This window comes from Rhinoraja longicauda, chromosome 2 (genome assembly GCF_053455715.1).
Source record: "Rhinoraja longicauda isolate Sanriku21f chromosome 2, sRhiLon1.1, whole genome shotgun sequence".
Taxonomy (NCBI): Eukaryota; Metazoa; Chordata; class Chondrichthyes; order Rajiformes; family Arhynchobatidae; genus Rhinoraja; species Rhinoraja longicauda.
In genome coordinates, this window is record NC_135954.1 from 109550098 (window position 1) to 109622186 (window position 72089).

General features: G+C 46.7%; 1 protein-coding gene across 2 annotated transcripts; it reads right to left on the reverse strand.

The window, feature by feature from the left end:
• Positions 1 to 12342: 12342 nt before the first annotated feature.
• On the reverse strand, positions 12343 to 59495 carry mtpap (mitochondrial poly(A) polymerase). 2 transcript variants are annotated; one of them, XM_078429601.1, is made up of 9 exons: positions 59329 to 59495; positions 49677 to 49849; positions 45281 to 45514; positions 43410 to 43634; positions 33603 to 33814; positions 28897 to 29123; positions 20605 to 20691; positions 18415 to 18488; positions 12345 to 13482 (listed from the first exon to the last, which is right to left on the reverse strand). In XM_078429601.1, exons 1-9 carry the CDS (start codon positions 59456 to 59458, stop codon positions 13117 to 13119), a joined length of 1728 nt encoding a protein of 575 aa, XP_078285727.1. In that variant the 5' UTR covers positions 59459 to 59495; the 3' UTR covers positions 12345 to 13116. The 2 variants fall into 2 exon arrangements, with proteins under 2 accessions (XP_078285737.1, XP_078285727.1); XM_078429611.1 differs by lacking the exon at positions 45281 to 45514 and having other exon boundaries at positions 12343 to 13482.
• Between the last annotated feature and the right edge of the window lie 12594 nt (positions 59496 to 72089).

A 72089-nucleotide genomic window follows, 5' to 3' on the forward strand; every position in this document is an offset into this window, starting at 1 on the left:
ACTCAGGGTGATAGTGGAGGACAGGTAACTCTTAACAGGTACATTTTATTTTCAATTTGCAGCTAATCCTCATTTGAGGAAGGACATTATTGCTATTGAGGGAGTGCAGCGTAGGTTCACCAGGTTAATTCCCAAGATGGAGGGACTGACAAAAGAATGGATTGACTGAGCTTATATTCACTGGAATTTAGAAGGATGAGATGGGATCTTATAGAAACATATAAAATTCTTAAAGGGATTGGACAGGCTAAATGCGGAAAAAAATGTTCCCCGTGTTGGGGGAGTCCAGAACCAGGGGTCACAGTTTAAGAATAAGGGGTAGGCCATTTAGGACTGAGATGAGGAAGACCTTTTTCACCCAGAGAGTTGCGAATCTGTGGAATTCTCTGCCACAGAAGGCAGTGGAGGCCAATTCACTGGATGTTTTCAAGAGAGAGTTAGATATAGCTCAGGGTTGATGGAATCAAGGGATATGGCGAGAAAGCTGGAACAGGCACTGATTCTGGATGATCCGCCATGATCATATTGAATGGTGGTGCTGGCTCAAAGGGCTGAATTGCCTAATCCTGTACCTATTTTCGATGTTTCTATGTATGTGATCCCGATCAAAACAAAATCTGCTCATATAACAGCCTTCCCAGAATTCTGTCTGATGAACTTTGCTGGACAATTTCTCTGGCAAGTAGTGCATTCAGAAAGTATTCAGACCCCTTCATTTTTTCCACATTTTGCTACGTTACAGCCTTATTTGAAAATGGATAAAATTCTTTTTTTTTAAATCATCAATCTACATACACTACTCCATATTATGAAAAAGCAAAAACAGGTGTTTAGAAATTTTTACAAAGTAATTAAAAAGAAATAACTGAAATATCACATTTACATAAGTATTCAGACCCGTTGCTATGATACTCAAAATTGAGCTTATGTTCATTCTGTTTCCATTGATTATCCGTGAGATGTTTCTGCAACTTGACTGGAGTCCACCAGTGGTAAATTAAAATGATTGGACATGATTTGGAAAGGCATACACGTGTCTGTATAAGGTCCCACAGTTGACAGTGCATGTCGGAGCAAAAACCAAGCCATGAAGACAAAGGAATTGTCCGTAGACCTCCGAGACAGGATTGTGTCGAGACACAGATCTGGGGAAGGGTATAAAACAATTTCTGCAGCTTTGCAGGTCCTGAAGAGCACAGTGGCCTCCGTCATTCTTAAATGGAAGAACTTTGGAACAACTAGGACTCTTCATAGAGCTGGCCGCCGGGCCAAACTGAACAATCGGGGAGAAGGGCCTTGGTCAGGGAGGTGACCAAGAACCCGATGGTCACTCTGACAGAGCTCCAGAGTTCCTCTGTGGAGATGGGAGAACCTTCCAGAAGGACAACTATATCTGCAGCACTCCACCAATCAGGCCTTTATGTTGGAGTGACCAGACGGAAGCCACTCCTCAGTAAAAGGCACATGACAGCCCGCTTGGAGTTTGCCAAAAGGCACCTAAAGGACTCTCAGACCATGAGAAACAAGATTCTCTGGTCTGATGAAAACAAGATTGAACTCTTTGACCTGAATGCCAAGCGGCACCGCTCATCACCTGGCCAATACCATACCTACGGTGAAGCATGGTGGTGGCAGCATCATGCTGTGGGGATGTTTTTCAGCGGCAGGAACTGGGAGACAAGTCAGGATCGAGGGAAAGATGAACGGAGCAAAGTACAGAGAGATCTTTGATGAAAACCTGCTCCAGAGTGTTCTGGATCTCAGACTGGGGCGGAGGTTCACCTTCCAACAGGACAACGACCCTAAGCACACAGCCAAGACAATGCAGGAGTGGCTTCGTGACAAGTCTGTGAATGTCCTTGAATGGCCCAGCCAGAGCCCGGACTTGAACCCGATCGAACATCTCTGGAGGGATCTGAAAATAAGGAGCTGATTGTGGACTTTAGAAGGGCTCAACATCCAAGGACGCACACGCCACTGGAGATAAATGGGTCTACTGTGGATAGGGTGAGCAGTTTTAAATACTTGGGAGTCCACATCAAAGAGGATCTGACATGGGCAACGCACATTGCCGCACTGGTGGGTAAGGCAAAGCAGCGCCTTTACTACCTTAGACAGCTGAGGAAATTCAGAGTGTCTCTGAGGATCCTTCAATGCTTCTACTCTGGGGCTGTAGAGAGCATCCTGTCCGGCAACATCACAGTCTGGTTTGGGAACAGCTCTGCCCAGGACAGGAAGGCCCTGCAGAGAGTAGTGCGTTCAGCAGAACACACCATGGGAACTACACTCGCCCCCCTGCAGGACCTATACATCAGGAGGTGCAGATCCAGAGCAAGCAAGATTATGAGGGACCCCTGACACCCCAATAACGGACTGTTCCAGCTGCTACGGTCAGGCAAACGCCTCCGCTGTCACGCTGTGAAAACGGAGAGGATGAGACGGAGCTTCTTCCCACAGGCCATCAGGACTGTTAACTTTTATAACTCCAGGGACTAAATTTTGCCTTCTCTGTATTAACTTTTATTTATATGCTGTAACTGTAATTCTTTTTTTGCACAATCCGCAGGCATTGCCACTTTCATTTCACTGCACATCGTGTGTGTGTATGTGACAAATAAACTTGACTTGACTTGATTTGAAAATAGCTGTGCATAGCTGTGCTGACAGAGCTTGAGAGGATCCGCAGAGAATGGGAGAAATTACCCAAATACAGGTGTGCCAAGCTTGTAGCGTCATACCCAAGAAGACTTGAGGCTGTAATCGCTGCCAAAGGTGCCTCAACAAAGTACTGAGTAAAGGGTCTGAATACTTATGTAAATGTGATATTTCAGTTATTTATTTTTAACTACTTCGCAAACATTTCTAAACACCTGTTTTCGCTTTTTTATAATGGGGTATTGTGTGTAGATTGATGATTAAAAAAATGAATTTAATCTATTTTCAAATAAGGCTGTAACGTAGCAAAATGTGGAAAAAGTGAAGGGGTCTGAATACTTTCTGAATGCACCGTACATTCCTTCTTGGGTAAGAAAGTAAAAACTCTACACAATATTTCACCTGTCATTTCATCAAGATCGTGTATAAATGTGTAGAAACAAAGGGTATAAGAAAATAACTGCAGATGCTGGCACAAATCGAAGGTATTTATTCACAAAATGCTGGAGTAACTCAGCGGGTCAGGCAGCATCTCGGGAGAGAAGGAATGGGTGATGTTTTTGGTCGAGACACTTCTTCAGACACAAAGGAACTGCAGATGCTGGTTTAAACCAAAGATAGACACACGGTGGCGCAGCGGTAGAATTGCTGCCTTACAGCGAATGCAGCGCCGGAGACTCGGGTTCGATCCTGACTACGGGCGGCGTCTGTACGGAGTTTGTACGTTCTCCCTGTGACCATCTGGGTTTTCTCCGAGATCTTTGTTTTCCTCCCACACTCCAAAGACGTACAGGTATGTAGGTTAATTGACTGGGCAAATGTTTTTTTTTAAATTGTCCCTAGTGTGTGTAGGATAGTGTTAACGTGCGGGGATCGCTGGGCGGCGCGGACCCGGTGGGCCGAAGGGCCTGTTTCCGCGCTGTATCTCTAAATCTAAAAAAAATCTAATAAATCTAAAAAGTGCTGGAGTAACTCAGCGGGTCAGGCAGCATCTCTGGAGAGAAGGAATGGGTGACGTTTCGAGTCGAGACCCTTCTTCAGACAGAGGGGAGAGGGAGACACAGAGATAAGGAAGGGTAAGGTATGAAAACACAGATCAAAGCAGATGAGGATAAGGAAATGTAGAATGGTTCATCGTTAGCTGAGGGGAAGGTGACAAGGAGGCAGACAATCACTAAATTGTAATCAGGGGGACAGTAAAACTGTAGAACTAGGATGGGGCACTGTGTAAGAAGGATCTGCTAATGCTGGTTTAAAACAGATGGGGAGGGACGGAGAGAGAGAGGGAATGCAAGGGTTACTTCAAGTTAGAGAAATCAATATTCATACCGCTGGGGTGTAAGCTGCCCAAGTGAAATATGAGGTGCTGTTCCTCCAATTTGCGCTGGGCCTCACTCTGACAGTGGGGGAGGCCCAGGACAGAAAGGTCAGTGTGGGAATGGGAGGGGGAGTTCAAGTGTTTGGCAACCGGGAGATCGGGTAGGTTTAGGCGGACTGAGCGGAGGTGTTCAGCGAAACGATCGCCGAGCCTGCGCTTGGTTTTGTGGACAGATAGGAGTCCACACCTGGAGTAGCGGATACAGTAGATGAGGTTGGAGGAGTTGCAAGTGAACCTCTGCCTCACCTGAAAAGACTGTTGGGGTCCTTAGGCGGACCCATGGAAGGAGGTGGCACTGCAGCAGCCGCCTTCTGGAGGTGCCATGGAGAAGCCGAGGTTGGAGCCTCGTGGGCCCGCGGATGAGCCTTGCGGTCCATGAGCTTTACGGGTCGATGGAACCCGCAGCCAATGAGCCCTGGGTCGACGGAGCCCGCGGCTGGGGCCTGGGTCCACGGAGCCCGCGGCTGGGGCCTGGGTCGATGGAGCACACGGCTAGGGCCTGGGTCGATGAGCCCGCGGCTGGGGCCTGGGTCGATGGAGCACACGGCTAGGGCCTGGGTCGACGGAGCCCGCGGCTGGGGCCTGGGTCGACGGAGCACACGGCTGGGGCCTGGGTCGATGAGCCCGCGGCTGGGGTCTGGGTCCACGGAGCCAATGGCTGGGGCCTGGGTCGATGGAGCACATGGCTGGGGCCTGGGTCGATGAGCCCGCGGCTGGGGCCTGGGTCCACGGCTGGGGCCTGGGTCGATGGAGCCCGCAGCCAATGAGATCTGGGTCGATGAGCCCACGGCTGGGGCCTGGGTCTGTGGAGCCCACAGCTGGGGCCTGGGTCTGTGGAGCCCACGGCTGGGGTCTGGGTCGATGAAGCCCATGGCTGGGTCGATGAGCCCACGGCTGGGGCCTGGGTCTGTGGAGCCCACAGCTGGGGCCTGGGTCCACGGAGCCCACGGCTGGGGTCTGGGTCGATGAAGCCCATGGCTGGGGCCTGGGTCGATGGAGCCCACGGCTGGGGCCTGGGTCCATGGAGCCCGGGGCTGGGGCCTGGGTCCACGGAGTCAACGGCTGGGGCCTGGGTAGATGGAGCCCGCGGCTGGGGCCTGGGTTGATGGACACCGCGGCTGGGGCCTGGGTTGATGGAGCCCGCGGCGGGGGCCTGGGTCCTTGGAGCCCACGGCGGGGGCCTGGGTCCTTGGAGCCCACGGCTGGGGCCTGAGTAGATGGAGCCCGCGGCTGGGGCCTGGGTCCACCGAGCCCGTGGCTGGGGCCTGGGTCCACGGAGCCCGCGGCTGGGGCCTGGGTCCACGGAGCCCATGGCTGGGGCCTGGGTCCACGGAGCCCGCGGCTGGGGCCTGGGTCCACGGAGCCCACGGCTGGGCCCTGGGTCGATGAGCCCGTGGATGGGGCTTGGGTCGACGGAGCCTGCGGCTGGGGCCTGGGTCGACGGAGCCCGTGGCTGGGGCCTGGGTCCACGGAGCCCACGGCTGGGGCCTGGGTCCACGGAGCCCGTGGCTGGGGCCTGGGTCTGTGCAGCCCACGGCTGGGGCCTGTGGCGTTGAGCCCATGGCTGGGGCATGGGTCTGCGGAGCCCACGGCTGGGGCCTGGGTCTGTGGAGCCCACGGCTGGGGCCTGGGTCTGTGGAGCCCACGGCTGGGGCCTGGGTCTGTGGAACCCACGGCTGGGGCCTGGGTCGGTGGAGCCCGCGGCTGGGGCCTGGGTAGATGGAGCCCGTGGCTGGGGCCTGGGTCGGTGGAGTCCACGGCTGGGACCTGGGTCCACGGAGCCCGTGGCTGGGGCCTGGATCCATGGAGCCCGTGGCTGAGGCCTGGGTCGATGGAGCCCGTGGCTGGGGCCTGGGTCGATGGAGCCCATGGCTGGGGCCTGGGTCAGCACCAGGGAAACGTCGGGAGGGGACCCGGCAGCGTTAGTGGAGAGGTCGATGATGGCGGCGACCGACGGATGAGGACGGACCATGTGGGGTGAGGACACCGCTGCCGGGGAAGGAACAATGGCGAACCCGGTGTGGGGGGGCCGCGGTGAGGAGTGGGGGGGCAGAACAATGGCCAATGGGCACCCGGCGTGGGGGGAACACCATGAGGGGGCGGAAGAACGAAGGGGGAGCTGGAACAGAGGGGGGGTGGAGAAATTGTAACGTTGTAAGCGCCCTTTATGGGTGACTATTTGCATACTCTGACTGAATTCAAAGGTATTCAATTCAATTCAAGGTATAAGGACAGGTATGGCATCTCCTGTGGTTGCTGGGAAAGGTGCTGTGCTGGGCCTTCTGTGGAAGAGAAAATCCACAGATTCACAACTCTTTGGGTGAAAAAGGTTTTTCTGTGTCCCCTGGTTCTGGACCCCCAACATCAGGAACATTTTTTCTGCATCTAGCCTGTCTGATCCCTTTATTTTATGACCCCCTCTCTTCCTTCTAAATTCCAGTGAATACAGGCCCAGTTGACCCATCGCATGTCAGTCCTGCCATCCCGGGAATTAACCTGGTGAACCTACGCTGCACACCCTCAATAGCAAGAATGTCCTTCCTCAAATTAGGAGACCAAAACTGCACATAGTACTCCAGGTGTGGTCTCACCAGGGCCTTGTGCTCCTTATACTCAAATCCTCTCGCAATGAAGGCCAACATGCCATTGGCTTTCTTCACTGCCTGCTGTACCTGCATGCTTATACTTTCAGTGACTGATGTACAAGGACACCCAGGTCTCGTTGCACCTCCCCTTTTCCTAATCTGACACCATTCAGATAATAATCTGCCTTCTGGTCATGATTCAAATTTATGAATTTCTGTCAAGTCAAGAATCAGGAGTGTTTCATTGTTGAACGTACAGAACAATGAAATACTTACCAGTTGCAGCTTAATCGGCCCATAAATGTAATAACACAAAGATAAATATATATATAGATTTATTCACAAAATGCTGGAGTAACTCAGCAGGTCAGGCAGCATCTCGGGAGAGAAGGAATGGGTGACGTTTCGGGTCGAGACCCTTCTTCAGACTAAGATAAATATATAGTTTCGTTTGGAGATATGGCGTGGAAACAAACCCTCCAGGCTGGCCATCAATCACCCGTTTATATGTTGTATGTTATCCTACTTCTGCTTCCTATACGTTAGTGACAATTTACAGCAGCCAATTAACCTACAAACCCCACATCTTTGGGTGCCGTCTGTACGGAGTTTGTACGTTCTCCCCGTGACCTGCGTGGGTTTTCTCCGAGATCTTCGGTTTCCTCCCACACTCCAAAGACGTACAGGTATGTCAGTTAATTGACTGGGCAAATGTAAAAAATGTCCCTATTGTGTGTAGAATAGTGTTAATGTGCGGGGAACGCTGGGCGGCGCGGACTCGGTGGGCCAAAGGGCCTGTTTCCGCGCTGTATCTCTAAATCTAATCTATAGACATCGTCCATAGACGATTACAGTTAGCTGAGGTTATTAAGTTTAGTTTAGTTTAAAGATACAGCACGGAAACAGGCCCTTTGGCCCACCGAGTCCGCACTGACCAGCAATCCCCGCACATTAACACGACCCTACACTTTTATGGACAATTTTACATTTACACCAAGCCAATTAACCTACAAACCTGTACGTCTTTGGAGTGTAGGAGGAAACCGAAGATCTCGGAGAAAACCCATGCAGGTCACGGGGAGAACGTACAAACTCCAGACAGACAGTGCCCGTAGTCGGGATCCAACCTGGGTCTCTGGCGCTGTAAGGCAGGAAATCTACCGCTACGCCACCGTGCCATTAGTGTTGTGCAGTGTTCAGGAATCTAACTAATCCTAATATTTTTTTTAGGTGTAGACATGAGATTCCATGGCAGCAAACGAGACTGACTCCAGGATGCTGTGTTGCCAGGGTCCAGGTTGTCTCAGGCAGCAGCAGCAGCAGAACATGGTTGTTGGCGTTGTGCACATTGGCTCAAATTGCATGGGTAGGAGTGAATATAGGGAGTTAGGCAGAGTGTGGGAGGAAACAGAAGATCTCGGAGAAAACCCACGCAGGTCACGGGGAGAACGTACAAACTCCGTACAGACAGCACCCGTGGTCAGGATCGAACCCGGGACTCCGGCGCTGCAAGGCAGCAACTCTACCGCTGCGCCACCTGCCATCTGTGCTGCTGCTTTGTTGTCACCTTCTCCGAGCTAACAATGATCTATTCTACGTTTTCCTTGAACTTCGTCTCTTTTGATCTCTTACACCCCCTTATCTCTGTGGCTCCCTCTCAGTCTGTAGGTCACGACCCGAAACGTCACCCATTCCTTCTCTCCAGAGATGCTGCCAGTCCCGCTGGTTTAAGCTGTAGCCTTTACAGAATGGGTAGGAAGGAACTGCAGATGCTGCTTTACACCGAAGGTAGACACAAAATGCTGGAGTAACTCAGCGGGACAGGCAGAACTCAGAGGTGGGGGTAAAAGAGGAGGGGGAGTTGCTTTATTGATTGAGGAGTTGTTCTGGCAGTAGTCTGAGATGATTTTACTGATGATTTGTCCAGTGGGATTACATGGGTGGGGCTGAGAAATAAAAAAAGACAGGAATGCACTTAACCGCACGAGATGCAACACCTGTCCCTTTACCTCCCCCCTCAACTCCATCCAAGGACCCAAACAGTCTTTCCAAAAACAAAGGTTCACCTGCACCTCCTCCAACCTCATCTATTGCATCTGCTGCTCTAGATGTCAACTTATTTACATCGGTGAAACCAAGCGCAGGCTCGGCAATCGCTTCGCTCAACACCTGCGCTCGGTCCGCATTGACCAAACTGATCTCCCGGTGGCTGAGCACTTCAACTCCCCCTCCCATTCCCAGTCGGATCTTTCTGTCATGGGCCTCCTCCAGTGCCATAGTGAGGCCCACCGGAAATTGGAGGAACAGCACCTCATATTTCGCCTGGGCAGCTTGCAGCCCAGTGGTATGAACATCGACTTCTCCAACTTTAGATAGTTCCTCTGTCCCTCTCTTCCCCTCCTCCTTCCCAGATCTCCCTCTATCTTCCTGTCTCCACCTATATCCTTCCTTTGTCCCGCCCCCCTGACATCAGTCGACCCGAAACGTCACCCATTCCTTCTCTCCTGAGATGCTGCCTGACCTGCTGAGTTACTCCAGCATTTTGTGAATAAATACCTTCGATTAGGCCATCAAATAGTCAACAGCAATGAGAAAACCAAATATGCAAATATCTGTTCCCTGGAATGTTAAGTTGTCAATCCTGTCCCTCTCTTAGTCCTTTCTGTGACTATCGACATAAAATGCCGGAGTAACTCAGTGGGACAGGAGGCATCACCGGAGGGAAGGAACGGTTAAAGTTTTGGGTCTTCAGACTGAGAGTCAGGGGAAAGGGAAACGAGAGGTATAGACGGTGATTCAGAGAGATACAGAACAAATAGAATGAAAGATATGCAAAAAAGTACCAATGAAAGATATGCAAAATAGTAACAATGATCAAGGAAACAGGCCATTGTTTGCTATGGGCTAGATGAGAACAAGAAGCTGGTGCGACTTGGTTGTGGGAGGGATGAAGAGAGAGGGGAATGCAGGAGATACATGAAGTTGGAGAGATTAATATGCTTACAGGTTCTGAATTGGGGCAAGGCCAACTTTGATGGTATTAGACATGAACTTGCTAAAATTGATTGGAGTAGGTTGTTTAGGAGGCAAATTAATGCCTGGAAAGTGGGAAGATTTTAAAAGAGTCTTTGTGAGAATTCAAGGCATGTATGCCCCTGTTAAAGAGCGTGGCAGCTGGGAGTAAGGAACCCTGGGGACGAGGGAAATGGAGGCTCTTCTCAGAAAAACGGAGGCTTGCACCATTGTCAGCTGAGATCATCTAACCCTGGAGCAGTTTGTGGATCTGAGGGGTAATACTTAAGAAGAAAAGCAGGAGGGTAAATGGTAGAAGGTAGCTCTGGTAGATCAAATTAAGGAGAATCCAAAGTGATTTTATGTACAGTACATGAAGGGAAAGTGGCTAATTAGAGAGAAACTAGAAGCCCTCAGACACCAAAACAGTCATCTCTAGATGATTAGAGGGTGGCTAATGCTGTGCCTCTATTTAAAGAGGGTTGCAAGGAAAAGCCCAGGAACTATAGACCAGTGCCCCTACCATCCTACATCGGTAAGTTTTTGGAGAGGATTCGGAGCATTGCTTTTAGATCAAAAGTAATCAAAAAAGGTTGATGAGAGCAAGGCAATAGATGTTGTTTAGTTTTAGTTTAGAGATATAGTGCAGAAAGAGGCCCTTCGGCCCACCAAGACCATACCGGCCAGCGATCCCTGCACATTAACACTATCTACACACTCGGAACAATTTACAATTTATACCACGCCAATTAATCTACAAACCCGTACGTCTTTAGTCTATTTGGGCTTCAGCAAAGCCTTTGATAATGATATGGTAGCCTGCTGTGGAAGGTTACATTGTGTGGAATCCAGGGAGTCAGCAAATCGGATACAGACACAAATGCTGAGTAACTCAGCGAGACAGGCAGCATCTTTAGTTTAGGGATACAGCGCCTGAACAGGCCCTTTTGGCCCACCGGGTCCGCGCCGACCAGCGATTCCCGCACATTAACACCATCCCCACTAGGGACAATTTTGTTTACATTTACCAAGCCAATTAACCTACAAACTTGTACGTCTTTGGAGTGTGCGAGGAAACTGAAGATCTCGGAGAAAACCCACGCAGGGGAGAACATAAAACTCCGTACAGACAGCACACGTTGTCGGGATCGAACCCGGGTCTCCGGTGCTGCATTCGTTGTAAGGCAGCAACTCTACCGCCCATCTTCAGACTGAGGGTCAGGGAAAAGGGAATCAAGATATAGAACGGTACAAAGAACATGTAAGGTGTGAAAAGGACTGAGCAAAGCAGACGATGATCAAGGTACAGTCTGAAGAAGGGTCTCGACCCGAAACGTCACCCATTTCATCTCTCCAGAGATGCTGCCTGGCCTGCTGAGTTACTCCAGCATTTTGTGATACCAAGGAAAGGTTAATTGATGGATGAGGGGAAGATGAGGCATACAAAGTAAAATTAATCAGGACAGTGAAACTAGTTGGAGAACTAGGGTGGGGGAGGGACGGAGAGAGAGAGAGAGAAAGGAAGGGCTACTTGAAGTTAGAGATATCAATATTCACACCGCTGGGTTGTAAGCTGCCCAAGCGAAATCTACGGTGATGTTCCTTCAATTTGCATTTGGCCTCACTCTTACAGTGCAGGGAGGCCCAGGACTGAAAGGTCAGTATGGGAAAGGGAGGGGGAGTTAAAGAGTTAGACAGTGTAACAGCACCTCATATTTCACCTGGGCAGCTTACAACTGATAGTGAAGATGGAAGTCAAAGATTGCAGCAGGATCTTGATCGGTTGGGCAAGTGGACTGAAGAATGGATAATGGAATTTAATTCAGGGAAATGTGAGATGTTGCCTTTTGGGAAGTCTTGACATGGGCAGAATCTACACAGTGAATGGTAGGGCTTTTGGGAGTGTTGTGGAGCAGAGGGATCGAGGAGTGCAGGTGCATGGTTCATTGAAAGTGATGTCACAGGTAGATAGGGTGGTCAAGAAGGCTTTTGGCACATTGGCCTTCATCTGTCAGAGTATTGAGTATTGAAGTTGGGTGGTCATGTCGCAGATATAAGACGTTCGTGAGGCCAAATTTAGAGTATTGTGTTCAGATTTGGTCACCATGTTAGACGAAAGATGTTGTCAAGGGTACAGAGAAGAATTAACAGGATGTTGCCAGGACTTGAGGGACTGAGCTACAGGGAGAAGTTGAGCAAGCTAGGGCTTTATTCTTTGGAGCGAAGAAGGATGAGGGGTGATCTTATGGAGGTGTACAAAATCATGAGAGGAAGAGCGGGTGTAAATGTAGTCTTTTGCCCAGTGTAGGGGAATCAAGAGCAAGAGGACATAGGTTTAAGGTGATGGGGGAAAAGATTTAATGGGAACCAGAGGGGTAACTTTTGTTTTACACAAAGGGTGATGGGTGTATTGAACAAGCTGTCGGAGGAGGTAGTTGATGCAGGTACTATCGCACGTTGAAGCTTTTATACAGGTGGACGTGGGCCAAACGCAGGAGGTGAGACTAGTTAAGATGGGCCATTTGGGTTGGCGTGGGCAAGTCGAGCCAAAAGGCCTGTTTCCACGCTGCATAACTCTATGAATCAAGATCCAGAGGGTATAGGTTCAAGGTGAGCGGGGGAAGAAAATGACTAAATCCAGATGACTAGGAATTCGACAAATTATAAATAGATCACATTTTCATGAATACAGATACCAGCCGAAACAAACAATGCAAAGAACACAAGTGTTTAAAAATGTTTAAACTATTATTAAATCACCATCCAGCAGTTCATTTAAAATTACAATCTGAAACATTTATAGATTCAGCACTTTCTAGAAAATATCTGGGCACATGCAGTGACAATTGTAACTTAATTGTTAAGCAGAGATATGCAGGAATGGTCCTTCTAAGTCTCATTTTGGATTTCAAGCCAATACTGTTCCAAACTTTGTCACCAAATTACTAACTGGAGTGAAATCCAGTTCATGCACTATTTGGCACAAGAACAAATCCAGCCCAGAAGTTTAGAAACTCAAAGTCTTACTTTAGTTTTATTTAGTTTTAGAGATACAGCGTGCGGAAACAGGCCCTTTGGCCCACTAAGTCCACACTGACCAGCAATCCCTGCACACTAACACTATCCTACACACACTAGGGACAATTTACACTTGCACCAAGCCAATTAACCTACATACCCTGTAAGTCTTTGGAGTGTGGGAGGAAACCGAAGATCTCGGAGAAAAAACCCACGAGGTCACATCCAGCCAAGCACCCATAGTCAGGATGAAGCTCGGGTTTCTGGCGCTGCAAGCACTGTAAGGCAGCAACTCTACCGCTGCACCACCGTGCCGCCTTGCGTGCCACTAACTGCTTTGTTGAATCATTCCTGAAGCACTTCGAACAAATTCACAAATTTAAAGAGTCTTGAGTAACAAGATATCACATATCTCAAGTGAATAATGTTTCCGTAGACACAAACTCTGTTTATTTATACAAAGGGTTGCTATCGTACAACAGTGGGAATCATCTTTTGATGGCCACTTGGCCTGCTTAAATGGTCGGTGGATTGCTTGGTTGCCTTCAGTGAATCCAACAAGTTTTTAATCCTCTCGCTAGCTGGCTGCCTCCTCCTCTTTTTGCTCTTTCCCATCGAGGTTTGAGAGTTAGGGAGAAGCAGAGTAGAAAATCCCCAAGGGTTGGGCTTTGGGTGTTTCAGGCCTTCCTGCTGCAAGATCCAAGCACTCTCCCGCGCGGCGCTCACAAACCTATCCAGTTGGGTCTGATTAACGTTCTTGCTAACATTTAGCGCTTGTTCAAATGGATTCTGGATGTGCAGTGGTGATGCCTCAGGTTTGTTCTGTTCTTTTCCCTGGAAGAAAAGAAGACAAAAAGAAAGTTAATTCAGAGCACAACCTGGATTTAATATTGTCACGGTGGCAATTAAAAAAATCATTCTATTGTGGAGTTGAGATTACCCAGCTCTGATATAATCTCGGATTTCCTGCAGCCTTGCGTAGAGGAACAGCTAAGTATAGGAACAGTTGAGTGCAGAAGAGAGCATCAAAAACATCAAGAACGTCCACATTTCCAGAACTAACTAATCAATAAATATACACCAATCAGCCAAAACATTATGACCACTGACCGGCGAAGTGAATAACATTGATTATCTTGTTACAAATGGCACCTGTCAAGGGGTGGGATATATTAGGCAGCAAGTGAACAGTCAGTTCTTGAAGTTGATGTGTTGGATGCAGGAGACATGGGCAGGAGTAAAGACCTGAGCGACTTTGACAAGGGCCAAATTGTTCTGGCCAGACGACTGGGTCAGAGCATCTCTGAAACGGCAAGGCTTGTGGGGTGCTCCCGGTCAGCAGTGGTGAGTACCCACCGACAGTGGTCCGAAGAGGTACACACCACAAACCGGCGACAGGGTGTTGGACGCCCGAGGCTCATCGATGCGCGAGGGCAACGAAGGCTATCCCGTCTGGTCCGAACCGACAGGAGGTCTACTGTGGCACAAGTCACAGAAAAATTTAATGGTGGTTACGGGACGAATGTGTCACAATACACAGTGCATCGCACCCTGCTGTGTATGGGGCTGCACACGGAGGACCAACAGCATATTAGGCAGGTGGTCATAATGTTTTGGCTCATCAGGTCATAATGTTTTGGTTGATCGGTGTATAATTGGCCCCTGATATAATTATTATAGTCATACAGCATGGAAACAAGCCCTATCGCCCATACCTACAAAGATGCCCACAATTCTCTGCCTCAGAAGGCAGTGGAGGCCAATTCTCTGGATGCTTTCAAGAGAGCTAGATAAAGCTCTTAAAGATAGTCAGGGGGTATGGGGAAAAGGCAGGAACGGGGTACTGATTGTGAATGATCAGCCATGATCACATTGTATGGTGGTGCTGGTTCGAAGGGCCGAAAGGCCTACTCCTGCACCTATTGCCTATTTAACCCATATTCCTTCTACCTTTCCTATCCATGTACCTGTCCAAACCACATCTTTTGGTAGCTTGTTCCATACCTGTACTGCCGTCTCTGTGTGAAAAAGTTTCCCATCGGGTTCCTGAGAGATTTTTCCCCTCTTATCTTAAACCTATTTTCTCCAGTTTTATCCGTGCGGCACGGTGGCGCAGCGGTAGAGTTGCTGCCTTACAGCGAATGCAGCGCCGGAGACTCGGGTTCGAACCTGACTACGGGCGCAGTCTGTATGGAGTTTGTACGTTCTCCCCGTGACCTGCGTGGGTTTTCTCCGAGATCTTCGGTTTCCTCCCACACTCCAAAGCGTATGTAGGTATGTAGGTTAATTGGCTGGGCAAATGTTTTTTTTTAATTGTCCCTAGTGGGTGTAGGATAGTGTTAATGTGCGGGGATCGCTGGGCGGCGCGGACCCGGTGGGCTGAAGGGCCTGTTTCTGCGCTGTATCTCCAAATCTAAATCTAAAAAGTTCTTGCTCCCCAACCCTGGAGAAAAGACTGTGCTCCTCAAGATTTTATGCACCTCTGAAGGATTACCCCTCGGTCTCATATTCCCCCCCAGAATAAAGAACTAATTCGATTCTGTTTCAACGTTCTTGCTCATGTGCAGTAACAGGACACCTTTTAATCTACATTTATTTACATAGATTTTAAATCAGGAAAAAGTTGCCTAACTTCAAACAAAAATCCAAAGCAGTACTAGAAACTAGAAAATAGGTGCAGGAGTAGGTCATTTGAACCAACCGCCATTCAATATGATCATGGCTGATCATGGCTCTTGCAGTTAGATGCAATGCCAAGGTCACAAATACTGTAGATCTGCCTGAAGATAATTGCCGCAGTGAGTACTGGAGCCGACTGTTAAAAAATTGTATTACAAATAAATTGGACTATTGACTGAGATGAACTGATAGGTATTTTGAATCGTGATGTAAATATTAAATTGCAAGCTTTTGCAATATTAAACTTTTACACATCAAACAATGAACCCAGTGTTCACTCCAAATAGTTAATGGAAATAATATCATTGCCAGCATTCCTTGAGCAAATCCATGTAGAGCTTCTGAACAGGTCATGTCTAAAATGCAGAACTCCATCACACCAGTTTCAGTTTACAAAATCAGTTGTAGTTACATATTTCAAAATATTTGGAAATTAGAAAGTTGCTTGCACGTTCAAAAGATATTTTGCTAGAAGCTGCGTCCATTCAAATTTTATTCTTTTAATGCAAGAAACAAGATAAATTGCGATGAATACTGATCGGAGAAAATAAAAGATTTATCTTGCCTTAAGATACAATAATTAAATTGGCAGGTTGACAAAATTCGAAGTGCTTCTGCCTTTAAGTAGACACGTTAATCTAAATTTCGTAGTTGCTCTTGGAAGGAATATGCGGGCAATTAAAAGGACCACAAAATGGCTTGGGCAAGTTGGATTAAAACAAAATCCCAAGGCTTTTTATACCTATATTCAATTCTTGAGGATAACCAAGGAGATGGTCAGGCAACTCAAGGATAAAGGTGAGAATTTGTGCCTGGGAATCTGGGGACGTGGGCAAGGTACTAAACGAGTCATTTGCATTTGTTTGGCATGAAGGAGAGCGAGATCGGTGTGGAGAATACTAATATGCAAGGGCAATATGAGATTGAGGAGGAGGAAATGTTGGAACTTGAAGAGCACTCAGATGGATAAATCCCCACAATCTGATGAGATCTATCCCAAGTAATTAAGAGAAGCAAGAGAGGAGACTGTGGGAAGCTTGACAAAGATCAGTGCGTCTTCTCTTCCCACCGACAAGGTCCTGGGGGACTGGAGAGTAAACTGATGCTGTTACTTTATTTAAGAAGGGAGGTAGAGAGAATCCACAGAATTATGAGCATGACCCTGGTGGGGAAACTATTGGAGAGGATTTTTTTCAGGTTAGGATTTACTACTATCTAGAAGATTATGGGTTAATTAGGGACAATCAGCAAGACTTTGTACATGAAGGTAGACCTAAAATGCTGAAGTAACTCAACGGGACAGGCAGCATCTCTGGAAAGGAGGAATGGGTGAAGTTTCAGGTCGAGTCCCTTCTTCAGACTGACTTCGCACATAGCAGGACGAGCCTTACAATTTAGTTTGGAGGTGGTGATGAGGGTGATCAAGGATAATGTTGTCTACATGAATTTTAGTAAGGCATTTGATGGTAGGCTGATCCAGAGGATTAAGATGCATGGGATTAATAGTGACTTGGTTGTATGGATTACTAATAGAGGACAGAGGGTCGTGGTGGAAGCGGGTCTGGAGGGATCTGTGCTGGGACTGCTGCTGTTTGTGATATACACAAATGTCTGGGAAGTAAAAGTAAACGATTGTATTAGTAAATTTGCAGATGACACTAAGAATTCTGGGGTCGCAGACTATGAAGAAGGCTGCGAAAGTATACGGAAGGTTTTAGATCAGCCACAGAGATGGGCAGATAAAAGGCAGATGAAGTTTAATCTGACCAAGTGTGAGGTTTTCCACTTCGGGGGGGGGGGGGGGGTCAAATGTAAGGGGAAATTATACAATGAATGGCATGAGCCTTAGCAGCATTGATGGACAGGGGGATCTTGGGGTCCAAGTCCACAACTCCTTGAAAGTGGCAACAGCAGTAGATGGAGCGAGACAGATGGCACATGGTATGCTTGCCTTCATTTGTCGGGGCATTGATTATAAGAGTCAGGATGTCATAATGCAGCTTTATAGGATTTTGGTTAGGTCACATTTCGAGCATTGTGTTCAGTTCTGGTTCACCCCATTACAGGAATGACAAGGAGGCTTTGGAAAGGGTACAGAGGAGGTTTACAGAAGGATACCTGGATTAGAGAATATTAGCTTTGAGGATAGACTGGACAGACTTGGATTGGTTTTTTTCTGGAATACTGAAGGTTGCGGGGAGACATTATGAGAGGCATAGATTGGGTAGACAGTCGGGTAGACAGAATCCTTTTCCCAGGATGGAAAAAAACTAGAGGGCATAGCTTTAAGGTGTTTAGGGGCAACGTTTAAAGGAGATGTGTGGGCAATGTATTTTATAGTAGTGGAACCCATGGGAATTGATCCAAAGGGAGCAAAAGATAATGTTTTGGGGAGGGTTGATATCAGATTCCACGAGATACAGTATTTAGTTCAATAGTTTTATAGCATATGCTAATAATTTAGGGCTGTATGCAGGGAGCCTAGTAAAGGTAGTTTGCAAATGATACAAAGCAAATCATGGTTGTGATTTCAAAATACAGCTATCTTCAAAATGAAACAGTTTAACAAGTGTTCAGTTCTGCTTTAAATGATCATCTCACTAAAGATCACCTCTTTAGTTTTAGATTTGTAGTTTATCAGTTTAGATATAATGCACAGCAAGGAAACAAGCCCTTCGGCCCACCAAGACCGTGCCGGACAGCGATCCCTATACACTGGCATTATCCCACACACGAGGGACAATTTACAATTTTTACCAAAAGCCAAATTAACCAACAACCCTGCATGTCTTTGGAATGTGGGAGGAACCTGGAGCACCAGGAAAAACGCATGCGGTCATGGGGAGAACGTACAAACTCCGTACAGACAGGGTCAAACCCGGGTCTCTGGGGCTGTAAGGCAGCAACTCTAATGCTGCACCACTGTGCCTTGTTTCATAGAAGTAATTAGTTTGATGCTCCACAATATCCTGTTAAACGTTCTATTATAACAAAGCTGAGTTATCAATTTCCAAAAACAATCACAAGGATCCATTTGTACAAGTATCAAATAAAAAATAACATCTACAAAGTTGTCAAGCAACTAACCTTTCTGATATTGATGGACATTTTATTAAAAGCAAAGGAACCATAAAATTCAAAGAAGTCTTGAAGGAGATCCTCTGCAAAGAAATATAATTTGAAAGTTATACAAAGCAGAATTACGTAGTACAGATACAGTGCCCTTCATAATGTTTGGGACAAACACCCATCATTTATTTATTTGCCTCTGTACTCCACAATTTGAGATTTGTAATAGAAAAAATCACATGTGGTTAAAGTGCACATTGTCAGATTTTAATAAAGGCCATTCACCAATTCACCATGTAGAAATTACAGCAGTGTTTATACATAGACCCCCTAATTTCAGGGCACCATAATGTTTGGGACACAGCAATGTTATGTAAATGAAAGTAGTCATGTTTAGTATTTTGTTGCATATCCTTTGCATGCAATGACTGCTTGAAGTCTGCGATTCATGGGCATCACCCAGCTGGGTGTCTTCTCTGGTGATGTTCTGCCAGGCCTGTATTTCGGCCATCTTTAGCTTATACTTGTTTTGGGGGCTAGTCCCTTTCAGATCTTTCTTCAGCAGATAAAAGTCATGCTCAATTGGGTTCAGATCGGGTGATTGACTTGGCCACTCAAGAATTTACCCATTTTTTAGCCTTGACAAACTCCTTTGTTGCTTTTGCAGTATGTGTGGGATCAATGTCTTGCTGTGAAATGAACTGCTGGCCAATGAGTTTTGAGGCATTTGTTTGAACTTGAGCAGATAGGATGCGTCTACCATCAATCTCCTTCACCATAGGTTATCTGTTGCCGGCTGTGTTTCGTCCGGCCCCATCTCTCTTCCAGCTTTCTTTCCCGCTTCTCCCTGCAATCCATCAGAAGGAGGGTCCAGACCCTAACCTATAGTTACTCCAGCATTTTCTGTCTTTTCTTTGTTGACTCCACGAGTCAGGGCATCATGTTACAGCTGTACAGGATATCGGTGAGACCACAGTTGTGTGTGGTTCTGGTTACCGTACAAAAACATAGAACACTACAGCGTAGGAACAGGCCATTCGGCCCACATGTTTGTCTGTGCCGAGCATGATGTCTAGTTAAACTCTCTTCTGCCTGTACATGACCTATATCACTCTATTCCCTGCACTTCCATGTACCTATCCAAAATCTTACTATGCCCCATATAAGATTATTAAGGGGTTGGACACGTTAGAGGCAGGAAACATGTTCCCAATGTTGGGGGAGTCCAGAACCAGGGGCCACAGTTTAAGAATAAGGGGTAGGCCATTTAGAACTGAGATGAGGAAAAACTTTTTCAGTCAGAGAGTTGTGAATCTGTGGAATTCTCTGCCTCAGAAGGCAGTGGAGGCCAATTCTCTGAATGCATTCAAGAGAGAGCTAGATAGAGCTCTTAAGGATATCGGAGTCAGGGGGTATGGGGAGAAGGCAGGAACGGGGTACTGATTGAGAATGATCAGCCATGATCACATTGAATGGCTCGAAGGGCCAAATGGCCTACTCCTGCACTTATTGTCTATTGTCTACGCCATTACCAATGTGATTAAGCTAGCGAGGGTGCAGAAAAGATTCACAATGACGATGTTGGGACTGGGGGGCTGGAGTTAAAAATGAGAGAGTGGCAAGGCTGGGGCTGTTCTCCCTGGAGCAAAGGAGGCCGAGTAGTGACATCAAAGAGGTTTAGAAAATCTTAAAAAGGCATAGATAAAGTGGATAGTTGCAGTCTTTTTCCCCAGGGTGGTGGAATATAAAACTGGAGAGCAGGGATTAAAAGTGAGAAGAGGCAATTTAAAGAGAACCTAATGGGAAGTTTTACCACAAATAGTACAGTGGATATATGGAGCTGTCTACCAGAGAAAGTGGCAGAGGGTGATATAATTAATTTATTCACAAAATGCTGGAGTAACTCAGCAGGTCAGGCAGCATCTCGGGAGAGAAGGAATGGGTGACGTTTCGGGTCGAGACCCTTCTTCAGACTGATGAACCGAAACGTCACCCATTCCTTCTCTCCCGAGATGCTGCCTGACCTGCTGAGTTACTCCAGCATTTTGTGAATAAATCGATTTGTACCAGCATCTGCAGTTATTTTCTTATACTACGTGATATAATTAATGTTCAGAAGACACTTGGAGAGGAATTTTTCAGAGGGATATGGGCCAAAGGACCTATTTCTGTGCTCTGCAACTCTATGATTATGATCATCTTACTTACCCAGAGTCTCTGTATTTTGGGAAGGCTTCATTTTGTAATCAGAAACAAAAGTGCAGTCATGACTTTCAATAATATGCACATCGTTCTCTGTTAAAAAAAAAGAATGTCATTATCAGCGTTGCAATTATCAAAGAATATAGCAAAAGTACAGGAGAGACTTATTGTAATCAGAAACCCTGCTTAAAGTTCTAATATTGATACAGGTGCAATGGTCTGAATGGTCTCTTGCACGAGAAACTGTACCATTTTTCAAGGTCCTTCACACCAAAGAACGTAGGAAAATAACTGCAGATGCTGGTACAAATCGAAGGTATCACAAAATGCTGGAGTAACTCAGCAGGACAGGCAGCATCTCAGGAGAGAAGGAATGGGTGACGTTTCGGGTCGAGACCCTTCTTCAGACTGAAGAAGGGTCTCATAGAAACATAAAAGATAGAAAATAGGTGCAGGAGTAGGCCATTCGGCCCTTCGAGCCTGCACCGCCATTCAATATGATCATGGCTGATCATCCAGCTCAGTAACCTGTACCTGCCTTCTCTCCATACCCCCGATCCCTTTAGCCACAAGGGCCACATCTAACTCCCTCTTAAATATAGCCAATGAACTGGCCTCAACTACCTTCTATGGCAGAGAATTCCACAGACTCACCACTCTCTGTGTGAAGAAATGTTTTCTCATCTCGGTCCTAAAAGACTTCCCCCTTATCCTTAAGCTGTGACCCCCTGGTTCTGGACTTCCCCAACATCGGGAACAATCTTCCCGCATCTAGCCTCTCCAACCCCTTAAGAATTTTATATGTTTCTATAAGATCCCCCCTCAGTCTTCTAAATTCCAGCGAGTATAAGCCTAGTCTATCCAGTCTTTCTTCATATGAAAGTCCTGCCATCCCAAGGATCAATCTGGTGAACCTTCTCTGTACTCCTTCTAAGGCTAGAATGTCTTTCCTCAGATTAGGAGACCAAAACTGTACACAATACTCCAGGTGCGGTCTCACCAAGGCCCTGTACAACTGCAGCAGAAGGGTCTTGACCCGAAACGTCACCCATTCCTTCTCTCCTGAGATGCTGCCTGACCTACTGAGTTACTCCAGCAGTTTGTGATACCTTCCATTCACACCAAAGAACAATTGCAATGGGAGACACAAAATGTTGGAGTAACTCAGCAGGACAGGCAGCATCTCTGGAGAGAAGGAATGGGTGACATTTCGGGTCGAGACCCTTCTTTCAACCCAAAACGTCACCCATTCCTTCTCTCCAGAGATGCTGCCTGTCCCGCTGAGTTACTCCAGCATTTTGTGTCTACCTTCGATTTAAACCAGCATCTGCAGTTCTTTACTGCACACCAATTGCAATGAGTTAGCAGAAAAAGGCCAAAAGATTCTGAAAAATCTTTGGAATGAAAAGGTAATTCTTTTAAAATTAATAAAAATCTAAATTAATTAAAGATCTACATAATCAAAATAAAAGACGCAAGATTTTTTTTCTGGCGATGGGGAGAAGAGGGAAAATAGGATAAAATATTGTGGACACAAGGAATGGCAGATGCAGAGTCCTGCCCCTTTAGTAGTTGTGCTATGATATACTTCCATTTTCAAAGTGCGCCAAAACACAGAATTGGGTAGTGTGGTGAGGAGTATGCAAAGAGGCTTAAAGGTGATTTGGACAATTGAATGAGCAAATACAAGGTAGATGCAACATAAAATGGACAATTGTGAAGTTACCTACTTCTGTAGGAAAAATAGAGAAGCAGTTTACATTAAATGGTGGCAGATTAGAATATGTTGCTGAAGATAGACACAAAAAGCTGGAGTAATACAGCGGGCCAGACAGCATCTCTGGAGCAAAGGAATAGGTGACGTTTCGGGTCGAGACCCTTCTTCAGACTGAGTGTCAGGGGAAAGGGAAACGAGAGATATAGATGGCGATGTGGAGAGATATAGAACAAATGAATGAAAGATATGCAAAAAAGTAACAATGATAAAGGAAACAGGCCACCTGTTTGTTAGGTGAGAACAAGAACAGACAATGAGACTCAACAAGACGACTTTGAAGCTGGTGCGACTTGGGTGGGGGAGGGATGGACATAAAGGAAATGCAAGGGTTACTTGAAGTTAGAGAGATCAATATTCTACACTGGGTTGTAAGCTGCCCAAGCGACATATGGGAAACTAGCATCAGCAGTTCCTTCCTTCACATAGAGTATGTTGCTGATCTTTCGTATCAGTGGCAGAAAACAAACACTTTGGTGCCGCAAACATGAAGCAAATGGTGGCTTTCATAGCAAGAGGTTTTGAGTAGGGAAGCAAGGATGTCTTACTGTATTGAGCATTAGGAAAAAGGAAGTCATCATGATGCCCAGACTCGTATACAAAGAGGGCGTTGAGTATAAGAGACCGGAAAACATATTGCATCTCTCTAGGACTTAAATTAGGCAACAATTGGAGTAGTGTGTGCAGTTCCGGTCGCCCCATTACAGGATGAATGTGGAGGCATTGGAATGGGTGCAGAGACTTACCAGAATGTTGCCTGGATTAGGGGGTATTAGCACCAGGGCGTGTTAATTTGCTAAATTGGGCCAAGGCCACTTTGAGTGTCCGAGACAGGAACTCGCTCAAATAGATTGGAGCAGGTTGTAAGCACCTCCAGACTCAGGAACAGTTTCATCCCCAGGGCCATAGCTGCTATGAACCGGTCCTGCTGAGCCGGATGGTCAGGTCACATCGCACAGTGATCCGGCACAGATCTACTTGCACTTTATTCTGTTTTAAAACTGTTACAATTTGTTTCATTGGGTTGTTTAAATTAATACTGACTAGCTAATTAATTTATTGCATCGTATGGGAGGCGCATTCCCAATCTCGTTGTATATCTCAATATAAAGATATATTGTATTGTATTTATTCACAAAATGCTGGAGTAACTCAGCAGGTCAGGCACCATCTCAGGAGAGAAGGAATGGGTGACGTTTCGGGCCAAGACCCTTCTTCAGACTGATGTCAGGGGGGCGGGACAAAGGAAGGATATAGGTGGAGACAGGAAGATAGAGGGAGATCTGGGAAGGAGGAGGGGAAGAGAGGGACAGAGGAACTATTTAAAGTTGGAGAAGTCGATATTCATACCACTGGGCTGCAAGCTGCCCAGGCGAAATATGAGGTGCTGTTCCTCCAATTTCCAGTGGGCCTCACTATGGCACTGGAAATTGTATTGTATTGTATTGGCATTGTATTGTATTGTATTATATTATATTGTATTGTATTGTATGGAAAAGGAATGTCAGTAGAGTGGGATGTTTTTAAAGCGTGCTGACAAGAGTTCAGACTTGCACGTTCCTGTTAAGAGTAAAGAGCAAAGCAGGCAAACATAATATAATAATAATAATAATAATAATAATAATAATAATAATATAATAATAATAATAATATAATAATAATAATAATAATATTCATTTATTGTCATTGCAACGAGTAAAACGAAATTAAAAAATAGCCAATCCTGACGGTGCGTAAAAACATATATGCAATAAATGCAAAAACAAATAAATACAATTATATTAAGTACAAAAGATTTTTTAACAGTGTTGCCTAGTGCAGAAGGTAGTGTTCAGTTCTCGTATGGCCCTGGGGTAAAAACTGTTCTTAAGTCTGTTTGTTCGGGATTTGATCGACCTGAAACGTCGACCAGAGGGCAGATGAACAAACAGACGGTGGCCGGGGTGGGATGGATCTTTTATTATTTTGCCTGCTCTACTGAGGCAGCGTAGGCTGAACAGGTGCTCCAGGGAGGGCAGTGAGCAGCCGATGATCTTCTGGGCCGTCGTGATGACCCTCTGAAGGGCCTTCCTGTCCTTTTCTGAGCAGCTGGCATACCATGTGGTTATACAGTATGCCAGCACACTCTCGATGGAGCAGCGATAGAAGGACATCATGAGCTTCTCCTGCAGGTTGGTTTTCCTGAGGATCCTCAGGAAGTGGAGTCTCTGCTGTGCCTTCTTCACTGTGGTGATGGTGTTGGTAGACCAGGTAAGATCCTCTGCGATGTGCGTACCCAGGAACCTGAAAGCGGGTACCCTTTCCACACAGACCCCATTGATGTAGAGTGGGTCGTATTCTACACTGGTTTTCCTAAAGTCAATTATAAGTTCCTTTGTTTTGGAGGAGTTCAGGACAAGATTGTTCACTGAACACCATGCTGCCAGCCTTTGGATTTCATCCCTGTAGGCTGTCTCATCTCCTCCTGAGATGAGTCCAACCACAGTCGTGTCATCCGCGAACTTGATGATGGTGTTGTTGGGATGGGTGGGGGCGCAGTCGTGAGTGTAGAGGGAGTAAAGGATGGGGCTCAACACACAGCCCTGTGGTGAGCCGGTGCTCAGTGTAATGGTGGAGGAGAGGTGAGGGCCTATTTTGACGGTCTGGGGGCGGTTGGTCAGGAAGTCCTTGATCCATTGGCAGATGGTTTGGGAAAATCCAAGGTCAGAAAGTTTGGTGACCAGTCTGTCCGGGATGACCGTGTTAAAGGCAGAGCTGAAGTCGAGGAAGAGCATCCTCACATAGCTCCCCTGGTGTTCAAGGTGGGTCAGTGCAGTGTGAAGAGCAGTGTCGATGGCATCCCCTGTAGACCTATTTGCTCTGTAGGCAAACTGGTATGGGTCGAAGGTGGGTGGGAGGCTGGCTTTGATGTGCTGCAGGACCAGTTTCTCGAAGCACTTTGTGATGACCGGTGTGAGTGCTACCGGATATATCCGATGACACTGTGGGGAAAGTAGAGGGGAAATTGCTGGTGCCCTGGCTGAGATTTATGAGTCGTCATTGAAGAGGCGAGGTGCCGGAAGACTGGAGGGTGGCAATTTAGTTTAGTTTACTTTAGAGATACAGGCCGGAAACAGGACCTACGGCCCACCCAGTCCACACCGACCAGCGATCCCCGCACATTAACATTACTCTACACACACTAGGGACAATTTACAATATTACCACGCCAATTAACCAACAAACCTGTACATCTTTAGAATGGTGGACTGTCGTGCCTCTGTTCAAGAAGGGCTGCAGGGAAAAGGCTGGGAACTACATGCCAGTGAGCTGAACATCTGTGGTCAGAAGTGGAGCGTAACTCCCTGGTCCACTTGTCCCTTCCTACCCAAACCACTTCATCCCCGGGCACTTTCTCCTGCAACCGCACGAGATGCAACACCTGTCCCTTTACCTCCCCCCTCAACTCCATCCAAGGACCCAAACAGTCTTTCCAGGTGAGACAGAGGTTCACCTGCACCTCCTCCAACCTCATCTATTGCATCCGCTGCTCCAGATGTCAACTTATTTACATCGGCGAAACCAAACACAGGCTCGGCGATCGCTTCGCTCAACACCTGCGTTCGGTCCGCGTTAACCAATCTGATCTCCCGGTGGCTGAGCACTTCGACTCCCCCTCCCATTCCCAGTCTGACCTTTCTGTCATGGGCCTCCTCCAGTGCCATAGTGAGGCCCACCGGAAATTGGAGGAACAGCACCTCATATTTCGCCTGGGAAGCTTGCAGCCCAGTGGTATGAACATCGACTTCTCCAACTTTAGATAGTCCCTCTCTTCCCCTCCCCCTTCCCAGATCTCCCTCTATCTTCCTGTCTCCACCTATATCCTTCCTTTGTCCCGCCCCCCTGACATCAGTCTGAAGAAGGGTCTCGACCCGAAACATCGCCCATTCCTTCTCTCCTGAGATGCTGCCTGACCTGCTGAGTTACTCCAGCATTTTGTGAATGAGACTCAACAAGACGACTTTGAAGCTGGTATGACTTGGGTGGGGGAGGGATGGACATAAAGGAAATGCAAGGGTTACTTGAAGTTAGAGAGATCAAAAGTCTACCACTGGGTTGTAAGCTGCCCAAGCGACATATGGGAAACTAGCATCAGCAGTTCCTTCCTTCACATAGAGTATGTTGCTGATCTTTTGTATCAGTGGCAGAAAACAAGCACATTGGTGCCGCAAACATGAAGCAAATGGTGGCTTTTATAGCAAGAGGTTTTGAGTAGGGAAGCAAGGATGTCTTACTGAATTGAGCATTAAGCCAAAGACCTGCTGAGTTACTCCAGCATTTTGTGAATAAATACCTTTGATCTGTGGTCAGAAGATTACTACAGAGTATTCTGGGGGATAGGATATACTTGCATTTTAGATGGACAAGGGCTGACTAGGGACAGTCAACATTGTTTTGTACATGGGAAGATGTGACCAAAAAGGTCGATGAAGGCAGAGCTGTAGTCGTTGTGTACAAGGGTTTCAGTGAGATATTTGACTATGTTCCGCATGGTGGGCTGCTGTGGAAGGTTAGTACCCATGGGGTTCAAGGACAGATAGCTGAATGGATTTTAAAAAACTTGCCTCATGGATGGAAGCAGAGGGTGATGGTGGACGGTTACTTTTCGAACTGGAGGTGTGGTGTGATGAGTGGTGTGCCTCAGGGTTCGGTGCTGGGCCCATTGCTGTTTGCCATCAATATCAATGATTTGGATTAGAACCCTTCTTCAGGGGTTCTCGACCCAAACATCAGCCATTCCTTCTCTCCAGAGATGCTGCCTGTCCTGCTGAGTTACTCCAGCATTTAGTGTCTATCTTCGGATTAAACCAGCGTCTGCAGTTCCTTCCGACACGTTCCAAAGACGTACTGGTTTGTAGGGTAATGGGCTTTGGCAAAAATTGTAAATTGTACCTAGGATAGTGTAGTGTACGGAGATCGCTGGTCGGTGCGGACATAGTTCCCCAGAGATGCTACGTGACCTGCTGAGTTACCCAGCAATTTGTGTCCTTTTGCGTATTAACCAGCAACTGCAGTTGTTTGTTTCCACTACTTATTATCAGACTGACACAAGCAGTCAGAGTGGAGCACTTCACCTCCCACTCCCAGTCTGACCTTTGTCATGGGCCTCCTCCAGTGCCATAGTGAGGCCCACTGGAAATTGGAGGAACAGCACCTCATATTTCGTCTGGGCAGCTTGCAGCCCAGCGGTATGAACATTGACTTCTCCAACTTTAGATAGTTCCTCTGTCCCTCTCTTCCCCTCCCCCTTCCCAGTTCTCCCTCTAACTTCCTGTCTCCACCTATATCTTCCCCCCCCCCCCCCCCCCGACATCAGTCTGAAGAAGGGTCTTGACCCGAAACGTCACCCATTCCTTCTCTCCTGAGATGCTGCCTGACCTGCTGAGTTACTCCAGCATTTTGTGAATAAATACCTTTAAGCAGTCAGAGTGATACAGTGTGGAAACAGGCCAATCGACCCAACTTGCCCATACCGGCCAACATGTCCCATCCCCATTATTCCCACCTGCCTGCGTGTAGTCCATATCCCTCTAAACCTAAGCTACCCAAGTACCTGTCTAAATGTTTCTTAAACTTTGCAATAATACCTGCAATTATACTTTAGTTATTGAGGGCAATTGGCAATAACGGACACCATTCCACCCGTGGTCCGTTACACTGAGAGTTTACCGTATGTAGTAAGTTAAGCAGAATCTGTAGTAGATTTTAGAAAGCATTTAAATACAGGAATATTGAGGTTAGATAGGTAAAGAATAAGAGCGCAGGATAGAACAGGCAGCAGCTTCAGAAGCTCATTCAAGTACAGATGTTCCTCGACTTACGATGCTTCCACTTACAATATTTCGACTTTACGATGGTGCAAAAGCGATACACGTTCAGTAGAAACCGTACTTCGAATTTTGAATTTTGATCTTTTCCCGGGCTAATGTAAGTGTTCTGAGCACGTTTAAGTGGGAGCACGGTGGCGCAGCTATAGAGTTGCTGCCTTACAGCGAATGCAGCGCTGGAGACCCGGGTTCCATCCTGACTACGGGTGCTGTCTGTACGGGCGCTGTTTGTAAGTTCTCCCCGTGACCTGCGTGGGTTTTCTCTGAGATCTTCAGTTTCCTCCCACACTCCAAAGACGTGCAGGTATGTAGGTAAATTGGCTTGGTAAATGTAAAAATCGTCCCTAATGGGCATAGGATAGTGTTAATGTGTGGGGATCGCTGGTCGGCGCGGACCCGGTGAGCCGAAATGGCTATGATGTTTGGTGGGTTAGGTGTATTAAATGCATTTTCGGCTTGCGATATTTTCAATTTACGATGGGTTTATCGGAACGTAAGTTGAGGAGCACCTGTACACGGCGGCAACAAATAGACCACAATGTCCAATATGAAACCAGTGCTAAAGAATATTGAAATCACTTAGACACAAATTGCTGGAGCAACTCAGCAGGATAGGCAGCATCTCTGGAGAGAAGGAATGGACTTTGTCTGCATTACCTGCTTGGTCTTTCAGCTGGTCCAATGTTGGTATAATTGGTGGATTTCTTCTCTGCAGCAGGAAAAGAACCATCATAGTCAAGGAGAAATTAGTGATCCAAGCGCCAGGAATACTACTCGTGATACCCTGAACACGAGCCCAACATCGAATGCCGAACACCAGGGCCCGTACCCGAGGGTCAATAGTAGAATAAATATAAAGGAGCTCGGTGCTTCTCATTGCAATTCTAAAACAAAATTAAAAATTAAATTAAATGTTCCGTAAGCATACTAAGCACAGATAATCAACATGTCAATCCCGTTAACGCATCATTTAGAGTTCAGTTCAGTCATATAGTCATTATACTCCTTATACTGTTAATATACTGTTCAGTCTGAAGAGGGGTCTCAACCCGAGACGTCACCCATTCCTTCTCTCCCGAGATGCTGCCTGACCCGCTGAGTTACTCCAGCATTGTGTGTCTACCTTATACTCCTTAACCTCTGGCACATTAACTGATTGAATCGATTGAAAGACACAGCATGGAAACAGGCCCTTCAGCCCTGCAAGTACACGTCGACCATCGATCACCCATTCACACTAGTTCTATGTTATCCCACTTTCGCATCCACTCCCTCCACACTGGGGGCAATTTAGAGAGGCTAATTAACTTACAGACCTGCACATCTTTGGAGTGAAATCCTGTATGCCGTTTTAGACTTTAGTTTAGCAATAGTTCTTTCTTGAACTGCGTGGAACATGAATATCATCAAGTCAGAATCACACAACAAGGAGATAGGACCTTCAATGAACTGAGTCTGCCTTAGCCTTAACCATCCAGCACCCATTTATACTAATCCAATTTTATTCCCGATAGTCCCACCAATTTCCATCAGATTCTGCCCCCTTTGGAGTCGTAGATGGCGTCACGGAGTCATACAGCACACAAACAGGACCTTCGGCCCAACTCGTCCACGCTGACCAAGATGCACATGTCAACACAGTGTCGCAGCGATAGAGGCGCTGTCTTCGATCCTGGGTTCGATCCGGATGCTGTCTTTACAGAGTTTGTGCGTTCTCCCTGTGACCGCGTTGGTCTTCTCCGGGTGCTCCGGCTTCCTCCCACGTTCCAAAGACGGCAGGTTTGTACATTAATTGGCTTCTGTAAATTGTCCCTGGTGTGTAGGACAGAACTCGTGCACGGGGGATCGGTGGTCAGCGTGGACTCAGTGGACTCAGAAGAGCCCTTTTCCACATTGTTTCTATCCAGTTCAAGAAATAAAACTATTGGTAAAACTGCATATAGAATTTCATTCCAAAGATGTGCAGGTTTGCAGGTTTACAAACCTTATAAATAGTCCCTGGTGTGTGGGCAGGGAGTGGTATAACATGGAACTAGTGTGAACAGGTGATCGATGGTTTCCAAAGTAAACAAAACTAGTCCCATTTACCCTCATTTGCCCCATATCTCTTTAATCCTATCCCTCTACCTGTCCAAGTGCCCTTGAAGAGGAAAAAAATAGTCAAGGCAAATGAAGAGGAAAAAAATAGTCAAGGCAAATGTGGGTCCCTTGAAGACAGAAGCAGGGGAATTTATTATGGGGAACAAGGAAATGGCAGACAAGTTGAACCGGTACTTTGGATCTGTCTTCACTAAGGAAGATACAAACAATCTCCCAGATGTTCTAGTGGCCAGAGATCCTAGGGTGACGGAGGAACTGAAGGAGATTCACATTAGGCAGGAAATGGCATTGGGTAGACTGATGTGACTGACGGCTGACAAATCCCCAAGGCCTGATGGTCTGCATCACAGGGTACTTAAGGAGGTGGCTCTAGAAATTGTGGACGCATTGGTGATCATTTTCCAATGTTCTATAGATTCAGGTATTTATTCACAAAATGCTGGAGTAACTCAGCTGGTCAGGCAGCATCTCAGGAGAGAAGGAATGGGCGACGTTTCGGGTCGAGACCCTTCTTCAACTGATGTCAGGGGGGCGGGACAAAGGAAGGATAAAGGCGGGACAAAGGAATCTATAGATTCCGGGTCAGTTCCTGTGGATTGGAGAGTAGCTAATGTTATCCCACTTTTTAAGAAAGGAGGGAGAGAGAAAACGGGAAATTATAGACCAGTTAGTCTGACATCAGTGGTGGAGAAGATGCTGGAGTCAATTATAAAAGACGAAATTGCGGAGCATTTGGATAGCAGTAACAGGATCGTTCCGAGTCAGCATGGATTTACGATGGGGAAATCATGCTTGACTAATCTTCTCACCCTCTCATTCCTGGGATCATTCTCGTAAACCTCCTCTGGATCCAGGGTCTTGGACCTCTAGATCCAATTGTACAATAATGCTGTTTAGGGTTTTGCTCTTAACTATATACTCACCCCTTACATGCAACCTCCCTAACTGCAACACCTCACACTTCTTCAGATTAAGCTCCATCTGCATCTCAGTAAATGATCTACATCCCATTATATACTTTGACAGCCTTCCTCACTGTCTGCAACTCCACTGGCGATGCCTGCAAACTCATTGAGCAACTTTTAAGTCACGAATCTCACAAAGTGGTCCCAGCAGAGATCTCTGCGGAACGCCACTGGTCACAAACCTCCAGCCAGAATACCATCTTTCCACCTCAACCCTCTATCTTCTATGTAAACCAGTTCTTTTTTTTTTAGAGATACAGCGTGGAAATAGGCCCTTCGGCCCACCGAGTCCGCGCCGCCCAGCGATCCCCGCACATTAACACTATCCTACACACACTAGGGACAATTTTTTTTAAACATTTGCCCAGCCAATTAACCTACATACCTGCATGTCTTTGGAGTGCGGGAGGAAACCGAAGATCTCGGAGAAAACCCACGCAGGTCACGGGGAGAACGTACAAACTCCGTACAGACGACGCCCGTAGTCAGGATCGAACCTGAGTCTCCGGCGCTGCATTCGCTGTAAGGCAGCAACTCTACCGCTGCGCCACCATGCCGCCACCGTAATCGACCGGAACCATAATCTTCCGGATTAGCTTACCGTGGGGGGCTTTATCAAATGCCTTTCTAAAATCCATTAACTAAATTAGAAAGAGGTATAGTATAAAAGAACATGGTTCCAATACAAGGGCAACGGTAAAATTGCTGCCTTACAGTGCTTGCAGCGCCGGCGACCCGGGCTCAATCCCGACTACGGGCACTGTCTGTACGGAGTTTGTACATTCTCCCCGTGACCTGCCTGGGTTTTCTCCAAGATCTTCGGTTTCCTCCCACAATCCAAAGACGTACAGGTTTGTAGGTTAATTGGCTTGGGTTTGTGTAAATTGTCCCTAGAGGGTGTAGGCTTTTGTTAATGTGCGGGGATCGCTGGTCGGTGTGGACTTGGTGGGCTGAAGGGCCTGGTTCCGTCCTGTATCTCTAAAACTAAAACAGCTCTTAGCTGGAAGAAATATATTAGCTTAGGCATCAGGTAAACTTCACTGCTTCTAGTCATGGCATTTCTTCCATCTGCCCGAGAGCAGACAGAGCTTCTAATGAAGTTGTGGCTTGAACGTCTCGCCTTTTGACACCCCTGTGTAAGAGTGCCATCACAATGTCAAGGTCAACATTATAGCAATGTGGTTGGACTTCCACTTTAAGTATTTGGAATCCATGAGCTACATTGATAAATCAGTAATCAATACAAATTCATTTCCAAACCTCAGATATAGCCTTCAGAAAGGCCACCTGCAATGATTTACTTACAGTGATCACAATAACAGAGCCACAATTAACTCTCTTTAGTTTAGGAAGTAAAGAGACAGCATGGAAACAAGCCCTTCGGCCCATCGAACCACACCGACCAGCAATCACCTCATGCACTAGCACTATCCTACACACTGGGGACAATTTATTGAAGCCAATTAACCTACAAACCCGTACGCCTTTGGAGTGTCGGAGGAAACCAAAGAAAACCCACGGGGTCACAGGGAGAACATACAAACTCTGTACAGACAGCAACCGTAGTCAGGATCTGTTGGCACTGTTAGGCTGCAACTCTACCGCTGCGCCACTGACCTGCCAATGCAATACCAGCTCCCAATACAGGTCACAAGTAGAATCAGTGCTTTTTTGTGATGGTACGTGCCCGTCTGGCATACAGACAACTCAAAAAAGTTCTAAACTCCATTTTCATGCGTTGAATTCACATCAAAGGGCGGTCACGGTGGCGCAGCAGTAGAGTTGCCGCCTTACAGCGAATGCAGCGCCAGAGACTCAGGTTCGATCCCGACTACGGGCGCCGTCTGTACGGAGTTTGTACGTTCTCCCCGTGACCTGCGTGGGTTTTCTCCGAGATCCACGGTTTCCTCCCACACTCCAAAGACGTGCAGGTATGTAGGTTAATTGGCTGGGCAAATTAAAAAATTGTCCCTAGTGGGTGTAGGATGGTGTTAATGTGCGGGGATCGCTGGGCGGCACGGACCCGGTGGGCCGAAGGGCCTGTTTCTGCGCTGTATCTCTAAATCTAAATCTAAATTAGAATTTGATTGTCACAAGTTCAAAACATAAGGGAGGAGTATATTGGTGGAACAAAACTGTTGATAAACTGTAGCTTAATTTGTGATATGCAAACCTGCGGCAATTTTGTGTACAAAAAAGCACAGTTACTTGCAAGAATGAACATTCAAACGCTCAAACGGTAATACCGATAATTGAAGTAAAACAATGACGCAGATCCTGGTCTTTTGCATTCCTCACCTGTTATTGGCAGTGAGGTCGCATTGAAATCCTGAAGGCTGATGGGAAAACCGCACCAACGGGCACCTAGCGTTGAGTATCTTCTGCATTCCTGTACATCCTGGGGCAAATTGATCAATGCACTCCCCGATCACCGAGAGGATGCTTTGCGTCGCCACCCGCTCCGATGCCACCCTTTTTGTTTGGTACTCCACGGAGAAGGCACCGTCTGGCTAAACAAGAAGGAAACTAGTTGGCAACTGGAACTGCTTGTTATAATCCTGCGTAAGAATCAGCGATTCAGTTGAGCATACATATACTGGATGGATCGCATCCTGTTGTCGGTGCGATCTATAATTTTCCGTACGGTACATGGAGAAAAGGAATCTCCTGGGGTGATTTAGTCTTTAGTCAGAGGGTGGTGAATCTTTAGCTTAGTTTGGTTTAGAGATACAGCGCGGAAACTGGCCCTTCAGCTCACCGGGTCCTCGCCGACCAGTGATCCCCGCACACTAACACTATCCTACACACATTAGGGACAATTTACAATTTTACCGAAGCCAATTAACCTACATACCTGTACGTCTTTGGAGCGTGGGAGGAAGCCGGAGCACCCGGAGAAAACCCACGCAGGTCACGGGGAGAACGTACAAACTCCACACAGGCAGCACCCGTGGTCAGGATCAAACCCGGGTCTCTGGCGCTGGGAGGCAGCAGCTCTATCGCTGCGCCACCGTGCCGTCCCTGTGGATTTCTGTGGAAATCTGTGGAATTCTTTGCCACAGAAGGGTGCAGGCCAAGTCAGTGGATATTTTTGAGACAGAGATAGATAATTTTTTGATTAGTACGGGTGTCAGAGATTATGGGGAGAAGGCAGGAGAATGGGGTTAGGAGGGAGAGATAGATCAGCCATGATTGAACGGTGGAGTAGACTTGATGGGCCGAATGGCTTCATTCAACTCCTATCACTTATGACCTTATGGTATGATATGATAGATTTATCCCAGGATGGAAATATGACATACCAGTCATAAAACACAACAAGGTACATGAAACACGAAAATAAAGTGACGAGTGGAAAGTCCAGGATTTGGGATGTGCAAAGATTGGGGAGGGGAAAGGGAGTCAGTCTACCCCACGACAAAAGGGGAAGTAGTTGCAGTTTGATAGCCACAGGGAAGAAGGATCTCCTGTGACGTTCTGTGCTGCATCTTGGTGGAACTAGTCTGTTGCTGAAGGTGCTCCTCAGGTTGACCAGTGTGTCATGGAGAGGGTGAGCTGTATTGTCCAAGATGCTCCACAGTTTAAGGAGCATCCTCCCCTCCACAACTATCTTATTATTTCCACGAATAGATAAAGGTAAGCATCGACTTGATCTTAAACTACAGCACTTCCGATATTTTGACTTTACAATGGTGCAAACTCTGGGCAACGGCAGCTCGCTTCCGGCCACTCGATCAGATGTATTGAATGCATTTCGACGTACGATATTTTTGGTTTACGATGGGTTTATCGGAACGTCACCCCATTGTAAGTTGAGGAGCACCTGTATTTATGCATACAGATAACAATGAAAGGGGGCTTCTACTGCAACTCAAAACAGTACACAAACAGTAAACAGACGCCGCCGACTAAACCTTGAACAATAGCCTGTTAGGACCTTATAAGGGAAAACTGACTTTGTTCCAACACTCGGCCGTATAAGGGAAAACTGACTTAATTCCAATATTGATTGGTTGTGATACTTGTAAATAACTGTGAATTCTGCAGTTTTGGGGAATAAAGGGGGCTTAATTCTAGAGGCTGGTGTGACACGTTTCCACTGGCCCCGGAGTCCGTGACTATGTGTGTGCTTTTAGAAACTTGTCTACGAGAGCTCTAATAAACTACGGATAAGTGAGGTCTGTGCCGTCTCTGATTATTATCAACCAACTGACCGCGAACGCGAACTCGACATTACGGTAGCAGAGAGAAGGAAGCCAAGCTGCCGTGGGTCTTTGATGATATTAGCTGTCTTTTTAAGGCAGCGCTTCCTGTAGATCTCTTCGATGGTGGAGAGGTCAATACCCATGATGGACCAGGCAATGTCCATCACTTTCTGCAGCATCGGAAAGAGCAGATTTCCAAATCACGCCCGTAATATGACGAGTCAGTATATTCTCAACCGCACACTTGTAGAAGTTGAACACATTATTTGGTGACATGCCGAATTGCCTAAAACATCTGAGGACATCGAGGCATTGGTGAGCCTCCTTTGTGATTGTATCAGTGAGCTGGGTCCAGGACAGATCAGCAATTAGTTTAGTTGAGAGATACAGAGCAGAAACAGGTCCTTCGGCCCAACAAGTTTGCGCTGACCAGCGATCCCCTGCTCACTAACACCATCCTACAACCACTAGGGACAATTTACAATTATACCAAACCCAATTAACCTACAAACCAGTACGTCTTTAGTGTGTGGGAGGAAACCGGAGATCCCAGAGAAAACCCACGCAGGTCACGGGGAGAACGTACAAACTCCGTGCACACAGCAGCCGAGGTCAGGATGGAACCTGGGTCTCTAGCGCTGTGAGAGAGCAACTTTACCGCTGTGCCACCATGCCGCCCCATGTGCAAAGGGGAGTTACAGTGTCCGGCAACAGAAAGATCACTTAGGCCCAGGCGGATCGAGGGAAGGTGTTCAGCAAAATGACCTCCCAGTCTATGTTTGGTCTTGCCGATATACGAGTTCGCACTTGGAACAACGGGTACAGTAGATGAGGTTGGAGGAGGTGCAAGTTACAATAGAACAGGTTGGAGGAGGTGCAAGTTACATGAGATGAGGTTCTGCTGCAGTTTTACAGGGCATTGGTGAGACCACACCTGGAGTATTGCGTACAGTTTTGGTCTTCTAATCTGAGGAAAGACATTCTTGCCATAGAGGGAGTACAGAGAAAGTTCACCAGATTGATTCATGGGATGGCAGGACTTTCATATGAAGAAAGACTGGATAGACTCGGCTTGTACTCGCTGGAATTTAGAAGATTGAGGGGGGATCTTATAGAAACTTACAAAATTCTTAAGGGGTTGGACAGGCTAGATGCAGGAAGATTGTTCCCGATGTTGGGGAAGTCCAGAACAAGTGGTTACAATTTAAGGATAAGGGGGAAGTCTTTTAGGACCGAGATGAGAAAGTTTTTTTTCACAGAGTGGTGAATCTGTGGAATTCTCTGCCACAGAAGGTAGCTTAGGCCAGTTCATTGGCTATATTTAAGAGGGAGTTAGATGTGGCCCTTGTGGCTAAAGGGATCAGGGGGTATGGAGAGAAAGCAGGTACAGGATACTGAGTTGGATGATCAGCCATGATCATATTGAATGGCGGTGCAGGCTCGAAGGGCCGAATGGCCTACTCCTGCACCTATTTTCTATGTTTCTAAGAGGTGCAAGTTACATGAGATGGGGTTGGAGGAGGTGCAAGTTACATGAGATGAGGTTGGAAGAGCTGCAAGTTACAGATGAGGTTGGAAGAGGTGCAAGTTACAGTAGATGAGGTTGGAGGAGGTGCGTTACAGTAGATGGGGTTGGAGGAGGTGCAAGGTTAAGGGTTGTTTTTGCGATTGGAAGCCTGCACCTCTGGTGTACCACAGAGAATACCGCTGGAACCTTTACTGTTTATACATTAACATTTGATAGTGAATGCAAGAAGTGTGATTAGTATATTAACTGATGACGCAAAAAAATCGTTGTTGATAGTGAGGATAGTTTCTCTATAACCGTAACACAATAGCAGTGCAACAATATATTCTGCACTTTCTCTTTGCATTTCCTGTTGGTACTTGTGTATGGTTTGATTGTACTTGCATATAATATGATCTGACTGGATCGCACGCTAACAACATTTTTCATTGTATCTCAACAATAATGCATCAACACCAATAGTCTTTGGCGATAGAACATTTTTCTCATGACATAGGAGGGCATTCAGTCCATCTTGTCTATGCCATAATTCAAGAGCTGTCCCATTATCCCATCTAAACAATCCCCCCACCTCCATTTCATGGTAACCTGCTCTCTCTCACGTCCCCATCAACTACATTCTAACACAGGGAAACTCACGTTTATACAACATGCACGCGCCCTAACTTCATCAGTCCTAATCATCACCTCGTCAATAAACTCAATCAAGTTAGAAAGACATGACCTGCCATGTACAATGCCATGCTGGCTATCCCTAATTAGCCCATTCTCATTCAAATGGCAGTAAATCCTACCTCAAAGAATTCTCACCAATTGTTTTCCGACCACTGACGTGAGGGCCACTGGCCAATAGCTTCCTGGATTTTCTCTACTTCCCTAAGCGGCACGGTGGCACAGTGGTAGAGTTGGTGCCTTACAGCGCCAGGGACCCAGGTTCGATCCTGACTACGGACGCTGTCTGTACGGAGTTTGTACGTTCTCCCCGTGACGGCACGTGTTTTCACCAGGATCTCCAGTTTCCTCCCACACTCCAAAGACGTGCAGTGTTTGTAGGTTAACTGGCTTGCTACAATTGTAAATTGCCCCGAGTGTGTGTAAGATATTGTTGGTGTGCGGGGATCGCTGGGCGGTGCGGACTCGGTGGAAGAAGGGCCTGTTTCCGCGCTGTATCTCTAAACTATACTAAACCTTTAAAAGAAAGGCACAACATTGGCCGCTCTCCAGTCCTTCAGAACCTTGCCAAAAGCAAGAGAACAAAGATCCTCGTCGAGGCCCCTGGAATCTTAATAGACAATAGGTGCAGGAGGTGGCCGTTCGTCCCTTCGAGCCAGCACCGCCATTCAATGTGATCATGGCTGATCATTCACAATCAGTACCCCGTTCCTGCCTTCTCCCCATACCCCCTGACTCCGCTATCCTTAAGAGCTCTATCTAGCTCTCTCTTGAATGCATTCAGAGAATTGGCCTCCCCTGCCTTCTGAGGCAGTGAATTCCACAGATTCACAACTCTGACTGAAAAAGAGAGACTCCTCTCTTGCCTCCCTCAATAACCTTGAATAAATCCCATTAGGACTTGGGGAACTATCAACCTCAATGCTCTTCAAGAGCCTCAGCACAACCTCCTACTTGATCTCAATATTGATTACAATATTTGTATTTTCCACACATTTGTATTCATGCCATCCTCCAGATCCTTCTCCTTAGTGAATACAGATGCAAAATACTCGTTTAGTAGTTCACCTAAATCCTCCGACTCCAAGCACAGATTGCCTCTTGTATTCTAGAGCAATAATATTAAAACCTATGGAACTGTGATCAAACTGTCACTAAAATTCTCTTCCACTGAAACATCAGTCACCTGGCCAGGCACATTTCCCAATCCCAAGTGAAAGGATTGGATAGAGTGGATGTGAAGAGGATGGTTCCACTAGTGGGGGAGTCTGGGACTAGAGGTCAGAGCCTCAGAATTGAAGGATGTTCCTCTAAGAAGGAAACGAGGAGGAATTTATTTAATCAAGAGGGTGGTGAATCTGTGGGATTCTGTGGGCGGCACGGTTGCGCAGCGGTAGAGTTGCTGCCTTACAGCGAATGCAGCGCCGGAGACTCAGGTTCGATCCTGACTACGGGCGCCGTCTGTACGGAGTTTGTACGTTCTCCCCATGACCTGTGTGGGTTTTCTCCAAGATCTTCGGTTTCCTCCCACACTCCAAAGACGTACAGGTTTGTAGGTTAATTGGTTGGGCAAAATGTAAAAATTGTCCCTAGTGGGTGTAGGATAGTGTTAGTGTGCGGGGATCGCTGGGCGGCGCGAACACGGTGGGCCGAAGCGCCTGTTTCTGCGCTGTATCTCTAAATTTTTTTTTAAAAAGGCTGTGGAGGCCAAGTCAATAGATATTTTTAAGGCAGAGATAGATAAGATTCTTGATTAGTACGGGTATCAGGGGTTATGGGGAGAAGGCAGGAGAATGGTGTTAGAAGAAAGAGATAGATCAGCCATGATTGAATAGCAGAGGAGACTTGATGGGCCGAATGGCCTAATTCTAATCCTATCACATAATCCTATACTGTACCTTAATACCCAGGTACAGTATGGTCCCTCCTCCAATTGGATTATCCACATACTGTTTTAGGAATCCCTCCAGGATACACCTAATAAATCCTGCCCTATTGAAGCCTTTTGTACTAGCTAAGTCCCAACTAATTTGAGGAAAATTTAAGTCACCCATTACTGCAACCCTGTTGCTTTTGCATATTTCCGTAATCTGTCCACATATCTGTTCCTCTATCACCTGCTGGCTATTGAGAGTATAGTATAATTACTGTATAATAGAATGAATGCATCATTCTTATTTGGGAGCACTACCTAGATCGCCCCAAAAGACAAACCCCCCCATCATGTCCTGAATGCCACCCTGGCATTCGCCCTGATTAATGAAGCAATTCCGCCACCTCTTTGACCTTCCTCTCTATCACTTCTGAGAAATCAAAACCCTGGAAGGTTGAGCTGCCAGTCCCGTCCCTCCCGCAACCAAGTCTCCGTAACAGCCACGTGCAACGAACTGTGAATGTCACCTCAAGCCGTATAATCTATAGCCCTAATATCTTTTAGCATATTCCTGTTTTACAAAATAAATACATGTTGGGGTGATCATTTTGATGCAAATGAAAAGTTTTTACAGGTTTTATTATTAATTTTCATCTGTCTCATTAGTTCACAGATGAATCCTGAGTGCAGCTCAACATAGTACTCACAATCAGACGACTTACTCAACCAACACGATGCCGGATATGGACCAATAATAGAATAGTGAAAGGCTTGGATAGAGTGGGTGTGGAGAGGATGTTTCCACTAGTGGGAGAGTCAAGGACAAGAGGTCACGGCCTCAGAATTAAAGGACGTTCTTTTAGGAAGGTGATGAGGAGGAATTTCTTTAGTCAGAGGGTGGTGAATCTGTAGAATTCTTTGCCACAGAAGGCTATGGAGGCAGTCAGTGGAAATATTTAAGATAGCGATAGATTCTATCTGATAGAAACATGTAAAATTCTATCTTATAGAAATTTATAACATTCTTAAAGGATTGGACAGGCTAGATGCAGGAAAATGTTTCCCGATGTTGGATGTGTCCAGAACCAGTGGTCAAGGTTTAAGAATAAAAGGAAGGCCATTTAGGACTGAGATGAGGAAAAACCTCTTCACCCAGAGAGTTGCGAATCTGTGGAATTCTCTGCCACAGAAAGCAGTGGAGGCCAATTCATTGGGTGTTTTCAAAAGTTAGATATGGCTCTTAGGGCTAACGGAATCAAGGGATATGGGGAAAAAGCAGGAAATGGGTTACTGATTTTAGATGATCAGCCATGATCATATTGAATGGCGGTGTTAGTTCGAAGGTCCGAATGGCCTACTGCTGCACATATTTTTCTATGTTTCTCTGATTAATACAGGTGTCAGAGGTTATGAGGAGAAGGCAAGAGAATGAGGTATGGAGGGAGAGATAGATCAGCCATGATTGAATGGCGGAGTAGACTTGATGGGCTGAATGGCTTAATTCTGCTCCTATCACTTATGATCTTATGAATAATGGTAGCTATAAAGACCATCATTATGCTCCAAAATGATTATAATCACGTAATCCATGCTGATTCTTCACAGAGAACTGAAAGAAACGTACATGTGATGTGAAAAGTGATGTTTCTTACACATGAACAATACCACACATCTCTCTATTCCAAAATGCCTTTGGTTCAATTTCATTTAATTCCCTCATTGATCTTTTCTAACATTAAATTTAACGTAAAATCAAATATTAAATGTCAAGTTAATTTTAATAATATTTCCATGTTTCCTGTGGCCAACATTTCCCATCAACTATTAAAAAACTGCAAATATTTTCTTTCCGCTACCTACTCCAAGCTTCGCTCAACACCTGCGCTCGGTCCGTGTTGGCCAAACTGATCTCCCGGTGGCCGAGCACTTCAACTCCCCCTCCAATTCCCAGTCTGACCTTTCTGTCATGGGCCTCCTCCAGTGCCATAGTGAGGCCCACCGGAAATTGGAGGAACAGGACCTCATATTTCGCCTGGGCAGCTTGCAGCCCAGTGGTATGGACATTGACTTCTCCAACTTTAGATAGTTCCTCTGTCCCTCTCTTCCCCTCCCCCTTCCCAGTTCTCCCTCTATCTTCCTGTCTCCACCTATATCCTTCCTTTGTCCCGCCCCCGACATCAGTCTGAAGAAGGGTCTCGACCCGAAACGTCACCCATTCCTTCTCTCCTGAGAGGCTGCCTGACAATAGACAATAGGTGCAGGAGGACACCATTCGGCCCTTCGAGCCAGCACCACCATTCAATGTGATCATGGCTGATCATTCTCAATCAGTACCCCGTTCCTGCCTTCTCCCCATACCTCCTGACTCCACTATCCTTAAGAGCTCTATCCAGCTCTCTCTTGAATGCATTCAGAGAATTGGCCTCCACTGCCTTCTGAGGCAGAGAATTCCACAGATTCACAACTCTCTTCTTATTCTTAAACTGTGGCCCCTTGTTCTGGACTCCCCCAACATTGGGAACATGTTTCCTGCCTCTAACGTGTCCAACCCCTTAATAACCGTATATGTTTCGATAAGATCTCTTCTCATCCTTCTAAATTCCAGTGTATGCAAGCCTAGTCGCTCCAGTCTTTCAACATATGAAAGTCCCGCCATTCCAGGAATTAACCTAGTAAACCTACGCTGCACGCCCTCAATAGCAAGAATATCCTTCCTCAAATTTTGAGACCAAAACTGCACACAGTATTCCAGGTGCGGTCTCACTAGGGCCCTGTACAACTGCAGAAGGACCTCTTTGCTCCTATACTCAACTCCTCTTGTTATGAAGGCCAACATTCCATTGGCTTTCTTCACTGCCTGCTGTACCTGCATGCTTCCTTTCAGTGACTGATGCACAAGGACACCCAGATCTCGTTGTTCGTCCCCTGTTCCTAACTTGACACCATTCAGATAATACTCTGCCTTCCTATTCTTACCACCAAAGTGGATAACCTCACACTTATCCACATTAAACTGCATCTGCCATGCATCCGCCCACTCACACAACCTGTCCAAGTCATCCTGCAACCTCATAGCATCTTCCTCACAGTTCACACTACCACCCAGTTTTGTATCATCTGCAAATTTGCTAATGGTACTTTTAATCCCTTCATCCAAGTCATTAATGTATATTGTAAATAGCTGCGGTCCCAGCACCAAGCCTTGCGGTACTCCACTAGTTACTGCCTGCCATTCTGAAAGGGACCCATTTATCCCCACTCTTTGCTTTCTGTCTGTCAACCAATTTTCTATCCATGTCAGTACCCTACCTCCAATACCATGTGCTCTAATTTTGCTCACTAATCTCCTATGTGGAACCTTGTCAAAGGCTTTCTGAAAGTCAAGGTGCACCACATCCACCGGCTCTCCCCTGTCAATTTTCCTGGTTACATCCTCAAAGAATTCCAGAAGATTAGTCAAGCATGATTTCCCCTTCGTAAATCCATGCTGACGCGGAACAATCCTGTTACTACTATCCAAATGCTCCGCAATTTCGTCTTTTATAATTGACTCCAGCATCAATTGACCTGCTGAGTTACTCCAGCACTTTGTGAATAAATACCTTCGATTTCTACCAGCATCTGCAGTTATTTTCTTATACTCCAAACTACTTAATGACATCAAGCAGCTGTTACTGTCAAGAATAAAATCAGTGGTGTCAATTGTTTGAAATATTATACAATGCCTAAAAACTAACAAGGACATAGACAAATTTTATTTCACATGATTTTGACTGAGATGCATAAAAATTAAATTTCCCGTGTTGAATTGCAGTATTTTTTTTTACCTTAGTTTTATTTCTTCCGCTAATGCCATCCAGGTCCAGAAACATGTCCAGATCACAGCCCATCTTGCCAAAATTATTTACAGTCGACCCAAAGGGTCTGATTGAACATTCTGGAAAGTACGCAGCCGCGATTTCCTTTAGCAGGGAACACACGAGAAAACGAAGACGCGTGTTCTCTTCGGTAAGCTGCATCTCTTGAAGGACCGTGTATAATTGTTCATCTATCTGAGAGAGAAAACACAGTTAACAGTCAATATCCAACTCTCGGGCACAATGCCTATTTACTGCCCAAATAATAAACGCATGAAATGGCTTATAAGTGAAGCTTATGGTAGACACAAAATGCTGGAGTAACTCAGCGGGACAGGCAGCATCTCTGGAGAGAAGGAATGGGTGACGTTTTGGGTCGAGACCCTTCTTAAGACTGAAACAAGCAGGTCACGGGGAGAACGTACAAACTCTGTACAATAGACAATAGGTGCAGGAGGAGGCCATTCGGCCCTTCGAGCCAGCACCGCCATTCAATGTGATCATGGCTGATCATTCTCAATCAGTACCCCGTTCCTGCCTTCTCCCCATACCCCTGACTCCGCTATCCTTAAGAGCTCTATCTAGCTCTCTCTTGAATGCATTCAGAGAATTGGCCTCCACTGCCTTCTGAGGTAGAGAATTCCACAGATTCACAACTCTCTGACTGAAAAAGTTTTTCCTCATCTCAGCTCTGAACCTCGAACGTCGCCCATTCCTTCTCTTCAGAGATGCTGCCTGACCCGCTGAGTTACTCCAGCATTTTGTGTCTATCTTTGGTTTAAACCAGCATCTGCAGTTCCTTCCTATAAATTAAGCTTGTTTTTTCCCCCCTGTAACTGAAATGTACAAAAGTTTGGAAGGCAAAATCTGTTACTGATTATTTTCTGCAATACATCTCTTGTAACGCCAAATCTCCTTTGTACTTTCATCATTACTAATCCATGCCATTAAATCAAAGAATTTAACAGAGGTTTAAATTAAAACATAGTAAAGAACTCAATTCAGGATCTCCAAGCAACAAGTTCAAAATTCATCAACTATATCACGGCAACAATCAAAATATCCAATTCCACCATATTAGTGGGCAGCATGGTGGTGTAGTGGTAGACAATAGACAATAGGTGCAGGAGGAGGAGGCCATTCAGCCCTTCGAGCCAGCACCGCCATTCAATGTGATCATGGCTGATCATTCTCAATCGGTACCCCGTTCCTGCCTTCTCCCCATACCCCCTGCTCTATCTAGCTCTCTCGAATGCATTCTGAGAATTGGCCTCCACTGCCTTCTGAGGCAGAGAATTCCAGATTCACAACTCTCTGACTGAAAAAGTTTTTCCTCATCTCAGTTCTAAATGGCCTACCCCTTATTCTTAAACTGTGGCCCCTTGTTCTGGACTCCCCCAACATTGGGAACATGTTTCCTGCCTCTAACGTGTCTAACCCCGTAGAGTTGCTTCCTTACAGCGCCAGAATATGGGTGCTGTCCGTACGGAGTTTGTACGTTCTCCCTGTGACCTGCGTGGGTTTTCTCCGGGTGCTCTCGTTTCCACCCACACTCCTAAGAGTGCAGATTTGTAGGTTAACTGGAATTGATAACATTTGTAAAATATCCCTAGTAAGTTGGAGGATCGTGTTAGTGCGTGGGAATCACTGGTCGGCACGGGCACGTTTTTGCGCTGTGCCTCTAAACTAAACTAAAATTGAACAGTTGGTGGATGGTCGGCATGGACTCAAGGTGCCAAAGAGCCTCTTTCCGTGATGTTTCTCCAAGCTAAACTGAGCAGGTGAAGTTACTTTTGCAAGAGTTTTACTGCCATTACAACATAAATAAAACACCAACTTACACTCTCGGCTCCAGAGATTTTCTGTAAGAGTTCATTAAGAGAGATGACAGACTGTTTAAGCCGAAGCACGGAAGGATGAATGGCAGTCTGTGATCCAAGATGGTTGTTCCTCAAATTGAAAAATCTGGACTTGAACGGAACAGCACATTCGTGCCGGAGGCCTGGGATGGTGGAAGCACGTTGGACTGCTTCTATACTTTCCTTACCAGAAAACTCTACCAGTGCGTAAATGCCCTATGTAACATTAAGGGAAAAAATGAATATAAACTGATCAATTTATCAGATATAAATTGGTAAAGTCAAGTCAAGTCAAGTTTATTTGTCACACACATAAATGTGCAGTGAAACTGAGTAAAACAGGAATGCTAAACTCATCTTACTAAAGGCAAGCTGTGTAACAATTCAAAGCATTTACTTTAACCATGTTACAAAGGTTGACACAAAAATGCTGGAGTAAAACTCAGCAGGTCAGGCAGCATCCCTGGAGAAAATGTATTATTGGCGTTTTAGTTCAGGACCCTTCCTCAGACTGAGGAAGGGTTTCAAAACAAAACGTCATCTATTCATTTTCTCCAGAGATGTGGCCTGACCTGCTGAGCTACTCCAGCATTGGTGTAAACCAGCATCTGCAGTTCCTTTTTACTACATGTCACAAAGGTTCTTTGGCTCACCCAGATTGTGTCTTGGAAACCTAAACCTACACTGTTTTATGAACAGTGATAACAGGGATGCTACAAATAAGCTTAATGGTCTGGATTTAGTAAATCATCTCAGCAGATTAAGCATCACAAAATGCTGGAGTCACTCAGCAGGTCAGGCAGCATCTCGGGAGAGAAGGAATGGGTAACATTTCGGGTCGAGACCCTTCTTCAGACTGATGTCAGGGGGGGGCGGGACAAAGGAAGGATATAGGTGGAGACAGGAAGACAGTGGGAGAACTGGGAAGGGGGAGGAGAAGAGAGGGACAGAGGAACTATCTAAAGTTAGAGAAGTCAATGTTCATACCGCTAGGCTGCAAGCTGCCCAAGTGAAATATGAGGTGCTGTTCCTCCATTTTCCGGTGGGCCTCACTATGAGGAGGCCCATGACAGAAAGGTCAGACTGGGAATGGGAGGGGGAGTTAAAGTGCAGATTAAGTCATTGACATAGAAACATGGGGTCCTTTCACCACCATTTGATGACTAAATTTGGTTTTACTGGCCAATCTGAAAGTCAGTATCCCTGACGCCTTGATATTTGTGCTCCTGCCATTGGGAGCAGAATGGCTCTTTCTTGGCCAACATGGATGAAATGGCTTTCCTCAGAACTCTCTTGGTCCTCTAAGCAAACTGTAGATTGTCGTTTCAGAGCATGGCAAACCTGCTGCTTAGCTTATTTCCAAAATTGTTAAATATCCAAGTTGTGCTTCAAAGACGTCAACAAAACCTGTTTTCGTTTAATGTGTAGGAAGGAACTGCAGATGCTGGTTTAAACTGACGATAGACACAAAAGGCTGGAGTAACTCTCCCGAGCTCAGGTAAAGGTGGAGTGAAAGCTGGAATCTGAAGAAGGGTCGCGACCCGAAACGTCACCTATTCCTTTTCTCCAGAGATACTGTCCGACTCGCTGAGTTACTTCAGCTTTTTGTGTCTATCTTCGGTCTTTGTTTAGGCCACATTCACTGAAATCAGTAACTTTAGCATTATGTGAAGAGATTCTGAATGTAACTGAATTACTGAAAATATTAAAATCTCAGAAATGCTGCATCCTGTAATGAATTGGAAGCATACATCATCTCAAAATTCACCACATGCCAAAATACTTGAGCAGCTTCTATAACTATGTTATAATACATTTCTTGGATCAATAGAACTTCCATTGAGGCAGTAATGTACAAGAACTAAATGCAGAAATAAATTATTAAGTCCCCTGAGTTGATTTGCTATTTAATAAAATCATGGCTGTCTTTCACCTCTATTTTTACTACTGTCTTTTAGCACTGTCTTTTACTACTTTCTTTCAATGGATTTGAGGGTTATCCAAGATTATACTGGGATCCAGATCAACTGGAGAAGTGGACCAAAGAGTAGCAGGTGGAACTCAACTCGGAAAGATGCAAGGTGTTTTATTTTGCTACATTAAATTGGCAAGAATTACACAATAAAAAGTAGTGCCCAAGATTGATGTCGAACAGAGGGAACCAGGAATTCGAGTTACTGAAGTTCCAAGGCCATGTATTCTGAGATAAGAAATACATGCATTTGGAAGAACAAGGGTTGATTTGGGCTTGACCGCATCGTTTTGTCTGTGGGCGATCATGCCTCACAAATTTAATTTAGTTGTTTGAAGAAGTAATCAAGAGGTTTGATGAGGGCAGGTTTGTGGACATTCTCTATATGAATTTCAGCAAGGTCCCTGTTAAGATTCCACATTGGTAGGTTTCTCTGGAAGGTTAGATTGCATGGAATCTAGGGAGAGATAAACTACATGAGTAGGTTAACATATGATGAACGTTTGACAGCACTGGGCCTGTACTCGCTGGAGTTTAGAAAAATAAGGGAGGATCTCATTGAAACGTACAGAATAGTAAAAGGCTTGGATAGAGTGGATGTGGAGAGGATGTTTCCGCTAGTGGGAGAGTCTGGGACTAGAGGTCATTGCCTCAGACTTAAAGGACGTTCTTTTAGGAAGATGAGGAGTTTCTTTAGTCAGAGGGTGGTGAATCTGTGGAGTTCTTTGCCACAGAAGGCTGTGGAGGCCGTCAATGGGTATTTTTACATGAGAGATAGATTCTAGATTTCTGCGGGTATCAGGGGTTATGGGGAGAAGGCAGGAGAATGGGGTTAGGAGGGAGATCAGCCTTGATTGAATGGCGGAGTAGACTTGATGGGCCGAATGGCACATTCTGGTCCTATCTCTTATGACCTTGTGATCTTACGAGAGCTAGCTAAATGTATACAGAATTGGTTTCATGGTAGGAAACAGAGGGGGGTTGGTGTAAGGTTATTTTTCAGACTGGTGTGCCTCAGGGATCGTCGTTGGGTCCATTGCTGTTTGACGCCTATGTCCATGATATGGATGAGAATGAATGATTGAAGAGGAAATTCTTCAAGAGGATGGTGAGTACATGGAACGAGCTCCAAGAGGAAGATGTCGAGGCAGGTACGATGACTAAGTTCAAAAGTTTTACTTGAATGATGTCTGAATTCGGGAGTATCAGCTGCAAGGGGAGGGTGGACAGTCTTGGATTGTTTTCTTCGGAACGCCGGAGGTTACAGGGAGAGGTTATAGAAGAATATAAAATTATGAGAGGCGTAGATAGGATTGACGGACAGAACCTTTTTCCCAGGACAGAAAACTAAATACTAGAGGGCATGAGGGCGTGCAGCGTAGGTTTACTAGGTTAATTCCCGGAATGGCGGGACTGTCATATGTTGAAAGACTGGAGTGACTAGGCTTGTATACACTGGAATTTAGAAGGATGAGAGGGGATCTTATCGAAACGTATAAGATTATTAAAGGGTTGGACACGTTAGAGGCAGGAAACATGTTCCCAATGTTGGGGGAGTCCAGAACAAGGGGCCACAGTTTAAGAATAAGGGGTAGGCCATTTAGAACTGAGATGAGGAAAAACTTTTTCAGTCAGAGAGTTGTGAATCTGTGGAATTCTCTGCCTCAGAAGGCAGTGGAGGCCAATTCTCTGAATGCATTCAAGAGAGAGCTGGATAGAGCTCTTAAGGATAGCGGAGTCAGGGGGTATGGGGAGAAGTCAGGAACGGGGTACTGATTGAGAATGATCAGCCATGATCACATTGAATGGCGGTGGTGGCTCGAAGGGGCGAATGGCCTCCTCCTGCACCTATTGTCTATAGCTTTATGGTTGAGAGGGGCAAAGTTTATAGATGTGTGGAGTAACCTTTTCTTTTTAAACACAATGAGGTTGGCGGGCGCCTGGAACGCGCTGCCAGAGTTGGTGATTGAGGCAGATACGATAGTAGCATTGATTAGACTTTTGGAAGGCTCTATGGATATGCAGGAAATGGAGGGATTTGGATTACGTGCAGGTAGATGATAGAAGATCTTTGCATCATGTTCGGCACAGAGATTGTGGGCCGAAGAGCCTGTTCGTGAGCTGCACTGTTCTATGTAAAAAGATGTTTAAAGAGGTACATGGATAGAAATCGTTTTGAGGGACATGGGCAAAAGCAGGCAGATGAAACTAGCTCAGATAAACAACTTGGTTTACATGGTTGAGTTTGGCCAAAGGGCCTGCTTCCCTGCTGTAAAAGTCTAGGACTATGATTCCACAGTAACCCCAATTCTAAAGGTAGTATCAAGGTGGGAATTTTACCTAGTCATAACAATATGCAGCTCAATATTTAGATTCTGCTGCAAAAGTTTGCAGCAGATCACTTACAAAAGTTTCGTAGAAGAAATATTTATTGATTGCTCCATAACTCGTTAGGTATTTGTAGAATTTCTTCTCAGTGACATTAGGAGGACAGCTAATCAAAATGGTGCGTTCCGCCTGTTCGTGCCTCTCTGCTTGCAACGTTGAGAAGGTCTTCGCGGTAGTTTTGTTAGGTAAATCTGAAAGCAACAAAATGAGAACTGCTCAAAATGAAATCAAGCATACAAAGCAACATTTTGGATGAATATTAAAACATGGGTTGACATTTGGAGTAAATTGCACAATGCCAAAATGTCAGGGGTTATGGGGAGAAGGCAGGAGAATGGGGTCAGGAGGGAGAGATAGATCGATCATGATTGAATGGCGGAGTAGGCTTGATGGGCCGAATGGCCTAATTCTGCTCCTATCACTCATGAACTTATGAAAATCAACATGTGGATGCACTCTTGCAAGACTCCATTATCAATAAGGTGCGTTCTGAACATATTTAAGGAGGTTGATAAACCTTCAAAAGATTGGCGAGTTGAGGGCCTGCTACGTAGAACTGGCACAGAGAGGATAGACACATAAAGCTGGAGTAACTCAGCAGGACAGGTAGCATCTCTGGAGCGAAGGATTGGGTGACGTCACCCGTTGAGTTGCTCCAGCTTTTTGCGTCCGTCTTCGGTTTAAACCAGCATCTGCAGTTTCTTCCGACACACTGGTACAGAGAAGAGTTGTGGTCAGATAATATTGAATGGCGGAGCAGCTTGGGTCACCAGGCTTCTATTAGATGGTTTCCTTAGTTAGGGCTTTAAGAAGTTAGACATGGAAGAGTGGGAACAGGCCCCTACTGAAGACGATGCCAGGTTAAACTAATCTCCTCTGCCTGCACGTGATCCATATCCATGTGCCTATCTAAAAGTGTCTTAAATACCATATAACAGCCTCTACCACCATTCTTGACAGCACGTTTCAGTCATCCACCACTCTATGTATTTTTAAAATTGCCTGCACTTAAAATTTGTCTCTCTCACCTTAAAGCTATGCCCTCAAGTCACTCCCTGATGATCCAAACAAAATAATCTAGGTTTGTCCAACCTCTATCGCTAATACCCTCTAATCCAGGCAGAATTCAGGGAAAACTGTTCTGCATATCCTCCAAAGCCTTTGCTTCCTTAATGTCATGTGGTGATCAGGACTTTTTATAATACGTTTTTTTTATAATAGGTCTAAACAAAGTCCCGTAAAAATGTAGAAATAAGGAAGTGCAGATGTTGGTTTACACAAAAGGCGACAAAGTCCTGGGGTAACTCAATGGGTCAATCAGCATCTCTGGAGAATATGGATAGGTGATGTTTCGGGTCAAGACCCTACTTCAGATTGATTCTGTGTGGATTGGCGACGTTTCGGGTTCGGGTCCCTCCTCACACTAATTCTAAGACGTGGATTGGCGACGTTTTGGGTTGACACCCTTCAGGCTGATTGAGATGGGATCCTTCTTCAGAAAGTCCTACAAAGTTGCTGACTCTTACACTCAATTCCCAATCAATGAAGGGAAGAATACCATACATCTTGTTTACCACTCTATCCAGTCGCTTTGCCACTTTAAGGGAGTCATAGAGTCATACAGCGTGGAAACAGGTCCTTCGGCCCAACTTGCCCACCGATCAACATGTCCGATCTACACTAGTCCCACCTGCCTGCGTTTGGCCCATATCCCTCTAAACCTGTCCTATCCATATGCCTCTCCAATTGTTTCTTAAACATTGCAATAGTCCCTGCCTCAATTACCTCCCCTGGCAGTTCGTTCCATACACCCACCACCCTTTGTATAAAAAGGTTACGCCTCAGATTCCTGTTAAATCTTTTCCCCTTCACCTTAAACCTTTGTCCTCTGGTTCTCGATTCCTCTACTCTGGGCAAGTGTGCGTCTACCGGGTCTATTCCTCTCGTGATCTTATTCACCTCTATAACATCTCCCCTCATTTTCCTGCGCTCCGAGGAATAGAGCAGCTTGTTCAACCACTCCTTATAGCCCAGACCCTCGAGTCCTGGCAACATCCTTGTGAATCTTCTTCATACCCTTTCCAACTTGACAACATCTTTCCTATAAGATGGTGCTCAGAACTGAACACAATACTCTAAATGTGGCCTCACGTCTAGATGTAATGTCTTATATAACTGCAACATGACCTCCCAACTTCTACATTCAATACTCTTACTGAATGTGCCAAAAGCCTTTTTGACCACCCTATCTCCCTGCGATTCCACCTTCAAGGCACCATGCACCTGCGCTCCCAGAGCCCTCTGATCTACAACATTCCCCAGAGCCCTACCATTCACTGTGTAGGTCCTGCCCATGTTAGACTTTCCAAAATGCAACACCTCACATTTCTCTGTGTTAAATTCTATCAACCATTCCTCAGCCTATCAGCCCAGCTGATCAAGATCCTGCTGCAATTTTTGACAGATATCTTCGCGATCTGCAATACCACCCACTTTTGTATCATCTGCAAACTTGCTAATCTTGCCATGTGCGTTCTCATCCAAATCATTGATGTAGATGACAAAATGTAATGGGTCCAGCACTGAACCCTGAGACACACCACTGGTCACAGGCCTTCAGTCAGAGAAGCAACCTTCCACCATCACCATCTGCTTCCTTCCATAAAGCCAAATCTCTATCCATCCAGCTATCTCTCCTTGGATCCCATGCGATCTATCCTTCCAGAGCAGCCTACCACGCGGAACCGTATCAAATTCCTAGGAAAAAAAACTGCAGATACTGGTTTAAATCGAAGGTCGACACAAAATGCTGGAGTAACTCAAATGCACCTTGTAGCCAAATAAGTAGGAAGGAACTGCAGATGCTGGTTTAAGGAGAGAAGGAATGGGTGACGTTTCGGGCCGAGACCCTTCTTCAGACTGATGTCAGGGGAGGGGGCAGGACAAAGATAGAATGTAGTCGGAGACAGGAAGACTAGTGGGAGAACTGGGAAGGGGGAGGGAACAGAAGGAAAGCGGGGACTATCTGAAGTTAGAGAAGTCAATGTTAATAATAGAGGGAAAGTAGGGACTATCTGAAGTTAGAGAAGTCAATGTTAACACCGCTGAGGTGTAAACTGCCCAAGCAAAGTATGAGGTGCTGTTCCTCCAATTTGTGTTGGGCCTCATTCTGACAATGGAGGAGGCCCAGGACATGGCGGCCCAGTGTCTATCTTATCAAATGCCTTGTTGAAATTCATATAAACATCTACAGCTCTGCCCTCATCAACCTTTTTGGTCAAATCTTCAACCGACTCAATCAGATTCGTGAGCCACGGCCTCCCATGTACAAAATCATCATCACTATCCTTAATTAGCCCTTGTCCATCTAAATCCATGTGTATCCTGTCCCTCAGAATACTCTCCAGTTATTTTCCAACTACAGATGTTAAGCTCACTGGCCTACAGTTCCCAGCCTTTTCCCTGCAGCCTTTCTTGGCACAACATTTGCCACCCTCCGGTCTTCCAGCACCTCTCCTGTACTTAATGACAACTCGCAAATTTCAGCCAAGGCTCCCGCAATTACCTCTCTAATTTCTCAGTGTCCTCGGATGTATCTGATCCGGCCTGGAGATTTGTCTACCTTCAAGATCTTCAGCACCTCTTCAACCGTGACACTGACTGCTCTCAAGACACTTCCATTGAGTGCCCCAAGTTCCTCAGTCCTCCTGTCTTTCTCCATGAAAAAGAGAGGAGAAATTCTCATTGAGGACCTTGCCCATCTCATCTGGCTCCACAGAGTGGACCTCTTTAATTGCTGAGGGGGTCCCACTCTCTCTGTAGTTACCCTTTTCCCCCTTTATGTACTTAAAATCTCTTGGGATTATCCTTAATGCTATAGGCCAGAGCTACCATCTGCCCAGGGAGAGCTAGCCGAATGGTTAGAGAACTAGCTTTATGGAAGGAAGCAGAGGGTGATAGTGGAAGGTTGTTTTTCGGACTGGAGAAGGGTCTTGACCCGAAACGTCACCCATTCCTTCTCTCCCTAGACGTTGCCTGAGCCGCTGAGTTACTCCAGCATTTTGTGTCTATCCTTTTAAGTGATAGATGGATACAGTGTGTGCAGCAGACTGGGCCTCCAGACTATGGACCATCTCCTGGGCTGTGACATGCTGCACGACACATGCACTTGCGGAGGCCAACGACGTGGCACTAAAATCTGCTCGCTATTGGCAAACAGTTGTGTGATGACACAAAATAATAAAGTGATAGATGGATACAGGTGGGGGGGGGGGAGGGTGAATGGCAGATGGATAGAGTAAATGACAAGACCAGAGGTGGAGCATATACAAAAGGGTGTAAGATTAGGAATGAAGATGACATTCGTAAGGCCACATTTGGTGTATTGTGTTCATGTTTGGTCACTCTGCTAGAGGATGTCATTAGGCTGGAAAGTGTGCAGAGATCATGTTGCCAGCACTCGAGGGCCAGATATCCCTTAATATTTATAAATATATTAAGGGAATAAGAGTAACTTGGGAGAGAATAGGGTCCGTGAAAAAACAAATCTAACATCAATGCTCAGAGACGCAGGAGACGGTTGACGTCCTCCATTAATATTTCTCCCATGTTTTTACATTTGAGAAAGATATGAACACGAGGGAACTCAGTAAAGTTCATGGGGATGTACAAACAGGAGGGGTTGCACCTGAACTGGAGGGGCACCGACATTCTTGCAGGGAGGTTTGCTAGCGCTACTCAGGAGGGTTTCAACTAGAATGGCAGGGAGGGGGTAGACAATAGACAATAGGTGCAGGAGGAGGCCATTCGGCCCTTCGAGCCAGCACAGCCATTCAATGTGATCATGGCTGATCATTCTCAATCAGTACCCCGTTCCTGCCTTCTCCCCATACCCCCTGACTCCGCTATCCTTAAGAGCTCTATCTAGCTCTCTCTTGAATGCATTCAGAGAATTGGCCTCCACTGCCTTCTGAGGCAGAGAATTCCACAGATTCACAACTCTCTGACTGAAAAAGCTTTTCCTCATCTCCGTTCGAAATGGCCTACCCCTTATTCTTAAACTGTGGCCCCTGGTTTAGCTGCCTTTACCCAGAATACTCCTCGCATTGAAGTAAACACACTTCAACTCGTAGGAACCAGCAGGTCAGCAAATGGAAAGGCTGATGAGAAAATGGAGATTACGATAGGTCAGTCTCAAAGGAAGGACAGGCAGGGAGAGGTTCATGAACACGGAGATCATGATGAGTTGAAGTGTTCAATGCCAGGAGTATTCTGGGTATAGGCTGCTAAACCTAGAGCCTGGATCAGTGCTTGGAATGATGATGTTGTGGCCATTACTTAATTGTGAGAGGGACACGATTGGCAGCTCAACGTGCCTAGGTTCGATGTTTCAGATAGAGAAGGGGGGAGGGGAAGAGGTGGAGGAGTTGCTTTGCTAATCAGGTGAAATTACATGGCAGTACTCAGAGAGGACATACTGGAGGATGCATCTACATTTAACTCATAACACATTATGAGTTAAACTCAAAAATAAGAAATTAGTAATTATTCTAATGGGATTATACAATAAGCCACTAAATAGCCAGTGGTATATAGATGGCCAGATATATAGATAGATAATGGAAGGATGTAAGAACCACAGGTTTATTGCAGTGGGTGACTTAAACATTCCCAATATTGACTGGGATGTACTATGGGCAAGAGGATTAGATGGGGCGGATTTATTTGGATAGTCCGACTCGAGAAAGGACCATACTGGGCCTTGTATTAGGAAAGGAGCCTGGCCATGTGACCAGTGCAGCGGTGGAAGAAGAATTTGGGGGTAGCGATCGCAACTTCAGACGTTTATGCAGTCTGAAACAGGGTTTCAACCCAACACATCACCCATCTTTTTCCTCCTGAGATGCTGCCTGACCTGCTGAGTTACTCCAGCACTTTGTGTCTATCCATTGGTTTTAAGATTGCTTTGAATATGGAAATATCTGGATGTTGGGAGAAGGTACTTAATTGGGGCAAGGAAGATTACAATGTCATTAGGCAGGAGCTAAGAAGGGTAGATTAGGATCAATTGCTATTGGGTAAATCCAGATATGTGGGAGTCGTTTAGTGACCAGCTGAACAACGTACAGGATCAGCATGTTCCAATAAGGAGGGGGGATAAGGACAGGGAAGCAAGGGAACTGTGGATGACCAAGGAGCTAAACTTAGTCAGGAAGAAAAAGGAAACGTATGTCAGGTTTAAGAAGATGGCATCACACGGGGCTCATGAGGAATATAAAGCGAGTAGGAAAGAATTTAAGCGGGAGATTAGAAGGGGCATTTGTCATTGGCGAGATGGATTTAGAAAAATTCCAAAGGCTATTTATATGTACGTTAAAAATAAGATGACAAGGGGGAAGGTCGGACTGCTCAAGGATAAAGGAGGGAATCAATGCTTGGGGTCGGAGGATGCAATTGAGGTACTAAACGCGTACTCTGCATCGCCAGAGGCCCGGGTTCGATCCTGACTACGGTTGCTGTCTGTACTGTGTTTATACGTTCTCCCCTTGACCGCGTAGTTTTTTTCCAGGTGCTCTAGTTTCTTCCCACACTCCAAAGACGTGCAGATTTGTAGGTTAATTGGCTTTGGTAAATTGTCCCTAGTGTGTAGGATTGTGCTAGCGTGCGGGGATCGCTGGTCGGCGCGGACGCGGTGGGCTGAAGGTCCTCTTTCCACGCTGTATCTCTAAACTAAACTATAGGCCAGTGAGCCTCACGTCAGTCGCAAGAAAGCTATTGGCGAGAATTCTTCGAGATTGGAGTTACTCCCATTTGGAGGAGAATGGGCTAATTGGGGATAGCCAGCACGACTTTGTCAGCAGCAGGTCATGTCTCACTAATTTGATTCTGTTTTTTTGAGGTGCAAAGGAGATTGATTAAGGTAGGGTGGTGGATGTTGTATCCATGGATTTTGTAAGGCTTTTGATAAAGACCCTCACGCTAGGCTGATCCAAAAGTTTAAGATGTACCGGATTCATGATGACTTGGGCGGGTGGATTTGGAACTGGCTTATTCATAGACGACAAGATGGTTGTGGAGGTCTGTGACCAGTGGAGTTCCGCAGGGATCTGTGTTGGGACCTCGGCCTGGTTCGGCAACTTGAACGTTCAGGAGCAGAAAAGACTGCAAAAAGTTGTGAACACCGCGCAGACCATCACGGACTCTGACCTCCCCACCATCGAAGGAATTTATCGGAGTCGCTGCTTCAAAAAGGTAGCCAGCATCATCAGAGACCCACACCACCCTGGCCACACACTCGTTTCACCCCTGCCATCGGGAAGAAGGTACAGGAGCCCGAAAACTGTGACGTCCAGGTTCAGGAACAGCTTCTTCCCGACAGCCATCAGGCTATTAAACACTACAACCTCAAATAAGCTCTGAATTACAATAGACTATTATTATTATTATTTACAATGTATTATGTTTACATATTCTGTTGTGTTGCAGCAGGTAAGAATTTAATTGTTCTATCTGGGACATATGACAATAAAACACTCTTGACTCTTGCTGTTTGTGATGTAGATAGATTGGTGAGTACGTATGCTGATGACACCAAAATCGGATGACTTGCAGACAGTGATACAGTAGGATATAATCAACGGCAGAAATGGGCAAAGAAATGGCAGATGAAGTTTAACCCGAGCAACTCTGAGATGTTGCATTTTGGGAGGTTGAATGTAAAGGAGAGGGTAATGGCAAGACCCCTAACCGCATTGATGTTCAGAGGAATCTTGGAGTCCAATATTATAGCTCACAAAAGGTGGCAGCACAAGTGGATAGAGTGGTAAAGAAGGCATACGTATGCTTGCTTTCATTGCTAGGGACATTGAATATAACTTGCTATTGAGGGAGTGCAGCGTAGGTTTACTAGGTTAATTCCCGGAATGGCGGGACTGTCATATGTTGAAAGACTGGAGCGACTAGGCTTGCGGTGTGTGGCGGAAGTGGCGGCGCCTAACGGCTGCGGCTCGCTAGCAGTCTGTTCGTCTTTTTTCCTTTTTTTTTTGTTGTGTGTCGGTGTTGGGATGGTTTTTTTTTTTTTTGGTTGTGTATGTGTGGGGGGGTGGTGGTGTGGGTGGGGGGGGGGTGGTGGTGTGGGTGGGGGGGGGGTGGTGGTGTGGGTGGGGGGGGGGTGGTGGTGTGGGTGGGGGGGGGTGGTGGTGTGGGTGGGGGGGGGGTGGTGGTGTGGGTGGGGGGGTGGTGGTGTGGGTGGGGGGGTGGTGGTGTGGGTGGTGGGGGAAACCTTTCTCTTTTAGGTCTCTTCCTCACGGCGCGGGGTGCGGCTCGGCCGCGGGGCCTTCCATCGCCCGGTGTGGCTCGGCCACTGGACTTAACATCGTCCGGTGCGGCTCGGCCGCTGGACTTAACAGTGCCCGGTGCGGCTCGGCCGCGGGGCCTAACATCGCCCGGTGCGGCTCGGCCGTGGGACTTTACATCGCCCGGCGCGGATCGGCCGCGGGACTTTACATCGCCCGGCGCGGCCGCGGGACTTTACATCGCCCGGCGCGGCTCGGCCGCGGGACTTTACATCGCTGGTGCGGTTCGGCCGCTGGACTTAACATCGCCCGGTGCGGCTTGGCCGCGGGACCTTCCATCGCCCGGTGTGGCTCGGCCGCTGGACTTAACATCGCCCGGCGCGGCTCGGCCGCGGGGCCTAACATCGCTGGTGCGGCTCGGCCGTTGGACTTAGCGGTGCCCGGTGCAACTCGGCCGCGGGACTTAGCTGCGCACGGCTCGGCCGCGGGGCCTTCCGTCGCCCGGCTCAGCCGCGGGATGTTTCAGCGCCCGGTGCGACTCGGCCGCGGGGACTCCCATCCCCTTGCGGGGACTGTGCGGGTCGGTCGGGGACGAGCTGTCTGTCCGTGGGCGTGGGGAAGAGAGTGGAAGTTTTGTTGCCTCCATCACAGTGAGGGGGTGTTTGGAGTCACTGTGATGGACGTTTGTGTTGGGGTCATGTGTCTTGTGTTCTTTTTTGTGTATGACTGCTATGTAATTTCGTTCGGTACCTTGGTACCGAATGACAAATAAAGCTCTGTTGAACTGTTGAAATGTATACACTGGAATTTAGAAGGATGAGAGGAGATCTTATCGAAACGTATAAGATTATTAAGGGGTTGGACATGTTAGAGGCAGGAAACATGTTCCCAATGTTGGGGGAGTCCAGAACAAGGGGCCACAGTTTAAGAATAAGGGGTAGGCCATTTAGAACGGAGATGAGGAAAAGCTTTTTCAGTCAGAGTTGTGAATCTGTGGAATTCTCTGCCTCAGAAGGCAGTGGAGGCCAATTCTCTGAATGCATTCAAGAGAGAGCTAGATAGAGCTCTTAAAGATAACGGAGTCAGGGGGTATGGGGAGAAGGCAGGAACGGGGTACTGATTGAGAATGATCAGCCATGATCACATTGAATGGCGGTGCTGGCTCGAAGGGGCGAATGGCCTCCTCCTGCACCTATTGTCTATTGACCAGTTAGGCCACATTTGGAGTATTGCATGCAGTTCTGGGCGGGTGATGGGGCGGGGATGGGGGTGAGCGCGAGCGGCCCCCGGCAGCCCCCACCCACCCGGTCCACGCAGGCCGCAGGCGGACCGACGGACCCAGCACCTCCCACCGCCCGCGGGGATTTAACCGTCACCTGGCTCCTCGCTGCCGTCCGCTATCGGTGCGGCCTCGACCGAGCTGCCGGCGTTCCTGTTGTGGGGGCGGGGTAGCCGCAGCTGCCTCGCCGCCGCCGCCTGGACTCGGCGCCACACGGAGGCCGCCATCTTGGCCGAGGGCTCCGGGTCCGGGACATGCGCAGTGAACACGCCCGGCACCCCAGTCACCGCACATGCGCAGTAAACACGCCCGGCAACCCAGCCAGACAGCCACCACACATGCGCAGTTCACACGTCCGGCAACCCAGCCATCGCACATGCGCAGTGCAGCCCAGTCAGAGGACTCTGGACTTTCTCAGCAGTGCCTCAATCCTGAGTTTCTACCCAGCTGTTATCAGGCAACTGAACCATCCCACCACAACCAGAGAGCAGTGCTGAACTACTATCTACCTCATTGGTGACCCTCGGACTATCTTTCATCAGACTTCGCTGTCTTTACCTTGCGCTAAACGTTATTCCCTTATCATGTATTTATACACTGTAAATGGCTCGATTGCAATCATGTATTGTTTAGTTTAGTTTAGAGATACAGCGCGGAAACAGGCCCTTTGGCCCACCGAGTCCGCACCAACCAGCGATCCCCGCACATTAACACTATCCTACACACACTAGGGACATATTTACATTTATACTGAGCCAATTAGCCTACAAACTTGCACGTCTTTGGAGTGTGGGTGGAAACCGAAGATCTTGGAGAAAACCCACGCAAGTCACGGGGAGAATGTATAAACTCCAGTTGGAAAGACGGGCGCAGCGGTAGAGTTGCTGCCTTTCTGCGCCGGAGATCCGGGTTCAATCCCGACTATGGGCGCTTGTCTGTACGGATTTTGTACGTTCTCCTGTGACCTGCGGGGATTTTCTCCAAGATTTTCGGTTTCCCCTTCAAAACTTTAATTTGTGGACTCACCCTTTCCTTATCCACAACTAATTTAAAGCCAATAGAACTCCGGTCGCTGGTCCCAAAAGTCTCGGCCACCAACATTTCAGTCACTTGCCGAACCAATTTCCAAACAGTAGGTCAAGCTTTGCCCTCTTCCCAGTAGGACCCTCTAAATATTCCTTCAGGAAACTTTCCTGGACACATTTACAAGTTATAGGAGTAGAATTAGGCCATTCGGCCCATCAAGTCCACTCCGCCATTCAATCATGGTTGATCACTGCCTCCTAATCCCATTTTCCTGCCATTTGATAATTTCCGCCTTGTCTAAGCCTTTGGCACTATGGCAATCCAAATTTTTATTGGGAAAGTTAAAATCCCCTACTACGACAACCCTATTAGTCTTGCACCGCTGCCCCAATGGCCTCCATTACCACCTTCCTTACCCATCAGCAGGCCATGCGGCGGCAGAAGATCGTAGTGGGCTGCGGCCTGCAGGGGGCACATCCAAGGGAGCACGTCCAAGGGAGGTAATGGCTGGAGGTTCTGCAGCAGCCTTGAAAATTGTGCCAAAACCTGGTGCCTCTTGCATGCTGACTATTCTTGTACGCTTTGCGAATCAGGGATTGTACTTAGGAATGGCAATAGGGTGACGGAGGAACTGAAGGAAATTCACATTAGGCAGGAAATGGTGTTGTGTAGACTGATGGGACTGAAGGCTGATAAATCCCCAGGGCCTGATGGTCTGCATCCCAGGGTACTGAAGGAGGTGGTTCTAGAAATCGTGGACACATTGGTGATAATTTTCCAATGTTCTATAGATTCAGGATCAGTTCCTGTGGATTGGAGGGTAGCTAATGTTATCCCACTTTTAAAGAAAGGAGGGAGAGAGAAAACAGGAAATTTTAGACCAGTTAGTCTGACATCAGTGGTGGGGACGATGCTGGAGTCAATTATAAAAGACGAAATTGCGGAGCATTTGAATAGCAGTAACAGGATCGTTCCGAGTCAGCATGGATTTACGAAGGGTAAATGACTAATGATAGATGCTTGACTAATCTTCTGGAATTTTTTGAGGATGTAACTAGGAAAATGGACAGGGGAGAGCCGGTGGATGTAGGAGTTAGTGGGCAAAATTAGAGCACATGGTATTGGGGGTACTGATATGGATAGAAAATTGGTTGGCAGACAGAAAGCAAAGAGTGGGGATAAACGGGTCCCTTTCAGAATGGCAGGCAGTGACTAGTGGGGTACCGCAAGGCTCGGTGCTGGGACCGCAGCTATTTAGATGCTTTGAGGTTACAGGGTGACTTGGACAGGTTATGTGAGTAGGCGGATGCATGGCAGATGCAGTTTAATGTGGATAAATGTGAGGTTATCCACTTTGGTGGTAAGAACAGGAAGGCAGATTATTATCTGAATGGTGTCAAGTTAGGAAAAGGGGACGTACAACGAGATCTGGGTGTCCTTGTTCATCCGTCACTTAAAGTTAGCATGCAGGTACAGCAGGCAGTGAAGAAAGCTAATGGCATGTTGGCCTTTATGACAAGAGAAGTTGAGTATAGGAGCAAAAAGGTCCTTCTGCAGTTGTACAGGGCCCTAGTGAGACCGCACCTGGAGTACTGTGTGCAGTTTTCATCTCCAAATTTGAGGAAGGATATTCTTGCTATTGAGGGCGTGCAGCGTAGGTTCACTAAGTTAATTCCAGGAATGGCGGGACTGTCGTACGTTGAAAGACTGGAACGACTAGGCTTGTATACGCTGGAATTTAGAAGGATGAGAGGGGATCTTATTGAAACATATAAGATTATTAAGGGATTTGACACGTTAGAGGCAGGAAACATGTTCCCAATGTTGGGGGAGTCCAGAACAAGGGGCCACAGTTTAAGAATAAGGGGTAGGCCATTTAGAACTGTGATGAGGAAGAACCTTTTCAGTCAGAGAGTTGTGAATCTGTGGAATTCTCTGCCTCAGAAGGCAGTGGAGGCCAATTCTCTGAATGCATTCAAGAGAGAGCTGGATAGAGCTCTTAAGGATAGCGGAGTCAGGGGGTATGGGAAGAAGGCAGGAACATAGAAACATAGAAACATAGAAAATACATGCAGGAGTAGGCCATTCAGCCCTTCGAGCCTGCACCGCCATTCAATATGATCATGGCTGATCATCCAGCTCAGTAACCTGTACCTGCCTTCTCTCCATACCCCCTGATCCCTTTAGCCATAAGGGCCACATCTAACTCCCTCTTAAATATAGCCAATGAACTGGCTTCAACTACCTTCTGCGGCAGAGAATTCCACAGACTCACCACTCTCTGTGTGAAGAAATGTTTTCTCATCTCGGTCCTAAAAGACTTCCCCCTTATCCTTAAGCTGTGACCCCTGGTTCTGGACTTCCCCAACATCGGGAACAATCTTCCCGCATCTAGCCTCTCCAACCCCTTAAGAATTTTATATGTTTTAATAAGATCCCCCCTCAGTCTACTAAATTCCAGCGAGTATAAGCCCAGTCTATCCAGTCTTTCTTCATATGAAAGTCCTGCCATCCCAGAGATCAATCTGGTGAACCTTCTCTGTACTCCCTCTAAGGCTAGAATGTCTTTCCTCAGATTAGGAGACCAAAACTGTACACAATACTCCAGGTGCGGTCTCACCAAGGCACTGTACAACTGCAGCAGAACCTCCCTGCTCCTATACTCAAATCCTCTTGCTATGAATGCCAACATACCATTCGCTTTCTTCACTGCCTGCTACACCTGCACGCTTGCTTTCAATGACTGGTGCACCATGACACCCAGGTCACGTTGCATCTCCCCTTTTCCTAATTGGCCACCATTCAGGTAATACTCTGCTTTCCTGTTCTTGCCGCCAAAGTGGATAACCTCACATTTATCCACATTATATTGCATCTGCCATGCATTTGCCCACTCTCCTAATCTATCCAAGTCACTCTGCAGCCTCCTAGCATCCTCCTCGCAGCTAACACTGCCACCCAGCTTCGTGTCATCCGCAAACTTAGAGATGTTGCATTCAATTCCCTCGTCCAAATCATTAATATATATTGTAAATAACTGGGGTCCCAGCACTGAGCCTTGCGGTACCCCACTAGTCACTGCCTGCCATTCCGAAAAGGACCCGTTTATTCCTACTCTTTGCTTCCTGTCCGCCAACCAATTCTCTATCCACCTCATCACTGAACCCCCAATACCGTGTGCTTTAAGTTTGTACCCCAATCTCCTATGTGGGACCTTGTCGAAGGCCTTCTGAAAGTCCAGATATAACACATCGACTAGTTCTCCCTTATCCACTCTACTAGTTACATCCACTCTACTAGTTACATCCTCGAAAAATTCTATAAGATTCGTCAGGCATGATTTGCCTTTCATAAATCCATGCTGACTTTGTCCGATGATTTCACCACTTTCCAAATGTGATGCTATCACATCTTTAATAACTGACTCTAGCATTTTCCCCACTACCGATGTTAGGCTAACTGGTCTATAATTCCCCGTTTTCTCTCTCCCTCCCTTTTTAAAAAGTGGGGTTACATTAGCTACCCTCCAATCCTCAGGAACTATTCCAGAATCTAAAGAGTTTTGAAAAATTATCACTAATGCATCCACTATTTCTGAGGCTGCTTCCTTAAGCATTCTGGGATGCAGCCTATCTGGCCCTGGGGATTTATCGGCCTTTAATCCATTTAATTTACCTAACACCACTTCCCGACTAACCTGGATTACCCTCAGTTCCTCCATCTCGTTAGACCCCCGGTCCCCTGCCATTTCCGGCAGATTGTTTATGTCTTCCCTAGTGAAGACAGAACCAAAGTAGTTGTTCAATTGGTCTGCCATCTCCTTGTTCCCTATGATCAATTCACCTGTTTCCGACTGCAAGGGACCTACATTTGTCTTAACTAGTCTTTTTCTCTTCACATATCTATAAAAGCTTTTGCAGCCAGTTTTTATATTCCCTGCCAGTTTTCTCTCATAATCTATTTTCCCTTTCCTAATTAAGAACGGGGTACTGATTGAGAATGATCAGCCATGATCACATTGAATGGCGGTGCTGGCTCGAAGGGCCAAATGGCCTCCTCCTGCACCTATTGTCTATTGTCTATTATGCTGCTGGCCTTGCCGAGGCAGCGTGAGGTATCAATGGAGTCAGTTTGTGTGATGGTCTGGGCTGCGTCCACAATTCTCTGCAATTTCTTGCGGTCTTGGATGGAGCTGTTCCCAAACCAAGCTGTGATGCATCCTGATAAAATGCTTTCTCATGTGCATCCGTTGGTGAGAGTTGTTGGGGACATGCTGAACTTCCTAAGGAAGTAGAGGCATTATTCAAAGATCCTTAAATAAGTGGACAGGTTCAACAAACCAACGGATATCATATAAGAACAGTATAGTTATGCGCAAATGGTATATCATGCATGTTTGCATGTTAGACTGCAGATGGAGTACAGCATACAAAAGGAGGATCAAAAATGATTGGCCATGGATTTAGGATAATCGGTAGAAAGATTGGGAGAGGTGAGGGGAAGCAAAACCACCCAGTCATTTGCAGGAATCTCAAGATTAGAATCTTAAAGTGTCGCAGACGCAAATGCCCTCATCGTATCTTTAAAACTGTTTGGACATGCGAGCCATGAGCTGTGGGGCGTCAGATCCCTCATCAGAAGTCAAGTCAAGTCAAGTCAACTATATTTGTCACATACATATACAAGATGTGCAGTGAAATGAAAGTGGCAATGCCTGCGGATCGTGCTAAACTACAAAACAGAATAGAATTTTTTTTTTAACACAAAAAAAAATTAATACAGTAAATTAAATTAGTCCCTGGAGTTATAAAAGTTAACAGTCCTGATGGCCTGTGGGAAGAAACTCCGTCTCACCCTCTCCGTTTTCACAGCGTGACAGCGGAGGCGTTTGCCTGACCGTAGCAGCTGGAACAGTCCGTTGCCAGGGTGGTAGGGGTCCCTCATAATCTTGCTTGCTCTGGATTCCCAATCTCGTTGTACCCCTGGGTACAATGACAATAAAGATATATTGTATTGTATCTGCACCTCCTGATGTATAGGTCCTGCAGGGGGGCGAGTGTAGTTCCCATAGTGCGTTCAGCCAAACGCACTACTCTCTGCAGGGCCTTCCTGTCCTGGGCAAAGCTGTTCCCAAACCAGATTGTGATGTTCCCGGACAAGATGCTTTCTACAGCCCCAGAGTAGAAGCACTGAAGGATCCTCAGAGACACTCTGAATTTCCTTAACTGTCTGAGGTGGTAAAGGCGCTGCCTTGCCTTACCCACCAGTGCGACAATGTGTGTTGTCCATGTCAGATCCTCTTTGATGTGGACTCCCAGGTATTTAAAGCTGCTCACCCTATCCACAGTAGACCCATTTATCTCCAGTGGCGTGTACGTCCTCGGATGTTGAGCCCTTCTAAAGTCTACAATCAGCTCCTTAGTTTTAGTGACATTCAAGAGGAGGCTATTGTCCCGACACCAGAGTGCCAGATCAGCCACCTCCTCCCGGTAGGCCTTCTCATTGTTATCGGAGATCAGGCCCACCACCACAGTGTCATCAGCAAACTTGATGATGGAGTTGGAGCTGAACCTGGCCCCACAGTCATGTGTGTTACAGGGAGTACAGTAGGGGGCTAAGGATGCAACCCTGGGGTTCAGGGTGAGGGGACTAGATGTGTGTTCCCCCATCCTGACCACTTGGGGCCTGGCGGTGAGAAAGTCCAGGACCAAGGCACACAGGGGAGTGTTAAGCCCCAGTTTCAGCAGCTTCTCAACCAGTCTGGTGGGGACTATTGTGTTGAAAGCTGAACTAAAATGGGATTTAGTGGAGTAGCTCTTTCAACCAGGCCAGTTGTATGCAGTTTTGACCTCCTAATTTGAGGAAGGACATTCTTGCTATTGAGGGAGTGCAGCGTAGGTTCACCAGGTTAATTCCCGGGCTGGCGGGATTGACATATGATGAAAGCCCACCAGGGGGCGCTGAACGATGGCAGTCTCGCCAGCGGTCTGTCTCGTCTCTTTCCTTTTTTGTGTTTTCACAGTTTGTTGTAAAATGTATGTTTTAGTTTATCTTTAGTTTTGTGTTATGTGGGGGCAGGTGGGGGGAACTTGTTTAATTTTTCCTCGATGGAGATGCGACTTTTTCCATGTCGTATTTCTATTTTAGTTTTTGTTAGATTTTAAATTTAGAGATACAGCACAGAAACAGGCCCTTCAGCCCAACGGGTCCGCGCCGCCCAGCGATCCCCGCACATTAACACTATCCTACACCCACTTAGGGACAATTTTTACATTTGCTCAGCCAATTAACCTACAAACCTGTACGTCTTTGGAGTGTGGAAGGAAACCGAAGATCTCGGAGAAAACCCACGCAGGTCACGGGGAGAACGTACAAACTCCTTACAGACGTCACCCGTAGTCAGGATCGAACCTGAGTCTCCGGCGCTGCATTCGCTGTAAGGCAGCAACTCTACCGCTGCGTCACCGTGCCGCCCATTTTCTATGGAGTGGTCTGCTGGAGCAGCAGCATCTCAGCAGCGGAGGGGGAGAGACTCGACAAGCTGGTCAGGAAGGCCAGCTCTGTCCTGGGTTGCCCCCTCGACTCAGTGCAGGCGGTGGGAGAGAGGTGGATGATGGCAAAGATAACATCGCTGCTGGACAACGACTCCCACCCCATGCAGGACACTGTCACTGCACTGAGCAGCTCCTTCAGTGACAGAATCCTTCACCCCAAGTGCGTGAAGGAGAGATATAGGAGGTCCTTCCTTCCCGCTGCTGTGAGACTGTACAACCAGCACTGCTCCCAGCAGACAAGTCTATAGACAAGTAAACAGTAACAGTAAAGGAAAAACACAATAAATTATGACAATTTATCCTTATCTTTATTTTTATTTATAATGAATGTCTCTTGCTATCCACTTTGCTGCTGTAACACTGCAAATTTCCCCGGTGTGGGACAAATAAAGGAATATATTATTATTATTATTATTATTATCTCCGTTTGCACTGCGGCCTAAAATCAAGGAGCTGGCGGCCTCTTGCTGGGATCTCGGGAGTCTTTCCGCTGGCTGGTTAGCACGCAACAAAAGCTTTTCACTGTACCTCGATACATGTGACAGTAAACTAAAACTGAGCATTAAGAACCCTTTTTTGGATTCCGCTTTCTGAATGAACCCAGTTTCCGATAAGCAAGAATCCACAACAAAAGGTGCTTTGGTTTCATTTTTAGATTCAACAGGATGGCTATGGTCAGGGGAGGAATATATAGAATAAAAGGGGAACCGAGAACCAGAGGACATAGGTTTTTAGCTAAGGGAGGGAGGACGTAATAGGAACCCGAGGGGAAACCTTTTTAGACGGGCACTGCCACAACATTTAAAAAATATTTGGACAGATACATGGATAGGGTGGGTTTGGAGGGATTTGGGCCAAACACAGGCAGGTGGGACTAATGTAGATGAGGCATGTTGGTCGCCATGGGCAAGTTGGGCCGAAGGGCCTGTTTACCACTCTGTATGACTCCATGATTCCAGGGCGGCACGGTGGCGCAGCGGTAGAGTTGCTGCCTTACAGCGAATGCAGCGCCGGAGACTCGGCAAATGTAAAAATTGTCCCTAGTGTGTGTAGGATAGTGTTAATGTGCGGGGATCGCTGGGCGGCGCGGACTCGGTGGGCCGAAGGGCCTGTTTCCGCGCTATATCTCTAAAAAAAAATGACTCTAACATAATGGCAAATGTCAGAAATTCTATTCCTATGTAGTTAAGTCTAGTTTTTATTTAGTTTAGAGTCCAGGTCCGCGCCGACCAGCGATCCTCGCACATTAACACTACCCTACACCCACCAGGGACAATTTACACATACACCAAGCCAATTAACCTACATACCTGCACGTCTTAGGAGTGTGGGATGAAACTGACGATCTCGGAGAAAACCCACGCAGATCACAGGGAGAACGTACAAACTCCGTACAGACGGCCCCCGATTGTCGGGATGGAACCCGGGTTTCCGGCGCTGTAAGGCAGCAACTCTACCGCTGTGCCACCGTGCCGCCAAGTAACTGGGCATGAATCTGCATTCTGTCTTGATATTCCCGACTAGGAGTAAAACGTACCATGACTGAGATTTTCCAGTCCTGAGGTTTCATTTTGACCCAGTACTCCAATGTAAAACATACGAGAGTGAAGCCACACACAGCCTTTCCTAAGTCACTTCTGTTTTCTTTTTCCATTGACCAAGCAAGAAGCCGCTTGCTTGCATCAATATAATACCACATATTACGGAAGATCCCAGTGGGAATTTCTCATGTTATTTTTTGTGACAGAGGACACCATAAAGGTCATCGAGTCTACTTGGAAAAACATCAAGACAGAACCACACTGCCTTGCACGTTGACAGAAGGAGGGGGAGGATATTCCAATGGCTAAATAGTACAACGAGATCTGGGTGTCCTAGTGCATCAGTCACTGAAAGGAAGCATGCAGGTACAGCAGGCAGTGAAGAAAGCCAATGGAATGTTGGCCTTCACAACAAGAGGAGTTGAGTATAGGAGCAAAGAGGTCCTTCTGCAGCTGTACAGGGCCCTAGTGAGACCGCACCTGGAGTACTGTGTGCAGTTTTGGTCTCCAAATTTGAGGAAGGATATTCTTGCTATTGAGGGCGTGCAGCGTAGATTTACTAGGTTAATTCCCGGAATGGCGGGACTGTCATATGTTGGAGCGACTAGGCTTGTGTACACTGGGATTTACAAGGATGAGAGGAGATCTTATCGAAACGTATAAGATTATTAAGAGGTTGGACACGTTAGAGGCAGGAAACATGTTCCCAATGTTGGGGGAGTCCAGAACAAGGGACCACAGTTTAAGAATAAGGGGTAGGCCATTTAGAACGGAGATGAGGAAAAACTTTTTCAGTCAGAGAGTTGTGAATCTGTGGAATTCTCTGCCTCAGAAGGCAGCGGAGGCCAATTCTCTGAATGCATTCAATAGAGCTAGATAGAGCTCTTAAGGATAGCGGAGTCAGGGGGTATGGGGAGAAGGCAGGAACGAGGTACTGTTTGAGAATGATCAGCCATGATCACATTGAATGGCGGTGCTGGCTCGAAGGGCCGAATGGCCTCGTCCTGCACCTATTGTCTATTGTCTATTGTCTATTGTCTATAATATAGAGTGACACATAGAGAATGCTATTTTGAGGAGTGAGTAAGTGCTGATTTTTTGTTTAGTTTAAAGATACAGCGCGGAAACAGGCCCTTCGGCCCACCGAGTCCTTGCCGACCAGCGATCCCACACACTAACACTATCCTACACACACGAGGGGCAATATACCATATTTACCAAAGCCAATTAACCTACAAATTTGCATGTCTCTGGAGTGTGGGAGGAAACCGGAGATCCCGGATAAGACCCACGCAAGTCACGTGGAGAACGTACAAACTCCATGCAGACAGCACCCTTAGTCAGGATCGAACCCGGGTCTCCGGCGCTGATAGATCGAATAGAACAGTCAGCAAGAATCACATAAAACAGACAAGGGAAAAAAATGAAGAGTAAAATGAGGTTTATGTAAACGTAAAAGTTTGGTGTTACTTTGACCAGTACTTCTGTTGTGCTTTCACACTTTAAAAAAATCTACACCATTTTATATTTTATATTAGATGAAATTGTGATACCACAATGGGTGTGTGTAATTGCTAAATTAGTTTAAGGATCATTAATCATGGCGCAGTTTGTGCTGCGATACCAGCAAGTCTAGGACTACTGTGTATTTGTCATCAAACGCCAAGTCTTAGATTTACTAACAAATAGTGCTTGCGAATATCCCGCAGCTGCATTCCTGATGGAAACTAACAGCAAACAACCGCCCTACCGAGAGTCCCCATGTTTACTCGTGGAGTCATGGAGTCACAGAGTGACACAGCCTGGAAACAGGCCCTTCGGCCAACTTGCCCACACCGACCAACATGTCCCAGCTATACTAGTCCCACCTGCCCGCGTTTGGTCCATATCCTTCCAAACCTGTCCTATCCATGTACCTGTCTAACTGTTTCTTAAACGTTGGGATAGACCCTGCCTCAACCATCTCCTCAGGCAGCTTGTTCCATACACCCACCACCCTTTGTGTGGAAAAGTTACCCCCTCAGATCCCTATTAAGTCTTTTCCCCCTCACCTTGAACCTATTAAAGGTTTAGGGCTCTTGGACCTTGAGCAGTTAAATCCGGCACAGTTCATCGGGAAACAAATGGGGGAATGGAAGATAGACACAAAATTTGGAGTAACTCAACGGGTCAGGTAGCATCCCTGGACAAAAGGAATAGGCAACGTTTCGGATCGAGACCCTTCTTCAGAATGGAGTTCAGACTTCAGACTCCAGCATGAAGAAGGGTCTCGACCTGAAATGTCACTCATTCCTTTTTTCCAGAGATGCTGCCTGACCCGCTGAGTTACTCCAGCTTTTTGTGTCTACGGTTTAAACCAGCTTCTGCAGTTCCTTCCTACATATGAGTAGGGAGTACAGTTGCCAATTGTCCTGTATTAGCAGGGACGTCCTGTATATTGGGCAAAATTGATTTGCCCCGTACGGGACCGCCCTTGTCCCGTGTTAGGCCCGGGGGGGTTGCTGTAGGCCCGAACACTGTAGGCCCAGACACTGTAGGCCCGGACACTGTAGGCCCGGGGGCCGCTGTAGGCCCGGATACTGTAGGTCCGGGGGCCGCTGTAGGCCCGGACATTGTAGGCCCAGACAGTAGGCCCGGACACTGTAGGCCCGGACACTGTAGGCCCAGACACTGTAAGCCCGGACACTGTAGGCCCGGGGGCCGCTGTAGGCCCGGATACTGTAGGCCCGGGGGCCGCAGTAGGCCCGGATGGTGTAGCCTGGGAGTCCCGGGCGCCGCATAACTGAGGTTGCATAGCAACCCACCTCCCGTGGCCTCCATTGGTTTTTTGAAGATGTGACCAAAAAGGTTGATGAGGGCAGAGCTGTTGTATATATGGATTTCAGTAAGGCATTTGACAAGGTTCCACATGGTAGGCTGCTCTAGAAGGTTAGATCGCACAGGCTCCAAGGAGAGATCGCTTTCTAGGTAGAAAATTGGCTTTATGGAAGGAAGCAGAGGGTGATGGTGGAAAGTTTCTTTTCAGACTGGAGGCCTGTGACTAGTGGTGTGCGTCAGGGTTCGGTGCTGGGCCCATTACCATTGGTCATCTACAGTATATCAATGATTTGGATGCGAACGTACAAGGCATGAATGGCAAGTTTGCAGATGACACAAAAGCGGGAGGTACTGTGGACAGCGAGATTTGTTGTCAAAAAATGCAGCAGGATCTCGATCGGTCGGGTAGGTGGGCTGAGGAACGGTTGATGATACTGAGAAGTGCAAGGGAGTGTTGTGGAGCAGAGGGATCTAGGAGTGCAGATATATAGTTCCATGAAAGTGACGTCACAGGTAGATAGGGCGGTCAAGAAGTATTTCGGTACATTGTCCTTCATCTGTCAGAGTAGTGAGTATAGAAGTTGGGAAGGAAAATAACTGCAGATGCTGGTACAAATCGAAGGTATCACAAAATGCTGGAGTAACTCAGCAGGTCAGGCAGCATCTCTGGAGAGAAGGAATGGGTGACGTTTCGGGTCGAGACCCTTCTTCAGACTGATGTAGAAGTTGGGAGGTCATGTTGCAGTTTTACAAGACGTCGGTGAGGCCACATTTAGAGTATTGTGTTCAGTTTTGGTCACCATGTTATAGGAAAGATGTTGTCAAATTGGAAGGAGTGCAGAGAAGATTTACGAGGATGTTGTCAGGACTCGAGGGCCTGAGCTATAGGGAGAGGATGAGCAGGCTGGGACTCTATTCCT

Bases quoted from the DNA above. Each gene is read 5' to 3' on its own strand.
- mtpap (XM_078429601.1), bottom strand. From the start codon at position 59,458: ATGGCGGCCTCCGTGTGGCGCCGAGTCCAGGCGGCGGCGGCGAGGCAG. The intron at 33,815-43,409 runs GTAAAAAAAAAT...CTTCTTGTTTAG, and splicing joins GCGGAAGAAATAAAACTAAG to CCAGACGGTGCCTTCTCCGT. The intron at 18,489-20,604 runs GTAAGTAAGATG...ATTTCTTTGCAG, and splicing joins CCAAAATACAGAGACTCTGG to AGGATCTCCTTCAAGACTTC.